Below are 70,893 nucleotides of genomic sequence, written 5' to 3'. Positions count from 1 at the left end.
TACTACAGATACAAACTATTTTACAACATTTTTACAAGCTATTGATGTGACTTTAGTAATTTTCAAATAATTATTGATAAACATAAATGTGATGTTAGTAGTGGACCCATATTAGAACTAATAAGAATTTGTCACGTCAATAGTTTGTAAAAATATTATAAAATAGTTTGTGACTGTAACATTACTCATAAAAGTATAGATGATGAGGTGTTTGTTAAGCCTTAATTAAGCTCAAAAAAAACTTTATTTTCTCATTCAAAATAATGTCATTTTGACCCCCTATTAAAGGCATGTCATATACTGTATTATTTTGACTAAATCTACCGTTTGTACCTTTTAAAGTTTAGGACAATTTTCACCTTATCTCATAAAGTTTCAAATTTTAGATCTATAAAATTATGGTGTTTTAAGTTCAGGTGGCATTTAACTTACATCTTATTATGGTGCATAGGTGGAAGGGTTTAAATCCAATACGTAAATTTTGGGATGTCATATGAATCCAAATTTTGAAACTTTAAAGAACAAAAGCAAAATTACCCTAAACTTTAAAGATGAAAATTCACTTTACTCTAATTTATTTGAATACTTAAACAAATCACATGATCATCTAGTTTTTCTAAAAATAAAATCATGACCATCTAGTTAAAGTTAAAAAATATTTGTATGAAATTTAAAATATTAGATTTGGAATCATCTATACTATATATAAGAGGGTTCCTTTCTTTTAACTGGACTTTTATGTGGTTTAAAAATGCCATCATTAATGAAAGGTAACTTCATTTAGAAATAGGGTCATAAATGTCAAATAACAAATTTCATTTTAAATTCAAAAAAAGAACTCTTAAAATTTAGGATTTTTTGTTCCTTCATGTTGAAAAATTATTAGGTCCACCAGGAAGACTACTGATGTGGTTTTCCTTAACCTTCCAACTAATAAAATGTTATTATTTATACAAATGTGACATCATCTGATAATTTTTATTTTTTATTCCTTGTGTTGATTAGGAAGCTCACACATATATTTGCATAGATGACATCATCTCATTGGTCAAGGAGGACTACATCAGCAGTCCTCCCGATGTAAATAATAATTTCTCCTTCACGTTTAAAAAAGAAATTACAGTTACTATTTATTTCTGAAGTTTATCATTTTTATTTGTTTGAAAATTTTTTTTAAAAAAATCTAAATTATAATAGATATAAATTATTAACCTTTACTAAAAAATGATCTATTTCTTAATTAAAATAATTTAACAAGAACGTTAATTTCCTTTTATCTCTTCCTAACTATGATGTCATTATTCAAGTCATCAAGCTACGTATATGAATATTTTTTTTAAAATTAATTTATTAACTAGTAATTTGCACCCTTAAAATTTGAGATAATTTTGATTTTATCCTCTAAAGTTTCAAATTTTGGATCTATATTCTTAATATTATGTATCTATTTGTTAGTCCATTGTGATGAGGTGTTTGTTAAATGCTAACTAAGCTTTAAAAAATGTAATTTTCTCATTCAAAACTACGTCATTTTGGTTTCTATTAAATACATGTCATATATTATTATGACTAAATTTATAATTTACACCCTTCAAATTTTGAGTAATTTTGATTTTACCCTATAAAATTTCAAATTTTGGATTCATAAAATTGTTGTTTGAGTCAAGTTGGCACTTATAAACACCTCACCACGATGCATGGACAAAGGGGCTTAAGTCCAAATAATATTTAATGTTAGGGGTATAGTATAAATCCATAATTTGAAACTTTAAGAAATAAAATCAAAATTATCTTAACCATTAAAAGGTGAAAATTCACTTTACTCTCATTTATTCAATTACTTAAAAAAATCACATGGTCATCTAGTTAAAGTTAAAGAATATTTGTATAAATTTTAAAATGAGAGGTGTTACATCCACAATATTTTTACAATATTTTCACAACAAATTATAGGTAGTTAGTTGTTATTAGTTCAAATTTGAACCTAACACTAACATTATTTTTTGAGAGATGCTACGTCTACAACATTTTTACAACAAATCACAGGTGGTTAGTTGTTATTGGTTCAATTTTGAAACTAACACTAAGATTACTTTTTTGCTCTAACAATAACAACCAATAACAACCTGTCACTTAGGATTTGTTGTAAAAATGTTGTAGACATATCATTTTTTTTTTTTTTTTGTGCCTACAATAACAACTAGTAACAACTTACTACTTAGAATTTGTTGTAAAAATGTTGTGAACATATTATTTTTCTTTTAAAATATTAGATTTAATTTCTTAATTAAAATAATTTGATATAAGAACATTAATTTCGGACTGATGGATAACGATTGCAAACCATAATTTGTGGAAAAAAAAATGTTTTTAAATTTTTAAATGACAGAAGGCATGCCTTATCCACAAAAATAATTAAGAGGTTGTGTAACGCACTTTGGAAGTCGTGATCTAATCAAATTATACAAATGTCAATCCCTTAAATTGCCAATTTAGTCCCCTAAACATTTCTAATTTGAATCATTAATCCTTTTTTTCTTCCTGAAAAAATTATTAATATTTAATGCTTTAAACATTATGTTTTGTGTGTTAGTTTAGTTCATGTATCTTTTTTTTTTTTTTTTGAGATGAGTCCATGTATCTTAAATAAATGCCAATTTAGTCCACTGAACAATTCTAACTTGAATCATTAATCCTTTTTCCTTTTTGAAAGAATCATTAATGCTTTAGACATTATGTTTTGTGTGATATTTTAGTTCATGTATCTTATATATAAATGCCAATTTAGCCCACTGAACATTTCTAACTTGAATCATTAATCCTTTTTTCCTTTTTCCTTTTTGAAAGAATTATTAATACTTTAGACATTATGTTTTGTGTGTTAGTTTAGTTCATGTATCTTATATATAATATAAATGCCAATTTAGTCCACTAAACATTTCTAATTCGAATCATTAATCCTTTTCTTTTCTTCTGCTAGAAAGAATTGTTAATACTTTAGACATTATGTTTTGCATGTGAGTTTAGTTCATGTACATTATCATAAGAGTTAGTTTTCTAAGTTAATTTCCTTAACATTATGTTTTGGAGTGGGAAAAAAAAAAAAAAAAAAAAACCGTAATGGATTCACCTATAAAGAATAGAATAAAATGGAATATGTTATTCTTTTTCTTAGAATGTTTAAGAGTTTATAAATCAATTAATTAATAAATATATTTATTTATTTAAAAAAACATATAATTTTATTACGAGTATTATACTTTATACTCTTCATCCCTCCCCCCCCCCCCCCCTTCAAAATATAGGATAAATTGACATTTCACCTCATTTCATTAAAGAAGGGAACAACAAGCTGTCGATAGCTCTATCCCCTTGCATCCGTACCAACGAATTGATCAAACTCAAACTTGCATCCTTAGCAATGAATTGAGCAAAGGCGAAGCAAACTTGGATAAGTTAAAAAATTCAGCAACCGTTAATATGTTTATATAAACATTAATACAAAAGAATAACATAGTATATATCTTATGCATAAAGAAAAAAATATTCAATGAAATTCTTGTCCTCTTGCATTAGAGATTTTTAAAAAATAAAAAAATTGATACTAACCTCTCTAAGGGAAATGTCAATTACTCCTCCTAATTTCACAGTTTACTCCCTTGATGTTTTGATTTATGTGTCAAATATCCTCTTATGACCATTTATGTGTCATTACAGAATTGCGTTAAAACACATAATTTTCAAATTAAATTCCCATCAGTAATAATCTCAAAACAATACTTGATAACTATACAGGTTAGAATATGATTAGAAAAATCAAGAAAAATAAAAACCATACAATTTTTTTTTTTTTTTTTGTTATTTTTCCAAACCTCAAGAAAAGTTTGGGGTAATTTACAACCCCAAATATAAACTTCTAGTGGCCCAAAATTCTAACCAAAATTTTCTTAGTTACAAAATTTCTTTAGACAGGGGTAGGTATTGGAGGGTAATGTAGTCTATCAATCCATTTCATGTCTGCATCTAGAGTCCACTTGATAGCAACTCATACATGACACAATGTAGCGATGTACCACTTTCTAATTCTTTCTTCTTCTTCCTATTCTTATCTTCTTGCTGGACTTAATTAATTACCTGAAGAAAAATCTTCTGCTGGTAGAGCACAGTATTAATTATTAGGGGCATGCTATAGCTATTGTTATAGTTGTATTATTCCTATGAAAAGTATAAGTACCTCCTAATAAGTCTTGGGCCATCCCCACACACACATATATACGTGACTCATGTGATGAGACATAGTAATTGCCGACTACCCCTGATGGCTCTAATGGTGTCCCCCCAATTTTCTTGGCAATAATATTCATTCATGTGTCTCTTGCTTTGCATTAAAACTCTCCTCACTACTATCACCATCTTCCATATTACTCTCTCTTTTCTCTTCCTAATAGCCCTTTTCCACAATCACAAAAATAATCCCATCATCTCTCTTTGCAGCCATGATGAAGAGCTCTCCCTCTTCAACCACAAGCTCCTTTTTTCTTTTCTTGAGGCTTCTGATATTGATCATCATAGTTTTCCTTCTCTTTGTGACTTTAGCCTCTGGTCTCTCCAACCCAACCATGCATGAAACCTCTTCAAGAAACTCTCACAACCATCACCACCACCATCTTTACCCTCGCATCCATTCTTGTGGCTCTCTTTCGCATGAAAGGTCACGTTCTTTATGCATTAAACTTCAAAGAAACCACCAGGATCAAACTCTCCCACCACCACCACCACCCTCAGAGCTTGATGAGATTGACCCAAGATACGGTGTGGAGAAGAGATTAGTCCCCTCTGGACCAAACCCTCTTCACAACTGAGGGCAAAACCAGCGCCTTTGACCTACCTTCTGTTTCTTTCTTCTAATTTAGCCATCTAGCTTCCTCTATATACCAGTAAATTTTCAAGGTTCAAGTCATGATAATATAGTGGTTCGAAGCCCATAATTCCTTTTTGGTTTTCACCATTTCTTTGCATCTTTTTTTGATGTGTAGCCCCTTTTCTTCTTTCACTATATATGTATACCCAAGAATCAAGGTTTCTTGGTTTCACTTTTTTTTTTTTTTTTTGGGTGGTGATGATTCACTGATTCAGTACTGTTCTATTGTAAACGATGTTGCTATTTCCATTATTGTTTTTGACTCTTTTTTGTCCTCCTGTGGAAAAAGGCAAAAACAAGCATGGAAATGGTCTACCTTTTGTCGTATTTAGTGTGACTGCAGTTTGGGAGAGGTGGGATTTCAAGAGAAACCCATGAGCTTCATTAATTTGGAGGTGTTATTAGCTAGCTGGGAGATGCCGAATTCAATGGACTCGAATCTTTTCTGAGGGTAAAATGGACTTTTTCGAAGTACCATTTTGGTCTGCTTCAAATTTATTTTATATATTCATGTATAGTTATGTGTTTAAACTTCAAATCTATGAATATGACAAGGTTGAGATTTTCCTTAATGTTTTTATCCTTTCTTGAAAGCATTGTTTCCTTTTCTTTTTTTCTTTTTTTTTTCCTTGTTTCTTTTTTCTTTCTTTCTTTCTTTCTTGGATAAAAGTTGTATAAGTCTTGCTGCTAGTTCCAAAATCCAAATCTAAATTCATTGCAACTAGTTGAATTGTATCTTATGTGTCATGTGGAGCAATTTTCCTCATGTGAATCTTGGGAGTACTTACTTCCCAATGTACATAAAAGCACTGAGTTTTGAACTGGGAAAGGCCGTGAATCTCATGGGCATATCTGATTGTCAACGACAATAGGCGTAGTGGGGCATAATGTATTGCAGAGAAAGTTGCAATTGCTTTTCTATTCTCGTGACAACTTACAAGTATAATGTAGATCATGTTCTAAACAGAAACCAGCAATATTATTGGCAAATGGCCATTGGGAGCACCAAAGAAGTCGGTGCGTTTGGAAGAAAATATATACACTTTTATGTTTATGGGGGATAATCAAGCTGTTAATTATAGAATCAAGCCAAGAGTTTCGTAACAATTATTAACAGTTTTTTTCTTATATTAAATTATGAAGTTCTTAATTAGTATTTGTTGATGCTAATTTGGTTCAAGTCATGAATCCCCTTGTAGTATCTTTGTCACTTTGTGCATGTGTGTGCACGGAAACGCATTCTAATAATGGCATCTAGAGCTCTCCTTCATATTAGTTTACTCCTCTAAACAATTAAACTATGTGCGTGTGTGCATGCACTCTAACAATGGTATCTAGAGCTCACCTCCTTATTAGCTTACTCCTCTAGATAATTAAACCATAGAAAATTAAGGAGTTCTTCAAAAAAAAAAAAAAATGGAATTATAAATTCTTGCACACTTTATATTACTGTATTGTATGTATTTTTATGGAGATATATCAAAGCACACACCAACCAAAAAAAAAAAAAGATTTTATACTTTCACTAGCCAAAATAGTATAATATTTATTACTGAACAAATAAAACAGATAGCCCTTACATATGGGACAAATTTTATTATTTAAAACATAGTTTCCTAAGATAAATATTTCAAAGAAAAAATTAAGTATTATACCTAGGGTGATGCATGACTTGATTAAGAATCAAAGACCATAATAGAAGTAGGTTCTAGTTAACTCAATTGGTAAAGTCTCTGATAGTTGTATAAGAGATTTGAGGTTCAATCTCCACTTACACCAAAAATTGATTGGTGTCTTGGTCTGATAATAAAAAGTTGAAAAAGAAAAAAGACCATAACAGAATCCCCTAAAAAAAAAAAAAGAGACCATAATAGATTATGATATAATTAAAAATAAATAATGAAATTCCTTTCCAATTCTTCAAACTTTTGATAATTGAGTTTAATTTGAAGTAGTATGTTAATATCTTTTAGGACTTTGACAATAAAGATTCACCTAAAGTGAACTATATAATAATTGTAATTTACTTACAAAAGTATTCACATTAGTCTAGACAAATTTTAATTTAAAATTGTAGTCAAAAAGCCAAAAAAAAAAAGTCCTATTAATTGCATTCAACTTTCTATTCTTTCCCTATTTCCATTTTAATATTCTTTTTATTCAATTTTTTTTTTCTCTCCAAAATAATAATTTTTTAATCAATTCTTCACTCTTGGTCAGCCCTTATTATCATTCTTCTCTGCCACCAACAAATCACAATTCACATAAACAACACAAACTCAAATAGTAAATAAAATCATTCCAAGACTTGCACACTTAACTCACCATCACAACTCACATAAACTCAAATAGAATTTAAAACCATTCAAGACTCCCACAATCAAATGAAATCACTAACTATTGCCCTATACTCCACAATTCTGGCCACCTACCACCAATTACTGCCACCCAAAATCCAAACTTAGATGACCCCCACCAACTTCATACCACTATTTTCTAAAGCCAAAATCCAAGCAAACCACATAAGGCAATATCGCTAACCTGCATAGACAAACCCAATCGTCCTAAACCTCCCTTAACCATCATGGTTACACCATTGTTATTTGTGGGGCCCTTTTTAGGACAGTTCACTGGCCCAAGCTTGATATGAATCTTGGGTCACTAAAAAGGGCATGGAATGTGTTTCAATGTTGCATGAAATGGGTTCGACTCACTGCGACCTATTTGGGTTGTTATATAAACCAATCTGTACACAAGTTAAATGAACTCTAAAAAAAGGATAGAACAATATATATATATGGGCTTAGCGTGGCAGCGAATACAAAAGATATGAACAATTAACTAGAATGAATAGTAATATATACAAAAAACTTAAGAGGCTTTATTAATTAAGTCAAGTATCAAAAATACATTTAGTCCTATATTGTAAGCATACTTCACAAAGCCTAATAAGCCTCAAAGGTCACAAACTTGGTTAATCCTTTCTAGGTTCACAAGACTTGTGAAATTTAAGTCCCGTTGATCCAAATGGCCCCTTAAGTGTTACTGAAGTACCTTTTACAATGTTTCTTTCTTGCTCAATGAACTCGACTTAAATCCTGAAAGCTCTCTTTTATATCTTTTTAGTCTCTTTGTGTGTCTAATGTCTGCCCTTGCATCTCTCCCTTGCTTCCCTTTTATACTACTCTTAAGAGGCCTTGAATTACCATTTTCTCCCTTTGTTTTCTTGGTAATGGATTTATCTCCTTTGTCTGACACATTGGTGGCCGCTCCTTTCCTCATTTTCTCTTATTTTATCTTTCTAGGAACTCATGTCTGAAAGCATCATGGTTGGCCTTCTACTTGTAGAAGCCATCTCTTTGGGATAGGTCAGATCATTCTTTGAGTTTAATGAGGTAAGATATTCTTTCAAGGCTTAAAAGGGACATTTCGAAGGTCCTAGAACCTTGTTGAACCTTGTCAGATCCTTCCTTGTTGGACCTTTTCCTAAAAATGGTATAAATTCTCCTTTGTGGTGGGTGAACTTGGAAAGCATCTGATGAAGGTCTCTTAGTTCCTTCATGCTGGTCTCTGGTCCTGAGAGTATTACTTGTCCCTTTCACCTTTCTCTGTCTCCTAGGAATTTGATCTTGATAGTCATCCAACGTTTTCTTTCCACCTTTCTTCCTTTAGGGGAGTGTGACCCACTCTCAAGCTAATCTTGGGTCATCTGTAGCCTTTTTGAGATTTTCCTATCATAGATGTTACTTTCCCAAGGACTCGTTTCTCATGGTGTGAATGACCCATTATTAGGCTAAGTTTGGGTCATCTACTCCCTTCCTTGGGCTTCCTTTCAATTTCTCATTTTTCTTTGGATTTCTTCCCCCCTTTTTCTTACTTTGCTAGGCCTTTAGGTCTATTCAAGGCCTATGACTCTTCCTCAATTCTATGGACTGGGCTTCTATTTTTCCAAGGTCCACATCCTTCTTCACCTCCATGGGTTGGGCTCTCTCATTGTACCTTTTGGACCTCAACATTAACCACGTCAAATCCAATCATCATCAACCATAGCCCATCCCTTTGAGAGGCTACATCAATACCCAATTGTTGTTACAACTTTAATCAACTACAACCAAAGACCAATGACGTGACTTGAACTAGCTATTTTATTCTAGGACAAGAGAATTTATTTATCAATAAAAAAAATTGAAACCTAAGACATAAATTAATAGTAGAAGGGTCAAATAAAATTTTTATTTAATAAATAAATAAATAGTTAAAGAACCAAAATTCATAATATAAGCCCAAATCCATTTTCCTCTTTCCCACGGTTCTGGCCCAAAATGAAAAAGAAAAAAAAAAGAGGAAAGTTCCCACCGACGGCGAGCAATAGCATAATTACCTTCCTTCCATTTCCGTGTTATTTTAAGATTTAGAAGTGACTTTAAAAAGCTATAAATTATTAATAAAATCTCTCTGTCTCTCTCTTCTAAACTGGTAAACTCTAACTAAACTAGCATTAACTTGGAAAGATCTATGACTCTGACTTCAAAATTCCACTCCTTATTTTCATAGATTACATTCATACATACATACATAGATCTGAAAATGGCGCTACAGCGTCTTTCATTCTTTGCATTCTCTCTCATTCTCATTCTCACTCTCATTTCCTCTCCTCTCGCTCTCTCCAAAACCCTCAAACGCGACGGTACGGTTTTCACTCTTAAACCAACGATTCTGTCTCCGATCCGATCCTCTCCGATCAGATCCGAATCTCAATCTTTCTCTCTCTCTCTCTGTTTTTTTGTCTGCAGTGAAAGCTTTGAACGAAATCAAGGCGTCGCTAGGGTGGAGAGTGGTGTACGCTTGGGTTGGAGACGATCCTTGTGGAGATGGAGATCTGCCGCCGTGGTCCGGCGTCACTTGCTCCACTCAAGGCGATTACAGAGTCGTCACCGAATTGTATATGATTCTTTTGTCTCTTTTGGAATTTTCACAATTTGATGAATTCTATTCAAATTTTTAGAATGTGATTGTGTTTTGAATTTTTGTGTAATTAGGAGCTTGTTTTTAAGCTAAATTGGATTCAATTTTGCAGAGAAGTTTATGCGGTTTCGATCGTTGGACCTTTCCCTACTGCTGTGACTAATCTCTTGGATCTCACTAGGCTGTAAGTTCCTTTGTGCGTGTGTGTTGAATGAAATGTGTATTTGTTTATTTGGTTTTGGAGTATTTAGATTTTAGTGTTAGTGAGCAGATTTTAATGTGAAAAACACTGATGGAAAAACAATTTTGGTTGTAGTGATTAGTGAAAGTGCTGAGTTGGATTAAGTATTGTAGTTTGAGATGAACTTATACCGTGTCGATTGCTTTTCATATGTATACTAGTCGATTTTTTTTCATATGTATGTGAGAGAGTCGCTCGAGATGGTTTGGTTATCTGTAAAGGAGTGATTAATGCACTTGTGAGGAAGATTTGATTTGATTTGATTCAAGTCAAGGAAATGGAAAGAGATAGACGAAGAAGTAAAAAAATACTAGTGTAAGTAGTTTTAACTAAGGATGTGACAAAGGATATGGTTTTGGATACGATAGAGGAATTCATGTGAATGAACTCGATTAGTCTCTGGAGGATCCATAGCTGAAAGATCATCTTCCTCTTTATTAGAAAAATATAGATGGGATTCAGATTTGTTTATCTATTTGGTTTCTTCAAGGGTTTATGATGTTTATGATTGTTCACATTACAGGGATTTTCATAATAACAAGTTGACTGGCCCAATTCCTCCTCAGATCGGACGGTTGAAGCGTCTTAAAATACTGTACAGTCCTCTACACTTTTTAAGATCGCAATTAGCATTTCTGATGTTGTTTTTGATACTTTTAACTAACACACGTATTGTATTTGTCATGTTTTTGTAATATTTCTCCTGCTTAAGTTTCCATAGTCAGAATGTGATTTTGTTGAATGTCCCTTGATAGTGGACAAATATAACAAGAGATTTTCGAGTGACTTGTGCTAGTAGCAGCTGTTAATTTTTGGACAACAGATGCCCCCCCCCTCCTCTCCTTCCATCCCAAAAAAAAGGCTTAATTATTTGTTTCAGTTAATGTTTTGATTTTTGAAAGCTTTGGTTCGTTGACCTGATCTTTTGCGTTCTATGTTGATTTTTTTTTCCTTAGTAATTTGAGGTGGAATAAACTACAAGATATCATACCTCCTGAAATTGGTGAACTGAAGAGTCTAACTCATTTGTGAGTAACTTAACTTTCATATGGCCATGAAATTAAGTTTGTGGAGTTTCTGTTAATACTTTTTTTTTTCCCTATTTAGAGTTAATATGTCATTTGTTATAACTTGCATAGATATCTGAGCTTCAATAGTTTCAAGGGTGAAATCCCTAGGGAGCTTGCGAACCTTCCAGAACTTCGGTATCTCTATCTACAAGAGAATCGTCTTATTGGGAAAATTCCTGCAGAATTGGGAACTCTTCGAAATCTTCGGCACTTGTAACAATTCACATCCTCTTCAGCATGTCTTGTTTTAGGCATTCATCTCCATTGCAGTGCTAACATGTTCATTTTATTTTGACATAGGGATGTTGGTAACAATCATTTGGTGGGTACCATAAGGGAACTCATACGCATTGAGGGATGCTTTCCAGCTCTTCGCAACCTGTAAGTTAATTCAATTGGTGAATTTAAAGACATTCTGCTTTTATTTTGCAGCTATGGGCTTCAGTGAAATGATAATTTTTAATAATTCTCTATGTGAATCTGATATGTAGTTATCTAAATAATAACTATTTAACTGGAGGAATACCAGCACAACTTGCAAATTTGACCAACTTGGAAATCTTGTAAGTATTGCTTCTCTCCCTCCCTCCCTGCGTGTGTGTGCAGTTGATAAGAACATTGCCCATCATTGTAAACCATATATTAGAATATTGTCTTAGCTATATGTATGAGGTTCTGATTGTTGATTATTTTGGTTCTCACAGTTACCTCTCCTACAATAAAATTTCTGGAGCTGTACCAACTGGACTTGCTAATATTCCTAAATTGATCTACTTGTGAGTTCTCTTTCAAAACTTTTATTGCTATATTTGATTGGTTGTCATTAAGGGGTTGACTTTCATAGAGATGGGAGTATGAAAGACCTATTGCCCTTTTTGGTAGTAAAAACACATTGGCAGCCTGGGGCCCTGGTTGCCTCTCTCTCTCTCTCTCTCTCTCTCTCTCTCTCTCTCTGTGTGGGAAATGGTTAGGTTGTTTAAGAGATTAGATTGGATTAATTAGTGTTTTTCTGACTTGATTAACTTGACCCTGGACCTATGTTTAAGGTTATATATTATTCTTATAAATGAAAAAAATAGATGAATCTTTTTATCTTTAAATTTGATTTTGCATTTGTTATTGCCGCCTTGCTGGTGATGCATCATTGTAGCCGGAATTAACCTTTTGACATAATGTTCTTATGATTTATATAAATGCTGTTTTACGTTTTGTAATATTCAGTTTGTTATTATTTTCGCTTGCTTGCTATTGGCAACCAAGGCAATGTATTATCAGACAAGAATGATAATAATTAAATTTAATGGGAATGTCTGCCACACTTCAGTCTGTTCAGAATTATCCACACTAATCTTCCTAACTTTGTGTCTTGGTTGCTGCCTTCATTAGGATATGAAACCTTCACTTCAGTACCATTACATGCATTGTTTAGACGATTCATTAATCCATTATATGTCTTTAATGCTCAATCCTTAAAGTTTGTAGAATATGACTTAAGATATTAATCTTTTGCCTTTCTAAATGTGGAAAATTGAGATGCATTTTGAAGACTTTCCATGGCTTGTTTTAGCTACACAGAACTTGCATTTCTGTACTGGCATGCATCTTTTAGTTGGCAATTAATGGAATGCATTTTCTTTCTTCATTTAAATATTTTTGGATACATGCGTTGTTGGATTATGTTTTCATTATTGATGTCTATGGACAGGAAATTGTCTTGGTATATACTCTAAAGGATTCCTTGATTCAATCTCAGGTACTTGGATCACAACCAGTTGACAGGGAGAATTGACTCTGAATTCTATAAACACCCCTTCTTGAAAGAATTGTGAGTTTTCTTTACCACTCAGATCTAGGAAAGTCGTCAATTCCTGAGCTTGAGCATTGAATTGGGTATTCTATTGTTAATTAATTGTTTTTAACAGGTATATTGAGGGTAATTCGTTCAAGCAAGGCGTAAAGCCAATAGGTGTCCACAAGGTCCTTGAGGTTTCTGACACTGAGTTCCTCGTTTAGTTAAGAAATCAACTTATTCTTTACTAGATTAGATATTGTAATTGTATATTGCCAAAGCAAAGGGTTTATGTACTCTGGGAAATAGTTAATTTTGTCCATCTCTTATTGTCATTAAGGAACTTCAGTTAAAGTTTATCGTTGATGATTACTCATTCTGCTAGAGAGTTATTTATGATGTAAGTAATTTAATTTCATAGTTGCGCTTCAATTAGGATTTGATGGTTATTTTTGAATCATTGCATGAGGATGTAGTAGTGATATACATAAGAGGATGGGAAGTTGTTTCCAAGTGCTGTAATAACAAAATCTCTTTTTTTGTTTTTTTTGTTTGTTTGTGGAGTTCGCTATGGATTCTCAACAGACTAATTAGTTTTGTTATAACTGTGATTTAAAAAATGCACAACCGACTCATGTTAGAGGTTGTTACCATGTTTAGTGATGAAACTCACCCAAAAATAAATTTGAAGAGTATTAAAATTAGGGTTAGTTACTCCTTAACTATTAGGTCAATGCAATCTCCCTCAACTATAAAAGTGAGTAATAGCCATCATAAATCTTTTTATCATTAAGCAATGTACCTCATTATTGATTGCCAAACTCCCTCCTAAACTATTGGGCTAATAATCTCACTCCTTAAATTGCCCCATGTCGTTAGTAAGATATATTAAATTCAAATGGAAAGTAATTTGTTGTAATCTCATTTTCCTTGCCATTGCTTCTTCAAAGGGTTGCTTGAACTGGCATTCTTCACAGTATTTCCTTGCCTTCTTCAGTACTCATCCGATCTCCTTAACTATATCCGTGTGGATTGAATTTCACCATATCACTGAATCCAAATGCCAACGAGATCCCAATTTAGCCTAAGAACAAAGAGTGGTTACAGATGTAGCCTCAAATACCCAGACATCATCTCACTATATCACTTAACCCAAATGCCAATGAGATCCCAATTTAGCACTAGCACAAAGAATGGTTACAGATGTAGCCTCATATACCCAGAAATCATCGCAATTTTTTTATGTGAACGTCAACAAAGAACGATTTTTTCATGTCAATCTCGCACACTTTTTTGCACCTAAAATCATGGCTATTCGTGACACAGGACTTATACTAGGAATTTCATTAGAGTACAGTACTGGTCAATCAAGGTATCCCAAAAATAATATAAAAAATAATAATAACTAATTTAAAACTATATCCGAGAACTAACTTTCCTATAAAATAAATTTCCAGCTTCGCACACAAGGCATGGCATAATTAACAATATAATATGTCATTATTTTCAAGTTCATATCTTTTTCCAGACAAACTCCACTTACAGTTGAAAAGCAAGCTCCGGAAACGTTGAAAACAATATGCCCACTTTGCTAGATTTGTATTGTTACTATAAATATAAAATCACTTTCTCTTCCCAATTTTGTTATCCAACAGAATAAAATAAAATAAAATAAAATAGTGTAGGTTAGAATATAATATTATATAAGAAGTTAGGCACACCCCAACCAAAGATGCTTTCGTAGCTCAGTTGGTTAGAGCACCCGTTTAGTAAGCGGGAGGTCTTGAGTTCGACTCTCAACGAAAGCATGTTTTCATTATTCTGACTTCTGTCCCTCTTTTGCTTTTTAAACAATTTTGAGAAGCCGAAAGTGGCAATGATTCCAATGAATAATGCTCAACCAAACCAAGCAATTAACGAATACACATCTAATTCTCAAATGTTCACTCATCTTTTGACTCAGGCACTTTGTACCTCTACAAAAGTAACCAAAAAAATAATAGTAAATAAAAGAGATTAGATTTATTGTGTAGAACACAGAATTTTCATTTTTGGGCCTGAAATCAATAAGCCTAAATACTTTTTTTTTTTTTTTAACAACCATTAAGGTTACAAGTTGTGAATAATAGGTAATAAAGTAGTATTAGTAAAGCACGAATATGAAAATCAATAACAAGTTAACAACTCCCAACTTTGAATAGATTGTGAAAAATGTTATATCTGTTGCATTTCTGTGATTTGGGCTGGTTAAAGTTGTGAGAAATATATGCAACTACCAGCAGTGCACTTGGGTTAAAGTTGGCCAATCACTCATTTTCAAGCTGCTTCTGGTCTCTATTTCTTCAGTTTACTGTTTCCACAACCAGTTGGCACAAAATGTTAATAAATTCTTTATCTTCACTCTCCACGTGTAAGCAATTCTCACATTTGTATTTTAATTTCGAAGTCCACTAGTGATGGGAGGAGACAAAAGGTTTTGTATGCCTAGCTGCTGCTGCTTCTTTTTTAAAGGTTAAAAGTAAAACTACTGAGGAGATTTGATTCTGAACATATCTCTATATTGGAAATAAAAGTACCAATCAACTTAAAGGTTATTAGCATATGCCCAACTTCCTTAAAAATATTTTTTTTTAAAGGAGCTTCCAATTCAACCCAAAAAAGAATCAGCAAAAAGGTTTAGCTATACCTTGAATTATCCAGTAATTTTAGTTTTTTTTTTTTTTTTTTTTTTTTTTTTTTTTTTTTTTTTTTTTTTTTTTTTTTTCTTTTAATTCTTTTAAAATTCACTAGAATGATGTCTATTTTTGGTGTCCTTTAATTACCAACTTGTCTTTGCAGGAGCAGGGGAACAATCTAATCTAGCTAAAGCTTTTATTTATGCATGTTGTCTCCATAACTTCAATTTTTAAAGGAAATTAAGGTTACTTTTTATCAAAGTTTTCAGATCATGAATGTCTAATATATCTGCTCATTTGGGAACTGAGGCCACGACACGTAATCAGATTTGTTTTCGCAACGATTGGACGGTCCTGATTGGTGGAGTAGATTACATGCTAGGCATATTTGTAACAACAATCATGTAAGTTTTCACATTGAAAGGGTAAAAAAAAATGAGGATAAGGGTAAAGATCATATATTTCCGGCTTTCCACATTGAAAGTTAAGCATCAAGGGAAAGAAAGAATACTTTTCTTCATTCCATTGAGATTCAAAACCAAGCGTGACAGCAAAGCATTGCCAACTTTGCTTGCCTACCCTGCACTAATGGCACAGCCTAAGACCAACCTTCACAAGCATCTCTATCTTTTAGCATGCTTCTCCTTCAAATAAACCCCAAAGCCATGGATTGCAAATCATCTCTGAAGCAGAAGTTCCAGAACAGGCTTTGTCTTAAACCATGGATTCTTTGGTCAAACAACTAAGGTAACTCTGGTTCTTAACTATGAAATACTTAACAGTTTATATAGATATAGCCGAAAGGCTTGTTGCACGTGCATGTTGTACATCGTTAAGAGTTTTGTAGTTTAATGACATTACCTAATTCTTCTAATAAGGAGAACTGAGGTTCAAATCCCCCTTCCATTTACTGTAAGGGGAAAAAAATTGCAAGTCTTGCAAGTTCAAGAGAAAGAAAAAGGAAAAAAAAAAAAATCATTGCCTTACATTTTTAAGAAATGATTCTTTGGAATTTATCACCATATAGGAAATTAAGATTATTTATAATTAATATGTTGAGCTGCTGTTAAGATTTTTAAGAACTGAATTCTAGAAGACGTATGGGATATTTTTAATCACCATATAGGCAAGTGAGATTATTTGTAATTAATATGTTGAGAAGCTTTTGAAATTTTTAAGAACTAAATTCTTGAAGATATATGAGATATTCTAAAATTCCGCTCATATGGATTTCTACTTTCTGAATTATCACAAATGTAACTCTCTCACCATCATCATCACTCATTTGGGTTTATAATAATTGTTAAAATTTATGATAGTTAAATCATTTTTCTATAAGTTTTGTCCTAATGAAAGGGAAGATTTGGACTAATGTCCTTTACTTCATGAGGCGTGGTCTTTATCTAATTATGTTACCCCTTATCCCATTATGCTATTGAATTTGGCAGCGTCTTTTTGCAGTAAGCTTATTTGCTTAAACGTAAAATAAAAGGTCACTTTAAACAAATAAACCAGCTTGTTTATCAGAAGCTAGGTTATTTGCTCAAGGTCACCTTTATCTCATTTTTAAACAAATAAGCTAGCCAAATGCACATAATTCTCATTAGTTGTGTAGGTTGAAAAGCTTCAAATGTAAATAAGTAACCACTTCTATTAGGGGGAGATTTTCTGGCATACAACGCCAAAATACAGAAGAGGCTGGCAGCATCAGGGATGCAAGAATACCACCTCAACAGACTCAGAGTTTCAAAGGTAAAATAAATAAATTATATATATATATATATATATATATATATATATGATGAAGGGTGACACATATGGATGAGGCAACAATCAGAAACCTTACTGGTGTGTTTTACAGAGAAGAAGAAATCCCAGAACTGGTTCCAGAGACAGTTCAATAGGCAAATGAGTCAGGATTATGATTCAAGCAAAATAATAGAGCATGCAACCGCAGTGGCAGCTGCTACATATGCCATCGCCACACTTGAAGAACCAGGCATCCCAGATCAGAAAAAGACAAGTGAACGCCCTGAAACCTCTTTTATCAGAAGCAAGAGCAAAAAGGAGGATACAACACGTTCAGCGCTAGAACCTGGTAGAGCATCCAAGCGATTCTCAGGTAAAGATGCAAAGCATGAGAACTGCCAGTTATCTATGAGTTCCTGATCATACTATTTCAAACGAAAGTTTATGAGATGGGTTTTATTAGGTGAAACTTCAATGAGACTTCCTGAAGGCAAAGATACCAAGGTGCCAGAAACTGCTGCAGCAACTGGAAAGACACCCCAAAAACAAAAGTCCATAGGGCCTGCGCCTTCAATGAAAAAGACTCCAACTTTTGCTGAGCACTTGAAAAAAACTGACAGTATACAACCTGAAAGTGCAGCACCAAAACCTGATCTGCCTGCCACCATTAATCTAGAAATGCCACCAACTGAAACTCAAAGGCAGAGTTCAATGAGAGCTGAAATCCCACCAACTGAATCCAAAGGCCAGAGTCCAATGAGATTTAGAGCAGAAGAAACAGAAGCAGAAGTTTGGGAGAAAGCTGAGTTGGCTAAGATCAAAGAACGGTACTTATTCACTTTGAGAGTGGTCTACTGAACTATAAAATTTAAAGCCAAAGTGAATATGAAACAAATCATCCTGAGTTATCAAGATTGTATGGTAGACATTACATCCAAGCAAAAAATAAATAAATAAAAAAACTATAAAAAATAAAATTATGTGCTGAAATTTTTGCTGCAATGCCTATGCTAGAAGCAATTAAAAATATGAACACTAACAGAAAAAATTTCAGGCACGAGAAGATGAATTCCACAATACTTTCCTGGGAGGAAAAGAAGAAAGCAAAAGCCAGACGCCAACTAGATAAGACAGAGGTTTTTCTTCATTATCTTTTCTTTAGTTAATTCAAAAAGAATAAATAGGGTCTGATAATCTCTTCTTGGATGCAGAGTGAAGTGGAACGAAGAAGACTTAAAGCTTTAGAAAAATTTGGCACTGAGATGGAACATATTAACCAGGTTTCAAGAGGAGCAAAAACGCAGGCAGAAGAAAGGCGAAAGGATGAAGAGTTAAAGGCAAAAGAAAAGGCAAACATAATTAGAACTACAGGGAAAGTTCCTAAGACATGTCTCTGCTTATGAATTTAACCAGTTTACCTGGTTTTTCAGGGACAAAGGCAGTCTTTGAAGTTCAACAAATGTAATTATTTATTTCATAATTCCTTAACTAACTCAAAGAGTAAATTGTAATACACTGGAAACTTCTTTATAAGATTTGTCATTCCATATCAAAGAGTCATTACACAGATTCTAATTTACTAATCCATGATTACAACATTATGTCATTCATGGACAGCGGAAAATCTCTAGTGATGTCGAGATTCTTGAAAATATCTTTTTTCTAACAACGACGGATTTTTTTTTTCTTATTTAGTACCAAATTCTTGCGAGGGAACTTTAAATTTCCATTGCAAACCAGCCGGAATGACATCAAGTGGCACCATGGACAGGAAACGAAGTATGGAATCTTAATTTGTTGAGTAGGGAATTTCAAGACAGCCAATTGAAGCCCTAGGACACAATTCTTGCAGAGAGTGTGAACACACCATAAGACATAGGGCACATTCTCAACGATGTTGAAAGATTCCCAGCATATTGGGCATTCCAGTCCTTCGTCTCGGCTAGCATTCGAACACACCTCATCATCTGAGCAGTCTTGAGAAGCTCGACTTGACTCTACTAAGTTTTTCCCTGACTTTTTCTTCAGTCCAATACTTGCAATGGCATCTGAGGCAAATTTCCACATCGTGACAGAAGAAAAAGGTCTGATTAGATAAGAGCATTAACTGCTAAAAATGCAGAGTTTGACATTCTCCTGTGAAAGACCCCTATGCCATGAAACTTAGCCTCAAAGATTTCTATCCAGGTTAATTATAAACAGCTCATGTTGCTCACATCAAACCTGTAAATAGTCCATATTTACAAGGTCAATAGCCCTCTATGTAATGTGATAGTAAACTGTTAGAAACTGAAGTTAGATTGAAGTAAGATTGATGAAGCAATGCAAGTGTATAGTTTCAATTTTATTACTGCTTAAGCTACTTACAGTTTAGTTACTAATATTATATTAGTGTACAGAATGGCATGTCGTTTGTACATAGAGTAGTTGATAGTTAGTTACATAGTATTGCCACTTGTCATGTTTAGATTGGCTAGATAGTTGGTTATTCTGTTATGTGGTTTCCCGCTCCTCTGTTTCTACTATATAAAGAACAGCAGTAGATATTTATCAATACACGAAATCATTTCACAATGTTCACTCTCTCTCTCTCTCTCTGTGATTCCATTTCCTCCATTGTTAAACCCTCGAGCTTGTATGTGATTTCAACATGGTATCAAAGCTGAACTAGTTCAGAGATTCATTCAAGTCTGGAATTCTCTGATTCTTCCTAGTTCTATTTCGTTTTCTTTGATTTCTTGGTGCTTCTTCAAATCAACTAGAAATTTTCTTCATTGTGTTTCTGTTGATTCTTGCACTAAGTTCATCATATTCTAGGTCTTGATTTCTTTAGGATATTGAAATCTTGATTCTTTTTCTCATAATTGGAAATTGAAAATTTTCGATCTTAGGGTTTTTCAATTCCTAATCTATAGCTTTCTATTGTGATTTCATTAAGATTGTAGATTGTATCTTGATTTGATTTGTTTTCTCATCATATCACAGCATTCATTACTTGTTCCTTGATGAATTCTCTAGAAAGTCAATTCTTGATTTTCGTTTGCTAGTTCTTGTTTGGGACTCTAAATCTTCATCATTTTCTTGATAAAATTGCACTAAGTATGACTAAGAGTTCTTCTGGTGCTACTGCCCCCGCTGTCCAACCTTGGGAAAATACTTCTAGTCCCTATTTCCTATCTAGTGGTGATAATCCTAGTGTTTCATTGGTGGCTCAACCTCTCACTAAGGAGAATTATAGCACATGGAGTAGGGCAATCCTTATTTCTTTGGATGCCATGACCAAACTAGGATTCATTGATGGTTCAATTCCTAAACCTTAATCTGTTGATCATCCCTATTACACAGCTTGGTGTAAATGTAGCAGCAAAATCTTGGCTTGGTTGCTTAATTCTGTTTCTAGAGATTTACAACCAAGTATAGTTTATTTCAAGATTGCTAGAGATGTATGGATTGACTTGCAGTATAGATATGGACAAGACAATGGACCTAGAATCTTTGAGTTGAGAAAGGAGATTAGTTCTTTGACTCAAGAAAATTTAACCATCAATGCGTATTACACCAAATTTAAGGGACTTTGGGTTGAATTTTCCAATTATAGGACATGTACCTATGGACATCAAGTAGAGGAGTGTATCATGTCTTTTCTGATGGGGTTGAATGAGACTTATGCAGCTGTCAGAGGACAAATTCTTCTTATGGATCCTGTGCCTCCCTTGAGCAAAGTATTCTCTCTTATAATTCAAGATGAGAATCAAAGGAAGGTAGGTGCTGCCAAGAAGATGCAGCTTGACATAGCAATTGCCTTAGCATCAACATTAGCAGCAAAGAATGTTAAAAAAGGTAGGTCACAATGTATTCATTGTGGTGCTATGGGTCATGTGGTTGATAAATGCTTTAAGTTGCATGGATACCCTCCTGGCTATAAGTTCAAGTTTGCTAAAGGCCAAGCTGCAGCTGCTTTACTACCATTTGCCAACAATGTGATTGCTTTTGAAGATGATGCAAGTGAAGGTGTTAGCCTTACTAAGTCAAATTATCAGGAGTTACTTGGTTTGTTGAACTCCAACTGCCATTTTGGTACTCAAGGACCTTCTGAGGGAGTTGTAGATACCCATCAAGTTGCAAATATCATCACTCAGCCTTCATTTGATCTTCAAGAGCATGAGATATCAAGTATATGGTCTGTTCCCTCTCTTTAATACTCAGTTTTTTCTTCTTCCATCAGTACTTCTCATATTCAGTCCACTGATTGGATTCTTGACAGTGGAACCATTGATCATATGATTCATTCTTTAGCATTTTTCACTTCAATTACTTCTGTAGTACAAATTTCTGTTAGACTTCCCAATGGTGACATGGCTAAAGTTACACATATTGGAATTGTGCAACTATCATCTACCTTAGTTCTTGACAGTGTGCTTTGCATACCTAGTTTTTCTTTTAATCTGATTTCCATTAGTAAACTGACTCAACATCCTTCTTGTTGTTGTATTTTTCTTTCACAATACTGTTTCATTCAGGACTTACAACTCTAGAAGATGATTGGGTTTGGTAGAAATCAAGGTGGATTATACACATTGCAAAGCAGCTTGCTAGATAGTTTGCCACCATGTGTTTCTGATGCTCTTTCCAAGCTTTCATCTTCTTTTCTAACTGTAACAGCTCTCAATTCTTATAATGTGAATTCTGTTGATACTACTTGTCTATGTCATTGTAGATTAGGCCATCCCTCTACCAAAAGACTTGACTTGTTACAATCTGTTGTACCTACTATCATTTCTTGCAATACTAAGACATTTGATTGTTCTATCTATCCACTAGCTAAGCAAAGGAGATTATCATTTCCTACTTCTGTTTCTCATTCATCTGCATGTTTTGATTTAATACATGTTGATATCTGGGGACCTTATTCCACACCATCACTAAATGGTTCTAGGTATTCTCTTACCTTGGTGGATGACTATAGTAGGTGCACTTAGGTCTTTTTGATGAAATACAAGTCAAAGGCTTTATCTTTGATTCAATCCTTTTATAATCTCATTTTTTACTCTGTTTAAACTACCTATTATGGTCATTAGATCAGACAATGGACTTGAGTTTGCTTTGAACTCCTTTTATGCTTCTAAAGGGATTATCCACCAACTGTCTTGTGTGGAAACACCTCAACAAAATTCAGTTGTTGAGAGAAAACAACTGAAGAGATTTGGAGCGGTAAAAAGGTCAAGTTTTCCCATTTAAAAGTTTTTGGTTGTGTTTCTTATGTTCATATTGATTCTAATGCTCGTAGTAAACTTGATGCAAAGTCTAAAATATGTTTTTTTTATTGGTTATGGTGATGAGAAATTTGGCCATCGGTTTTGGGATGAACAAAATCAAAAAATCATTAGAAGCAAAAATGTGATATTTAGTAAACAAGTTATGTACTAGGACAGATCAGTTGTAGTGCTAGATGTTACAGAAATAGATCAAAAGAAACCTGAGTTTGTCAACTTAGATGAATTGACTGAAAATACTATCCAGAAAGGGGATGAAACAGAAAAGGAGAATGTAAATTCACAGGTAGATCAGAGTACACCTGTAGCTGAAATCTGTAGATCTTCCAGGATCATTAAACCTCTACAGCGTTATTCACCCACTCTAAATTATCTTCTGTTGACTGATGGTGGTAAGCCAAAGTGTTATGATGAAGCCTTGAAAGATGAAAATTCAAGCAAGTGGGAGTTAGTCATGAAGGATGAGATGGATTCTTTGTTGGGAATCAAACATGGGAACTAACTGAATTGCCAAAAGGAAAGAAGGCTTTGCACAACAAGTGGGTATACAGAATAAAGAGTGAGCATGATGGTAGCAAATGCTACAATGCTTGATTAGTTTTCAAAGGGTTCCAATAGAAGAAGGACATTGACTACTCAGAAATATTTTCTCCAGTTGTGAAGATGTCAACAATTAGACTAGTATCAGGAATGGTGGCTACAGAGAATCTACATCTTAAGCAGTTAGATATGAAGATAGCATTTCTTCATGGTGACTTGAAGGAAGACATTTACATGAGTCAGCCAGAAGGCTTTATTGTTTAGGGACAAAAGAATCTGGTTTGCAAACTAAGAAAGAGCTTGTATGGCCTAAAGCAATCTCCAAGATAGTGGTACAATAAATTTGATAGTTTTATGAATAGAATTGGGTTCAAGAGATGTGAAGCTGATCACTGTTGCTATGTTAAGTTCTTTGATAATTCTTATATCATTTTGCTGTTGTATCTGGATGATATGCTTATTGCAAGGTCTAGCATTGAGGAGATTAATAATCTGAAGAGGCAATTGTCAAAACAGTTTGCAATGAAGGATTTGGGAGCTGCAAAACAAATCCTTGGTATGAGAATCATTAGTGACAAGACTAATGGTACATTGAAACTTTTGCAGGCAAAATATGTGAAGAAAATTCTCAACAGGTTTAACATGAATGAAGCTAAACTAGTGAGTACACCCTTGAGTAGTCATTTCAAATTAAGTAAAGAACAGTCACCGAAGATAAAAGAAGAAAGGGATCATATGAGCAAGGTACCCTATGCCTCAACTATTGGCAGCTTGATGTATGCTATAGTATGTACAAGGCTAGACATTGCACATGTAGTGGGAGTTATGAGTAGATACATGAGTAGGCTAGGAAAGCAGCATTGGGAGGCAATCAAGTGAATTCTGAGGTATCTGATAGGCTCTTCAGATACATGTCTTTGCTTCACAGGTGCAAGTTTGAAATTGTAGGGTTATGTAGATGCTGATTTAGCAACTGATATTTATAGTAGAAAAAGTACTACTAGGTTTGTATTTACTCTGGGTGGTACAACTATATCTTAGGCTTCAAATCTACAAAAGATTGTTGCTTTATATACTACAGAAGCTGAGTATGTTGTAGCAACTGAAGCTGGAAAGGAGATGATTTGGCTACATAGCTTCTTGGATGAATTGGGTAAGAAGCAAGAGTTTGGTATTCTACACAGTGATAGTTAAAAGTGTAATTTTTCTTGCTAAAAATTCAGCTTTTCATTCAAAGTCGAAGCATATACAGATGAGATACCACTTTATTCGATACCTTGTTGAAGATAAACTGGTAATACTTAAAAAGATTAGTGGATTTAAGAACCCGGCAGACATGTTGACTAAGGGTGTCACTACTGAGAAGCTGAAGTTGTGTGTAGTTTCAAGTGGTCTTCTAGCTTAAGGACAGGAGAATGATTTGCAATGATGAGGGATTATCTTTGGAGGATTGCGGTTAATGTTGGTGATTGAACTAGTCTCCAAGTGGGAGATTTGTTGGGTTTAATGGAGCCTAGTTGTGTTTGATCTGGATTATGACCCGATCCAAAATAATGTTGTTACAGTTTTTAATGGGAAACTTTTTTAGGCTTAGTTCATGGAGCAAAGGCTTGGGCCAATAGGCTCAAGCCGTAGCCCATTGTAAATCTTGTGCATAGGATATAAAAACTGTTGTTTTGGAGATTAGGGTTTTTTTTTTTTTTTTTTTTTAATGTAGTTTTTTAGAGAGAAAAACTGTATTGCCACATTCTGTATTTTTTCCCGAGAATAGTGAAATCCTTGCAACTGCGTGGACTTAGGCGAATTGCCGAATCACGTAAATACTATCTTGTGTGTGATTATTTCTCTTTGGCATATATTTTTTCTCTATTTTTGCATCTCACAAGTTTGGGAATTTTGTACATATTCCCATCAAAGTGTTTATATTAAAGATATGAAGATTGATCTAAGAAACAAGTGAAAAAAAGATGTTTCATTAAGTCTCTACAGATACTGCTATCGAGACTAAATGAGAAGCTCGATAGAAGCTCGGTCTATCGAGATTTCAGATTTCCAGATCTGAAATTCGGGTCAAGTTTATGTATTTGTTTAAGGTTTCTTTTCTTACAATAATAGACATATATAAGGCTTATTTTAAAAGCCGTCACACACGGATACAGAGACCTAGAGTTTATTTTTCTCTGTGAAAAGCTACTACATTTGCACGCCATTGGGTTTTGTAATCAAGTGCTTCCTGGTCTTCATTGCTAATAAAATGAAAAACTTTGCAGCCAATAACATCCATTCAAGTTGTTGGAGTTAGTCATGTACTGGGATCGATGCAAAATGGGTAGTCACAAATTGGAGATTTATGCATCAAAGAAAAAGAGGCTACTACAAGATTAAGTCCAATTGGGTATTGGAGCAAAAGTTCAATTGTAGGTTAGTATTTCAAAATAGGCCAGGGTAGTGGTAAGATTATTTATACTTGTAACCACTTGATTGTTAATTAGTGGATTCTTGGGAGTGGTAACTTTAAAATCATCCCGGTGGGGTTTTTGCCTTGCGAGAGGTTTTCCTCATTTGTCCACAAATCACCGTGTCAATTTAATTTCCGTTGCATTTAGTTTAATTGGTGATTTGTTGGTGCCTTCACGATTTGCATGCAATTTAACCTAATTAATCAACTTGGGTAATTAAATTAATTAAATGGGGTCAAGCTATCTTTGCCCAACAACAATCATGTAAGTTTTCACATTGAAAGGGGAAAAAAAATGAGGATAAGGGTAAAGATCAGCTTTCCACATTGAAAGTTAAGCATTAAGGGAAAGAAAGAATACTTTTCTTCACTCAAAAGGTCATTGAGATTCAAAACCAAGCGTGACATGCAAAGCATTCCCAACTTTGCTTGCCTACCCTGCACTAATGGCACATCCTAAGTCCAACATTCACAAGCATCTCTATCTTTTAGCAAGCTTCTCCTTCAAATAAACCCCAAAGCCATGGATTGCAAATCATCGCTGAAGCAGAAGTTCCAGAACAGGCTTTGTCTTAAACCATGGATTCTTTGGTCAAACAACTAAGGTAACTCTGGTTCTTAACTATGAAATATTTTAAGAACTAAATTCTTGAAGATATATGAGATATTCTAAAAATCCGCTCATATGGATTTCTACTTTCTGAATTATCACAAATGTAACTCTCTCACCATCATCACTCATTTATTGGGTTTATAATAAATGTTACAATTTATGATAGTTAAAATATTTTTCTATAAGTTTTGACCTAATGAAAGGGAAGATTTGGACTGATGGCCTTTACTTCATGAGGCGCTGTCTTTATCTGATTATGCTACCCCTTATCTGATTATGCTATTGAATTTGGTAGCGGTTTTTTTGCTTAGAGATAAAAAAAAAAGCTAAGTTATTTGCTTGAAGTCAGCTTTATCTCACTTTTAAACAAATAAGCTAGCCAAATGCACATAATTCTCATTAGTTGCATAGGTTGAAAAGCTTCAAATGTTAATAACTAACGACTTCTATTAGGGGGGGATATTCTGGCATACAACGCCAAAAGACAGAAGAGGCTGGCAACATCAGGGATGGAAGAATACCACCTCAACAGACTCAAAGTTTCAAAGGTAAAATAAATAAATTATATATGGCCACATAAATTACTGCCACATTTGCATTTAAAAACACCAAAACATTGTCACTTTTTGTTTCGTGGTTTATGTAAAATGTTTTAATATTCTTAGTACCATTGGGCAGTAGTTATAGGGAAAAAAAAAATCCAGCAAATAGGCCAAATCAATTAGTTTTAACCTCACCATCACACATGTTCACCAAATATTTGATTTGTCTTTAACCCCCCCCCCCCCCCCCCCAACGCCGTTTCAGTGCGTAACCACTTTATTGTGTATATATATATATATATATATATATATATTCAACTTCTCTTCAATTTGTTACTTCTCATGCCCCTTTTTCCTCTACGAAACTTCACTAGCCTGCTGCCACCGTCAACTAGCAAACCCATTGCCAGAAAAACTGACCTCTTTTGTTTTTCCTTTTCAATTATAGTGCTTGGGATTTTCTTTCTTATATTCTTCTCCTTTGGGGTGAATGTTTGTGTAATTTTGGTGGCTCGAGTAGAGAGGAGGAGAGTAGAGGGGAATTATTATCCTCCACCTTGTTTGGATGTTTTTTAATTCAAGTAAGGGGAGGTGAATAATTAGCATTTTCATAGTTTGTAATTTTGTTAATATGATAATGGTAAATTTGGTAATTCATTTAGTTAAGCATTTCTATACTCTGCTCTCCCTCCAAATCTCTCTAATTTGGGAGAATTAAAAATGAGAGGTTAGAAGAAATTAAAACCCCTCCAAATCCCTCCCTCTCCTCTCTCAAAAAACATCCAAACAAGGTAATTTAACTTACTCTTTCTCCCTCTACTCTACTCCCCTCTACTCCCCATCCGTCCAAACAAGCTATTAGTTTTGGTTAGAATCTGTATCTATCTACCCAAGCAACATTGTAACAGTGACTTGAATGGTGCCCACTACAAGTCTATGCCTATGACCCCTTAGTCCCACCGGATGCTCTTCTTCTAAATTTTTTTAAGACTCTTTATTCTATAATTTTGGATAATACTTATTTCATGAAGGTATTTGTGTGTGAGCAATTAGCAATGTGGGTTTAAAGGTTTTCTCTTAGTTCATTGTTATTGACATTTTTGTGTTTGTTCTCTATATGTTTGTTTAAATTTCCCCAATGAAGAATTTGATGTTGTCCTAAATTATCTTAAGAATTCTTATCATTTTTGTTGTTTGATTTTGGGGTACATGAGAGAGTTTGAATGTTAAAGATGATTATAATTGCTCTGTATTGATTTTGATGTTAGAAAAGTAAGTAGACATGATGGGGACTCTTATGGCAGTTATCACTATATTAGTTACATCGGTTTTGCAAATAAAGGATCTTCTTCCAATTGTTAACTTCGCGTATTTAGCAGTTTCAATTTGTCTCTTTATTCTTCACCAATTGTTTTATTTGTATCAATACTTTGTTTCATAAGTTTGTTCCACCTAAGTAAGAAGGCATGTGCTTGTCATGTGTAGTAGGATTTCGTTAAACATAACAGCAAAAATAACACTAGGGTGCAAAGTGTAATGAGTGTGATAGTTTAGGATGCAAAGTGTGCGTTCGAATAGTTTAGGGTGCAAAATGTAATCTAGTGCATAGTTTAGGGTGGTAAAATGTAATTTCCCCAAAAAATTATCACAACCTCAATGTAAATTTTGATTTGTTTTTCCCTTAGTTTTTCAAAGGGATTTCCTTCCCTTTGTAAATTTGATTTTTTTTTTCTTAGGTTTCTATTTAGGCACTGATCTGTGAGCCTTTGATTTAGAGATATATTCAAACTTTGAAAGGAAGTTTTAGATTATAATTTTTATTGGGTTCCATTAGGGTTTTCAAGTTTAAATTTGATCCAAGTTATAATCACTTAATATGTATACAAATATAATTGAATTACAATAGTCTTTGAGATTGTGTATTTGAAAAGTTTAGGGAAAACTAAAAAATAGGTATGACTTTTTTATGATTCATTTATGGTGGGTTTGTACATTGACATTAGAGTTTGGGAATTCTTAATTTGCAAATTTGAAAATTTTCATTGAGAATGAATTTGGGTCTAATTTAGAGGTGGCTTGGTGTTCTTGATCGTAAATTTTGAAATGAACTAGGTCTGATTTGATTAAAATTTATTTCATGGTGGGTTTGTGCATTGAGATTAAAATTTTTTTATTTTCTCTACAAATTTGAAATTTATCATTGAGAGAGAGTTGTGGGTTCAGTGAAGTGAATGAAGGGTTTAAGAAGAAAATGGTATTTTGATAATCTTATTTTGGGTTTTAATTTCGTCTTTGCATTAAGTATTTTCAGTTTAGTTGGATATAAAGTTTCATATTCAATTAGACTTGATAAAATAACTGATGTGAGTACTTTTATATTACATTTAAATAATAATATTAAACATTTTTAATGTGCCTTATACATATCATAATAAATTTCACACCATTTTAATTCTATTAACAGTGTTATATGAGTGATGCTACAAAAGATTCTATCAACAACTTACCAAGTGAAGAAGATGGTGATTCTGTTAAATTACAAAAAGTAGGTGATACAAGTGAGGTACAACACACAGCTAAATCTGCAACTATGAAGAACCAAAAAAACTATTCATTGACTTTTGCAGATTAACAAAAGAGGAAGAGGAAACAAAGAATCCTTTAAACTGTTAAAACTTGTGTTACAAATCATTTTTAATCTTTTTTACAATAATGTAATCACCATTAGAAGGTATTCTCTATTGAGTTGAGAATACATTGCTGACCTTACAAAATAAGTGCGAAGGAATAGTTGATGTAATGTATATAATTAAATTCTGAATGGTGTTTGCCATAAAGGCATGTACACTTTTTTTACTAATACATGTATTGCACTATTAGTGTGATGTAGATAGTTTTGATTATGGAATCTATATTGGTTCATTGTTCTGTTTGCTTGCTAAATAAAAGAAAAAGGAGAAACAAAAAATGACTCTTCTGTTGTTAGTATATTTCATTTTTAAAATTTTTAAAAAGTAAATTTAACTCAGCAAAGTTGTTAGGCAAAATAAAAGTTTGTTGCTTAAGAGTCTTTGATTTTTCAATAACTCAATTGTGAGAAGATAAAGTGTTTCTTTTAAACAGTTGGAACATATGTTTTATTGTGCAGCGACTGTGGCATTATTACTAATCCAATGGATATTACTTTCTAGAGCAGCTGAAACAGAGACTTTGACAGGTAAGATCTCTTTCTCTTTCTCTCTCTCTCCAATGTGAGTGGCCCATATTGTTGTAATGAATCTTAAAGGGATAGAAGTTTTCAGTATACATTTTTGTTTGAAAACCTTTGAGATTACAATGTATTATAAAGCCACTTAAAACACCCAATTCTTGTCAGACTATTGCCGAAGCACACAATTCTTGGTGTTTAAAAGTAAGCATAATATTTTTCCCTTTCAATTAACTTAAAAAAGTTTTTTTGCTACTCATAATTTGTTTCATACTCAGAATGATAAAATTAAGCTATTCTTCAATCGCACAAAGTTCAAACTTTTCTCAGAAACAATACTAATTTTGTTAATGAGAAAGAAAGGAAAACCAACTACAGTACATTATTTGTAAAGGAAAAACCAAACAGCCTGACAACCCAATCTGTTATGTGTTAGACACCACCTTTAAAATAAAATACCTGACTATCTTGTTCTTATTCCAGAATTTGATTGATTTCTGTACAGTGTCCATTATGAAGATCAAATGAATAGACACGTATTCTCCTTTCTACAGTATATACACAGTTTGACCAGGGTTAATAAATTAGCAAAAAGTTTTCTTCCTTTTTCAACCATACCTCACACACAAAGGTATAATGTACCTGTTTTAAAACACAGTCTCTACTAGACTATTGGTTCTCCCTATTACTATATTTAGTGGAATATAGATTTTTATTAAAAAAAAATATAAACTATTATTAGATAAAGGAACCCAATAGTAAGTTATTGAAGATCAATATTGAACACAAACTCTGACTTAAGGAGAAGCTACAACATATTTTTAGATTCCATAATGCTTAATCATGAACAAAGGCCTAAAAATTTGGGTAAACAAAACACATGTTTTATTATTGAGTATATAGAAGCTAATTGGCCTGAATTCAAGCTTGACTCACATGTTTCATCAACCTCAGTGTGTCTAATTTGATATCCCTTTTAGATTTGAATAATTTAATGTTGAAGCATTCCCACTGATTGGATTTGTCAGGACTTAGGAATCGTTATTTTAGGATGCATGTTAACTGATTTTTCTCCAAGGAAAAATTAAGTTAAAACATTGTGATATGACCTTTTTGGCTAATTAGTAAGAGGGTTATTTTTTGCATTTTAAAGTTGTAGCTTATTATGTAAAATTATGCATGACTGTCCCTTCTTAGGCTCATACCACTATATTTTCATTAAGAAAAAATGTGCATTTTAGTTTTGCATAAGGATTTTATGACATTCATTTTCTTTTCCCTTAAATTTGATAATAGTTTTCCCTTTCCATCATAGCCTTGATCTGTAGGAGAATATCTCTCTGTCCAGTTGACAATGCAAGGTTTAGAGAGTTTTCAATTGTAATATTAAATGACTCACTGGAGGAATAAATTTCATGTTTTGGAGAATAAAAACTTTCTCATTTGGATTTTCATTTAGAAGAAAACACGCATCTTTAAAGGAGGCTCAAAATTCGTGTATGTTTATAAAATAAAAGAAATTTGTTGAATACTTAAGGTACCAGATTCCCATTTTAAAACAAGTTTAATCAAATATTTAATTAGAGAGCACAAAAAAAAAATGTAAATTATGTTTGAATTGTGAATTAAATTCATAATTTTTTGATTGCATGATTTAAGAATTGTCATAGTGGCAGTTTAAGTTAAGAATTTATTTTTCATTTACTTGGAAAAATCAGGTGAATAATTCATGTTTATATTATTGTCACATTACATTTGATAGGTTTTACCTACAAGACAAGGTTTTGTTTAGGCAATAACCCAATGTTTATCTCTCTTTCTTTATAATATAATTATTGTTTTCTTATGAGTTGATTTTAATTAAGCTTTTGATTTATAATTAGTTTCTAGAAGCCTTTTCTGTTACTTCTTCTTCATCTACTGCAATTCCAAAAGGTTGTTTATTTAGTTTGAAAAAAATTGGTCTTTTTTGGTTTTTATTTGTTCTGATAAACATGGAATATTTGTGCTTATTGTTTTTAGGCACACAAAACAGTTCGTTTAGGCTATTATCAGATTATCCTCGAACTCAGACTCATGATTTGAATTTTTCACAAAGATAGTGCTCAATGATGGCATTACACATTGAAATAATATGTAGTAGATGCATCTTAATTCAATCAATATAAAGTCCTGTTTTTTCAAAACATGGAAATAATATGTAGTTACCTATCAAAAAAAAAACGTGGAAATAATATGTAGTTGATGCATCTTGATTGAATATGAGAGTAAGATATATTGTATACGTATTGTAGGATATTTCTATAAAATCTACATTTGTTCTATATTGCACTAGATTAATAAGAATTTATTGTTAGTACTGAGTGAAGATCTCATTTATTTGGTTGTTGGTGATGTTTGAGCTCAAATCCTTCTCATTCTAATGAATTATGTGTATTCCTTTGAATATTAGTGCCATAATTTTTTTTTTTTTTTTTGAAAAACAACACTGTAATTTTATTCAAACATAAACCGAATCGACTTGAATTACAGAAAAAGATGCGGAGGAACATCCTCCATCCACACCGAATACTCACTAACATGTCTTGCATGTCTAGCAATGTTATGGGTTGCACTATTCTTTTGTCTCAATACATGATTGAATTCAATATACGTAAAATCCCTAGCAAGCTCTTTTGCTTCATCAACCAAGTGTCCATATTCTGTCAAAGACAAGTTCTCACTTGCTAGAGCATCTATAGTAATCTTGGAATCTCCTTCTAGCACAATAGGGGGCAAACCAAGATCATTTGCAAAACGGAGAGCTTTAGTTGCAGCTATGATCTCCACTGCTATCACCGGAAAAGGCAGTGGGAACGTTTCAGCCATAGACACAACCACTTGCCCATTCATGTCTATGAATCCACATTCATCAACTATATCCCTAAACAGCTGCATCTGAGCATGACCCCGATTACTGCCACCATTAACCATTTGTATAACTTATTCCTTAAAATCCATAGCGAAAAGGTTCATTTATCTTAACTAAATTTCCCTCAACCATCCAAAAACATTATTTAGTCTTTTGGATACAGATTAAATTATTGTATTCGGCTTTTAACAATATCTTTCTAAAATCACCATTAATAGTGACATTCATTTTCTCATTGAATGGACCCAAAAAAAAAAAAAAAACCATTTAATTTGATAAAATAAATTTTAGCATTTCTAAGAATTTTCCCATACATTGCACTGGTTAGCGACTAGTATGTGTATATATATATGATGAAATGTGACATATAAGGATGAGGCAAAAATCAGAAACCTTACTGGTGTGTTTACAGAGAAGAAGAAATCCCAGAACTGGTTCCAGAGACTGTTCAACAGGCAAATGAGTCAAGATTACGATTCAAGCAACATAATAGAGCATGTAACCGCAGTGGCAGCTGCTACATTTGCCATCGCCACACTTGAAGAACCAGACATCCCAGATCAGAAAAAGACGAGTGAACGCCCTGAAACCTCTTTTATCAGAAGCAAGAGCAATAAGGAGGATACAACACGTTCAGCGCTAGAACCTGGTAGAGCATCCAAGCGATTCTCAGGTAAAGATGCAAAGCATGAGAATTGCCAGTTATCTATGAGTTCCTGATCATGCTATTTCAAACAAAAGTTTATGAGACGGTTTTTATTAGGTGAAACTTCAATGAGACTTCCTGAAGGCAAAGATACCAAGGTGCCAGAAACTGCTGCAGCAATTGGAAAGACACCCCAAAAACAGAAATCCATAGGGCCTGCCCCTTCAATGAAAAAGACTCCAACTTTTGCTGAGAACTTGAAAAAAACTGACAGCATACAACCTGAAACTGCAGCACCAAAACCTGATCTGCCTGCCACCATTAATCTAGAAATGCCACCAACTGAAACTCAAAGGCAGAGTTCAATGAGAGCTGAAATCCCACTAACTGAAACTCGAAGGCAGAGTTCAATGAGAGCTGAAATCCCACCAACTGACTCCAAAGGGCAGAGTCCAATGAGATTTAGAGCAGAAGAAACAGAAGCAGAAGCTTGGGAGAAAGCTGAGTTGGCTAAGATCAAAGAACGGTACTTATTCACTTTGAGAGTGGTCTACTGAACTATAAAATTTAAAGCCAAAGTGAATATGAAACAAATCATCCTGAGTTATCAAGATTGTATGGTAGACATTACACCCAAGAAAAAATAAATAAATAAATAAATAAAACTATAAAAAATAAAATTATGTGCTGAAATTTTTGCTGCAATGCCTACGTTAGAAGCAATTAAAAATATGAACACTAACAGAAAGAATTTCAGGTACGAGAAGATAAATTCCACAATACTTTCCTGGGAGGAAAAGAAGAAAGCAAAAGCCAGACGCCGACTAGATAAGACACAGGTTTTTCTTCATTATCTTTTCATTAGTTAATTAAAAATGAATAGATAGGGTCCGATAATCTCTTCTTGGATGCAGAGTGAAGTGGAACGAAGAAGAGTAAAAGCTTTAGAAAAATTTCGCATTGAGATGGAATATATTAACCAGGTTGCAGGAGCAGCAAAAGTGCAGGCAGAAGAAAGGCGAAAGGATGAAGAGTTAAAGGCAAAAGAAAAGGCAAACATAATTAGAACTACAGGGAAGGTTCCTAAGACATGTCTCTGCTTATGAATTTGACCAGTTTACCTGGTTTTTCAGGGACAAAGGCAATCTTTGAATTTCTACAAATGTAATTATTTATTTCAAAATTTCTTAACTAGCTCAAAGTGGCAATTGTAATACACTGGAAACTCCTTTATAAGATTTTTCATTCCATATCAAAGAGTCACCTGTAGGAGTTCAAGTAATATACTGCATCTATTAATTACACAGATTCTAATTTACTAATCCATGATTACAACATTATGTCATTCATGGACAACGGAAAATCTCTATTAAAACAGATTTTTTTTTTCTTATTTAGTACCAAATTCATGCAACCATGATTATTAGTCAAGCTTTTAACAAAATTAAAGGATATCTGTACAAAAGAGAGGTCATATAGAGATAGAAAATCTTATAAAAAGCCTCCCTATATAAAGCATCATATGCACTCTCCCAAAATACTTGTATGTATTTTAAAAGAATATGAAAATATGAATCCATATAAATCAATAGCTGCCCAGAGCTATCGTAGGCAATGATTAACAACTATTCCTGGCCTAGTGTATGGCAACAGAAGAACATTACTCTCATATCTGAGATGCTTCAGCACCCACACCAATAATTAATTCCATTTTCAGGACAAGATCAAAGCAAATTGAAGAAAAATGCTCACCCAAAGACTCTTGTGTAGTTTAGTTGTATACAAACAATAATAGGAGAATATCAATATGCTACACTTCAAAAGACCTTTTCCTTTTCTTTCTCTATTTTTTCAATTGTTGTTCTTGGAACAGAGTCTGATTTTAACAGAAACTTGGTCCATTAGTCTAGCAGATTAAAGATTGAAAAACAGTCATTTAAGCTTGCATTAAACCAAGACTACTCAAAGAAGTAACAAAAATTTCAGAAATCACCAGATTCACCACCAGAAGCACACTTGGGAAATATATTTTTATGCACATTCAAGTTCATAACATTTGGTTCTCCACTTCTATTGAACAGTGGTATTTAATCACTGACAACTGAAACTCAAAACTTACAAATTCAATACAAAACCATGCCTCTTAGAAGCTTTCCACAGCATCACAAAACCATAGGACAATCTGAATAGCCTCACAACATTGAACTGTCAAATTGTCAGAAAGTGGAGTAGTAGACTGACCAGTTTCAGATGCAAAGCAGTGGGGTGATTTTAGAAAAGAAAAGTTGCAAGTACAAGTTTTTCAGGGTTTACTGAGGCAAGTAACCAACCACATCTCATGTGTTTATTTCTCTTACCAGCCTCTCCAAAGTAGGGTATGCAAAATACAATACCAAGAAAGATGGGATAGCAAACACGACTGTGAGTATCAAGTAGATGGCCAAAATGACTGCACAGCCAGGTACTACAGAAAAGGCAATCAGAAGAAATATGATGACCAAAGGGAACTTGGATGTAAAGTGAATGAAAAAATCCAGAGATTTATGAAGCGAAAATTGGCGTCTCTCCACATTACTACTACCATTATCATTGCCAGACCCCAGATGTCCAGGGCAATGAGGAGGGGCCCTTCTAGGGTTACCATTGGTAGCTTGATTTCCAATAGCAGAATTGCATCTTGGAGACCATATTGATTGATTTTCCGCACTGGAAAAAGCAGACTTTGACCGATCACCATTCAAGCTCTCAACCATCCATAGAAGAAAGAAGTTCTTGCGAGGGAACTTTAAATTTCCATTGCAAACCAGCCGTAATGACATCAAGTGGCACCATGGACAGGAAACGAAGTATGGAATCTTAATTTGTTGAGTAGGGAATTTCAAGACAGCCAATTGAAGCCCTAGGACACAATTCTTGCAGAGAGTGTGACCACACCATAAGACATAGGGCACATTCTCAACGATGTTGAAAGATTCCCAGCATATTGGGCATTCCAGTCCTTCGTCTCGGCTAGCATTCGAACACACCTCATCATCTGAGCAGTCTTGAGAAGCTCGACTTGACTCTACTAAGTTTTTCCCTGATTTTTTCTTCAGTCCAATACTTGCAATGGCATTTGAGGCAAATTTCCACATCATGACGGAAAAAAAGGTCTGATTAGATAAGAGCATTAACTGCTACAATTGCAGAGTTGGACATTCTCCTGTGAAAGAACCACTATGCCATGAAACTTAGCCTCAAAGATTTCTCCTCCAGGTTAATTATAAACAGCTCATGTTGCTCACATCAAACCTGTAAACATAGTCCATATTTACAAAGTCAATATCCTTCTATGTAATGTGATAGTAAACAAAGTCTAAAACCAAGGACACATTGAGATACAAATAAAACTTTTGGTTGCAAAAAAGCGAGATAAACTATATTGTCATTTGTTCCAAAGTGAATTGAATCATAAATTACATACTCCTACAAGTGCAGGATTCAACTTATTTAAGGGGGATTTATAGCAAGTGTGGCATATAATGGGAACGACACAAGAGTCTGCCCAAAAACAGTGATGTGAATGACAAGAAAGTAGGAAAAATCCTTGACTCTAATTTTTGAAATATTCTTTTATTTCTTTTATATGCAAATTTTCACAACCCCTTTCACATGGCATATGCAAGAAAAATTAAAATGCCCCATCATAAAAACCGGATTACCCTTAATAGAATTACAACTTATTGTTCATCAAACCGCTAAACTGTTTGTCACAAGTTTACAGAAAAACAATCCTAATGCAATAACTGGCCAAAGAAACATAGACAAACATATATTTATGCATTGCACAAACCAAAATGTCGAACTATTATTTTACTCAACAAAAAAGAAGAAAAATATCAAACTACTACACATTTTGATCATTTTTTTTTCCAACCCCTGCTACACAAACAAAACAACTTATACAAAAACTCTCTTAAGGAATTACACGCCGCATAATAACACATGCCTTCAGGCTTCCACATCAATCCATATAAAAGCTTTGAATTTTTTTTTTTTTTTTTTTTTTCCCTATAAGTAAAGAATTTCTCTTTCATTATAGCACGCATTGCACACACGCGCGTGCACACATATATATTATATACACACACACACTAACATCAACTAACATGAGAAATGATGAACACAAAATTTTCTCTTTCTACTAATTGTATTGGTAATCACACAATGACGCATCCAGTAAGTGTATATAAACACAAATTTCAATCTTTAATTGGTAATTACAATTCACCTTATATATCAAATCCAAATTCTCTCTTATTTTCTTGATTTCATGATCACACTCACATACTTATAATTCAGGAATCAGAAATTAGAATCGTGAAAAAGAGAATTTTAGGATTTTAAGGGAAAGGGGGGGAAAGTGATGAAATTTTTATGGAAATTGGGAAAACAGAATCGTTTGTTTTTGTTACCTTTGTTCTCGGTTTGTGTGGGAATTTGGAGTGGGATTTGGAAAAACGAAGGATCGGCTCTTTCCATCTCTCTCGTTCTCGTTCTGGTTCTGGTGTTCTCTCTGGATTTCCAAAACCGTACCGATAAACGGTGGTGAGCGTGTGCACAATATTGCAGAAACGGTGTCGTGCCGATTTTAGTTTCTCTGCCAGTTGGGAATTCCTGTTTTTACAGAGAAATTCAAGGTTTTTAGTCAAAATGAATTGTATTAGTATTACTAATAAAATTACGGTTTTGCCAAGATACCCCCAACCAAGATTCAAAGGAGGATTTTTTTTTTTTCCCCTGTTAACGGTTACTAATTACAACAATCCTTTCAAATAGGACGGACAGGTCCACGTTTGTGGGGTCAATCCCATATTATTGGAGATATTATTAGGTTCACAAGAAGGAATACTAAGATAGTCTTTCTAACTAGTGAAGTCATGCCATTTATGTAAATGTGTGACTGAACTTCTTAATCAACACAAAGAATGTAAAAAAAAATTACCAAGTAATGTCATTAGAAGGATTTTTTTTTTTTGTTAATGGTTACTAATTACAACACTCCTTTCGCATAGGACAAACAAGTCCACGTTTGTGGAGTCTACTCCATATTAAAGGAGAAATTATTAGATTCACCAATAGGATTGCTAACATGGTCTTCTCAATCAATGAGACAATGTCATCTATGCAAATGTGTGAGTGACCATGACAACATTTTAATGGTTGGGAGGTTAGGAAAGACCACGTCAACAATCCTTTCAATAGACCTAATAATTTCTTATATTACAGCGGAATTTTGTGTGCAATTATTATAGGATAAAGTATGGTTAATATCCTTAAGGTTTTGACTACTGCTAAGCAGGTTCAAGACTTTTTTAAATTGTCTAACTTGGCCCCTAAACCTAGCTTGGTCTCTAAATTGTTATTTATTGGCCAGTTTTGAAAAGTTTTGAACTAATGGGCATTAATCCAAATCTCAAGAGTGTGAAAGTCTTTAGATATAAAAATTTGGTAAAAAATAAATAAATAAATAAATATGCTAATGTAACATATTATTAGTGGTAGATTAAATAGTGACGTCAACTGTAGTCCCAAATAAAAATGAGTAAAAACTTGTCAATTCAACTCTTGTAGAATTTTTTGCTTATGTAGCATTATTATATGAAAAAATACCAACTTAGAATGAGAATTTTTTGAGACCTTAGTAATATAGCCATATAGGTGGTCGGTGGTCCTTAGAGATTGTAAATAAGGTGGCTCATGCATTGGAGATGGTATTATGTGTAACGTTTACGTGCAATACCACAAGTGGATCACGCATTTATGGGATCCATCCACTAGCAGAGGGATGGGGTCATAGGGCCTTGACTTTTAAAAATTCCCTCACCCCCTTGTACAATACAACAATAATTAACAAAATGTGTTTTATAGAAAAACTTATGGGAGCTTTCAAATTTCTCATACTAAAATCAACATATTCAAAGATATAAATATTTCTCATAGTTGTTTTGTTGATATGATGTATTATAATTGATGCATGATAAAAGTGGCATCAATACTCCTCAAAAAAAAAAAGTGGTTTTTTTTTTTTTTTTTTTTGTGTATGTGTCGGATATATACATCATTTTTCTTATACACATAATATGGTTGTTTGGAAATACAATCTTGTTAGAAACATTGCAAAATTTATTCAGTTTTTCACATCTTACTCATAACATTTGAGATAATTCTTGATTGGGTCTATTACAATACAAAAACATATAAATGGAGTGCAAAAGCTGGTGATCAAGAATAAATATTTCAACACAACGTACCAATTAAATAATAACAAATATACCAAGTAGCACATATTAAAAATATAATAAATGCTCAATTATAAATAGTAATGTACATTTTTCAATGAAGAAAAAATACTTGTTAATAATTAATTGGTTTATATGCATAAATTCATTAGGATTATGTGTACCATTTATGGATTTATTAGTATAATTTGATTTAAAATTTAAAATATATATAATATTATTTAATAAAGAACTTAAAAAAACCTTATGTAATACCAACATTCTTTAGAAAAATTATATAAAAAAAAAATGCTCGCAAATAATTTTTCATAATATCATAAGATCTTAGATATGTGGATGGGGTCATGCAAAAAAAAAAAATATATCTAGCAACACAAATTATTATATAATTTTTTTACCACAAATTTGAGTGGTAAAGAAAAAATGTAGATCCATAACAAATTACTCATAACATATCACGTCATAATTGTAAAAAAAAAAAAAAAAAATGGTAGAATAGTCTGTTATAGTCCAAGAATTGCTCCCGAACAAATATTATTGATTCATAAATGGTCACGGACAAAGTGGGTCAGTTAGGAAACGTGTAATCCACGGGGATCAAACGAGTGAAGCTGCGAAGGAACACGCTCACCACATTCACATTGTTGAAAGGAAAAAGCTTCCCCGAGTTGCAACCTACCTTTATATCCACCAACAGAAAAGGTCAAGTCTTCATTATCTTCTTTATCTCCAAGTCCAACCACTACAGCCAAAACCTCTCCAATTCATTCACATTCTCTCAACACAAGCAATGGACTTTCTTTCAGATCTTCAAAAGAAAGCCAACAGTTCTTCTGGCACTCACCACCCTGAAAAGCATGAGCAACACCAAAACCAAAACCAGCACCAACACCAACACCACAAGCCATCAAACTCTGAGCTCATGGCCAGTGCCAAGTATTTAGCTGAGGCAGCCCAATCCACTTTTAGCCATGAAAGTGACAAGCTTGACAAGGCCAGGGTAGCTGCAGCAGCTGGTGATGTTTTGGCGGCTGCCTCTAGCTATGGAAAGTTGGAAGAAAAGAGCTTTGGCAAGTATGTGGAACAGGCTGAGACTTATCTCCACCAATATGGCCACTCCTCCTCCCAATCTCATTCCACCACCACCACAACCACTTCTAGCCACTCCTCCTCCCATTCCACCACCACACACTCAAAACCACACTCTGCTGGTGGTGGTCATGAAAGTGAAGGCCATTCTGAAAGTGGGTATGGGGATTACTTCAAGATGGCTCAAGGTTTCTTGAAGAAATAAGCATTTGAATTCCAGTTTCACCATCTGCTTATGCTTTGTAATTTCTTCAATTTGGTGTATCTTTAATTTCATAACCCCCTGTTTCTGTGTTTTGTTGTATCTTGTGTTGAATGGTCTATAATCTGTTTGTTCTGTATTTGTGCTTTCTGGGTTTAATTTAGCTTTTAGATTGTATAAAATGGCTGAAGCAGGTTTAGATCAACTCTGTCAATAAATTATTAATTAAGAATAAAATTTGTGCAAGGTACTATAAACATTGATTCCAATTTCCCAACTGCTTATGCTTTGCAATTTCTTTAATTTGGTGCATCTTTAATTTCATAACACCATTTTTTTTTTTTTGGGTCTTTTGTGTTGTTTGTTCTATAATCTGTTTGATCTGTATTTTTGCTTTGTGGTTTAATTTATCCTTTTTAGATTGTGTATAGTGGCTGAAGCAGATTTAGATCAACTCTGTCAATAAATTATTAATTAAGAATAAGATTTGTGCAATGTGCTATAGCTTATAGCCTAGGACATGTATCCAGTAATAAAATTTGTGCAATGTGAAATTTAGGGAAATTGAAAACAGAGTCTTTACCTTTGTTCTCAGTTTGTGTGGGAATTTGGTGTGGGATTTGGAATTGGAAGAAAAACGAAGGATCAGCCCTTTCCATCTCTCTTTCTCGTTCTCTGGATTTCGAACCGATAAACGGTGTACGCACAATATTGCAGAAATGGTGTAAGTTTGTCTATTGTGCGTCTTTAGTCTGTTCATCAATTTCAAACAGCATATTATTCAAACAATTCACAGTCCCTTGATCTGATCTGGTAGCATACAATGGAAAGTCTTAATTAATAAATATATTATGATTTATGCCCAATACTTGTAAAGGGGAACATAAAAAAAAAATAAAATAAAATAAAATAAGTAGTTTTGAAATCAATCAAAGAGAGAAAAACCATTTGGCAGTTTTATTACTTTATACCCCTTGTTGAAAAACGAATACCAATTGAATACCAATGGAATTTACGACTTGGGAAGTTAAAAACAGTAAGGCAAATACCAAATAAATTCAAAGAAAGCACATCCATTGAGAGTTGAGACTTTTGTGGACGTGATGGTGCGTTTGCCGCTCCTGTGTGTGTTCCATCTCAATCGTGTATGATTTCATTTTGAAAAAGTAGTCAGCTACAAAAGTCTTCCGGATTTGGGTTTAAATTGGGGAAAAGGAGTGAGTTTGGATTTTAATTACATGTGTGATTTTTTAATAAAAAATAAGTTGCCATAGGGGAAAAAATAAGTGCCATGTCAATGTTCCGTTAGACACATGAGCAAGAATTTAACGGAAGTTAATGGAAAGACCAATAACGCTCATTTTTTAAACTTCATGAACTAATAGCGCTTACTCGAAACTAAGGGACCAAAAAATAGACAAATTTCAAGGACTATCATTGTATTTTCGTCTTTTTATTTTTACAGAGAAATTCAAGGTTTAAGTAAAAAAATGACTATTTTTTTTTCTTGTAACGGTTACTAATTACAACACTCCTTTCATATAGGATGGACAGGTCCACATTTGGGTCTACCCTATATATAAGTGAGAGATATTTTGTGCAATTATTATAGGGTAAAATCAACTAATTGACTCATAAATCTAACTTGGCCCTTAAATTGTTAATTATTGGTCAATTTTGAAAAGTTTTGGACCTCAGGTGTTAACTGTATTTGACCCATTATTATTATATAAAAGAGAGAGTCTATAGACGTGAAAATTTTAATATAAAAAAAAAATGCAAATAGGCTAATGTGGTAGATTATTAGTGGTAAATTAAAAAGTGACATTAATTGTGAACCCAAATAAAAATTAGTAAAAATTTGTCAATTCAACTATTGTAGAATTTTTTGTATATGTAGCATTACTCTATAAAAGTACCAACTCAGAATGAGGATGTTTTCAGACCTTAGTATAGTAGCCTTTTAGGTGGTTCGTAAAGATTGTAAATAAGGTGATGCGTTGGAGATGGTAATATGTGTAACATTTACATGCAAAATCTCTTTTACATGGGGGTAAATCACTAGCAAAAGGAGAGGGTCGGAGGGGCTATGGGTTTAAAAAATTCCCTCGTCCCCTTGTAATTTTTATAGAAAAAATATATAAAATAAATTTACTAATTGGCATCCCAATTAATTTATTTATTTTTACTCTGCCATTGAATTAATCTTATATAAAAAGAAATTTTTACAGAACTGTTATACAAAATAATAAATCCATTCATGCATTTGTGCTAAAAGCTTTTTGCAATGACTAAAAAACATTGAGGATTGGGGAGACTTCCGTATATAAAGAATACTACAAATGTAAACCATTTTCCATAAATTAGTAAAAAATTTAAGTAGACTTGAGTTCCCAAAAAAAAAAACTCTAAATAAATCATCACAAAGGCAAACTATCATTGTCTAGCCTAGCCCAAGATTGAAAGCTAAATCGAAGAACTTAACCAATTAAACTACTAGAAATCCAAAGTTGATAATGTTTTAATTGAAGTAACCTTTGACACTGATATTTTGAATTAAGACCTCCATAATCAAATTCCTCCCATCTCATTATAAGTGTTGAATTATCAAAATAAATAAATAAAAATAAACTCAACCCAACTCTCAAGTCTTATAGACTTGTAGATTTGAAGCCAGTATCAGGTTTTTGTAACGTGAAAGGGGTAAAGTTAGGGTAATTTCAAAATTTTCTATATTAATTTTATAAATTGATACGTTTACTTTTGAACATAATATTTCTAATTTTCAAAGATATATAATATTTCTCACCGCTGTTTTGTTGATATGATGTATTATGCTTGAGGCATAATAAAAGTGGCATCCACAGAGATATAGTTTTTTTTTTTGGATATATATATATATATATATATATATGTGTGTGTGTGTGTGTGTGTGTGTGTGTGTGGCGTGCACATGCGTAAGAACTAAAAATGTAAAACCCCAAGCTGTGATGTCTGGATCTTCAAACCAAGCCCAAACAATGAATTTTTAATAGAGCAAGATTCTAAGTCAAGTACAACACAGAGATCCACCCAAGTCTAAAACTAATAGAACCTAAATGATAAATAGGAGTGAATGGACCAATAATTCAATGATAGAAAGCTTCCTTGGGCGAGTCCAAGGATAGATCTTATATTGATAAATAAGGATGATATTTCTTTGTTTTCTCACTTGTTCCTTTTTTCTTGGAAAATGTTTATCCCATTTTTCTGGGGGGGGGGGGGTGGTTTACTTCCTTATATAGCCCATTTCCTTGCATCCCAACCCTCCATCTATACGTTTCAGGGGATCCCTTAGGATACTTGTCCCATCAGGACCCCTCTGTAGGTGGTAGAGAGAGTTGTTAGCTATGAAGTTGCTGTTCAGGGGTCATTTCCTCATAATGCAGCTACTTAGGTTGGTGCAGAGTATTGAATGTGAAGGTGGGAGGTGTCTTATTCAGGAAACTTTCTCCCACCACCCTTGCAAGTCTTGTACCCTCCCATTGCTATCCCTTCCCTTATCCTTGGGCTTTTAAAGGATGCCAGTCGTCCTTTGGCTTCCTTGCACTCCTCAAGTAGGCACAGTCCTTGGAGTTTGCCAAACTTTCTTTGCTTGGATTGAGCAAATTCGTCCTCGGATTGGACTCCTCGGTCCTCCCCCCCCCCCCCCCCCTCTCCCTACAATATGCATGCATCATTTTTCTTATACACATGTTATAGCTGTTTGGAAATACAATCTTGTTACAAACATTGCAAAATTTATTGAGTTTTTCACATCTAACTCACATAACATTTGAGATTATTCTCAATTGGGTCTATTACCTATTACAATACAAAAACATATGAATGGGGTGCAAAAGCCAATGATCGAGAGTAAATATTTCAACACAACTTACCAATTAAATTATGAGCCTGAATTTGGTTAGGATGGGTTTAAAACTCATGTTTTACACCATCCAATAAGAGATTGCCATATCAATATTTTACTTAAAATTCAACACATCCTACTATACCTAATAACATCTCAATAAACTCCTAATTTGGTTGGATTTATATATGAGTATTAGAATTGATTAAGTGTTGTTGTGCTTATTCTTAAATATGTAATAAGATGATGTAACATGTTGGGATTGGAGAGGTAAAACATGGGTTTTACACCACATCCTTACAGAATTTAATCTCATTAAATAAAGGGTCTTGGTAACAAATGCACGTGTTAAAGATATAATAAATGCTCAATTATGAGTTGTAATGTATACTTTTCAATAAAGAAAAAAACACTTGTTAATAATTAATAGGTCATGTTAATGGATGCTCTTAGGAAAATTGTTAATAAACCATTTTAGGAAAGTTTTGATACCACTTTTATGGGAATTAGAAAAATCTATCAAAATATTAATTACCTTTTTTTTCATAAAAACTTTTCTAAAATGGTTGCCTAAAAAATGCCCGTAAGAATCTGTTAACTTTTCCCATAATTAATTAGTTTATATGTATAAATTCACTAGGATTACATATGCCTTTTATGGATATATGTGTATAATTTAAGATATATGTGTATAATTTAACTTTATTTTTTTAAAATAGATTATTTAATAAAGCACCTAAAAAACCTTAAACATTGCCTTTAGAGCAAAGAAAATCTACCATACACTATTGTGGGTGGCACGTACTACCTCTTGAGTGAGAAAATTATGGTAGAATTTTTATTGAAAAAGAAAAAAAAAAAAAACTATTGTCATACAAAGTTAATCTCATTCGTATAAGAATTTTGATACCTATTTGCTAAAGGCAATATCTAATTATTAAAAAATTCTAAGAATGATAACGAATATCATCATCTTCTAACAATAAGTAACTAAGTTTTGCTAAAATTTTGTCATAATATTTAAATTTTCGTAATGAATAATGTCATATGCTACAATTGAAACTTTTCATCAAATACCTTCAACCATACACAATGAAAATTTTGTCATCCATACTTTCTTCTTTATCATTCTACATGAGTCTAGGTGTAATCTTTAGTTTAATTAGTTTTTAATGAACACCAATTTTAGGCAAGAAAAGAAAAGAAAAATAACAAAAGCCATGTGTCATCGAATTTTCCATTAGATAAATTATTTTTGAAAATTTAAACCTACAAAATTAATGTTCTTTAAGTAACAAATAAAAAACGTTATATTACCATTCCAACTTTCTGAGCATTACTACCATCTAAAATTCAAAATACGTAAAGAAAATTTTGGGATGTTAAAATTTAGTGGGAGTATTTTAGACATTACACAATATAATATTTTAAAAATCATAAGCTTTCATTTGGGTTTAATTGAAAGAATAACAATATGATAATTTTTTTTTTGCCAAACTATTAAGGGGAAAATTACTTGATTTTAAAGTTTAAAGAGAAATTGTGAACTACCCAAACATAAAAAGATGAAAACTGTTTTAATCCTAAGTTTTTGTTTTTGTTTTTTTTGTTTTTGTGTGTGTGTGTGTGTGTGTGTGTGTAAAACTATGTGTTTTTACTTAAAATGGTGTATAAAAAAAAAATAAAAAAAAATTCAACCCAAGAAAACTATATGTGAAACAATAAATTTTGGTTCAACAAAAATTGATTGATAAAAAAAAAATTCTAAAAACACAAAAAATGACACAACATTTTCATAATACCTTTATAATTTTGTTATATTTTACTTTGACTCGTAAAGAAATTACACATTAGCAATTGTGAAATATTGTGTCAACAACAAGAGATATCTTAACATTTTCACAAAAAAGTGCTATGTACACAACATTTTCATTACAAATCATAAGTAGTAGGTTGATACGGGTTGTTATGGGTGGGAAAAAGTAATTTCATAGGTAAGTTTAAATTAGAATAACAATTTACTACCTAAGACTTGTTATGAAAATATTGTGAAAAATGTTGCGGATGTAGCACTTATTTTTTCATAATATTTTTTTTTTTTTTTTTTTTTTTTTTTTTTTTTTTTTTTGTGATTGGTTCCAGAATGATATTTTATTTTGACATATAAAGAATTAACACCTCAATAATTGTGAAAATATTATGACAATTTGTTGTGTTAATATTTTATTATTATTATTATATAGACAAGTTCAACGGATGATTTTACCCAAAAAAAAAAAAAAAAAAAAGGAGAAGAAAGCAAGTGTAACAGTGGAGATTGAACAACTCTTAAACCAAAACACTCTATCATTATCACCACATATAAATATTTAAAAAATGAGAAACTGAAATGAGCAAGAAAACTGGTATAAATGGTAATACGTTTTAAAAAATAATTAAAAAAAAAAAAAAAAAAAACGAAGGCCAACTCTCATGAAATGGTGAGTTTATGCTCACCAAAGGCCAAAATTACGGTTGAAATATCTTTACTCTATATCAAGTTTTGTTTTGTTTAATGGTGACTTTTTTTTCTTTTTCAAAAAGCCCACTGATTTGGCTTATAAAAGAGACAAAAACTTGACTAAACCAAACTAAAGCACTATAGATATGGTATTGATACTTGTGGGGGGAAAAAGACTAATAGGCCCGTTTGAATACCTATATTGGGCCAAGGGCCCAGTCCATGGAAAGACCCCTCATCGGCTAGGGAAAATCCTACTCGGATGGATATAGTCGAGGGTAAAAGAGGTAACAGACCATGAATGGCAAAACTCCAGACCGTTCCATGGGGCGAGAAAAGCACGAAAGTAGAGAAAAACGACAGATAGAACGAAAGCATAGAAGGGAAGGCAACCTTTATTGTATTCAGTGCCTTGTGCCTGACACAGCCATACTTCTCTGTCCTTACAACCACTTCCAATAATTGGAGGTAGGGGCGGATGGGACAAGTACCTGCCCTGGGGACCCAAGTCAGGAAGAGGAAAACGACTATAAAAGGGGAGTAAAAAGAAATAAATGGGAGGATGGATCCACAACACACCAGAAGCATAAGGAAAAGCTCCTCGGATTCGGCCGAGGACCAATTCTATCTGGTAAGCTTGGCCCATGAGGAACGCTATGATGGTCGTTGTCCATACACTAAAACCCAATTTTTTGGCCCACTCTCTACAAATTCATTGTATTGGGCTCGCTGGTCAAAGGTACCATGCATCTTGGGCTTGGCCTGAAAAACGCGGCCCTACAATTGGCGCCGTCTGTGGGGAAAGCTGGAGCGTTAGCGAATGCAACGACCAATCACGACAGGGTCAAGCTCCTGCCACCAGGGATCCATCAAAAAGACCGTTGTGGCGGTGGTACAAGCTACACGAAAGCCCCTCCCGTGTCTTCCAAAACACATCGTCGTTGTCGTCACTTAGCCTCCACTCAAGCCCATACTTCGAAGCGTTGATTACGCGGGAAGGGTCGTTAAGTGAAACGTGATCCTAGGGGCTTCAGATGTCAGACATTTGTCCCAGGCACCTGACAAGGGGCTAACTCTCGCGGGCTTAGTAGTCCAGTCCGTTGAATCCCCTATGGAGAGAGAAGTTAATAGCCTAAGCCCAAGTGCTAGGCAGAACCAAGGCCTTGTATAGTCCTCGAACTCAAGCCTGTGGGGAAACTACACTGAAAGGCTAAGTGCTAGGCAGAACCAAGGCCTTGTATAGTCCTCAGACTCAAGCCTGTGGGGAAACTACACTGAAAGGCTAAGTGCTAGACAGAACCAAGGCCTTGTATAGTCCTCGGACTCAAGCCTGTGGGGAAACTACACTGAAAGGCTAAGTGTTAGACAGAACCAAGGCCTTGCATAATCCTCAGACTCAAGCCTATGGGGAAACTAGGCACATTGAACACAAAGGCGAAGTGCTAGACAGAACTAAGGCCTTGTATAGTTCTCGGACTCAAGCCTGTGGGGAAACTACACTAAAAGGCTAAGTGCTAGATAGAACCAAGGCTTGTATAGTCCTCGAACTCAAGCCTGTGGGGAAACTACACTGAAAGGCTAAGTGCTAGATAGAACTAAGGCCTTACATAGTCCTCAGACTCAAGCCTATGGGGAAACTAGGCACATTGAACACAAAGGCGAAGTGCTAGACAGAACCAAGGCCTTATATAGTCCTCGGACTCAAGCCTGTAGGGAAACTACACTGAAAGGCTAAGTGCTAGACAGAACCAAGGCCTTGCATAGTTCTCAGACTTAAGCCTATGAGGAAACTAGGCACATTGAACACAAAGGCGAAGTGCTAGACAGAACCAAGGCCTTGTATAGTCCTCAGACTCAAGCCTGTAGGGAAACTACATTGAAAGGCTAAGTGCTAGACAGAATCAAGGCCTTGTATAGTCCTCTAACTCAAGCCTGTGGGGAAACTACACTGAAAGGCTAAGTGCTAGACAGAACCAAGGCCTTGCATAGTCCTTAGACTCGAGCCTATGGGGAAACTAGACACATTGAACACAAAGGCGAAGTGCTAGACAGAACCAAGGTCTTGCATAGTCCTCGGACTCAAGCCTGTGGGGAAACTACACTGAAAACCTAAATGCTAGACAGAACCAAGGCCTTGCATGGTCCTCAGACTCAAGCCTATGGGGAAACTAGGTACATTGAACACAAAGCCTAAGTGTTAAACAGAACCAAGGCCTTGCATAGTCCTCGGACTCAAGCCTATGGGGAAACTAGGCACATTGAAAGCAAAGCCTAAGTGCTGGACAGAACCAGGGTATTGCATGGTCCTCAGATCATATACCTAAAACAAGTTAAAGCTACGAATATCATCGAAAACTAGGGAAAGGGCCCTAATGCCCGGTGACCCCTTCGGACAGTCAATTTCAGATTGCACATCCTAAGGCGGTTACTCCGTTTGCAATACGGAGCGTGAGGCTGTTATCCCGGTTAGTCCTATATGGTTAACTTATTAAATATCGGCATTGTTGTGCTCATAGATTTCGATAAGTAACTCTACTGACGAGGTCATCGGTTCTAAATACGGTTCAAAAGAAAAACACCAGTACATCCATTCACACGATAATCATTGCAAAAGAGAAAGGATACGTAAAAGGTGATAAAATCATCTTTTATTAGATAAAGAGACGATACAATATACATAAAGGGGCTTAGTCAAGCCTGAAATCATAAGCTAACTGAAAATAAAATTATAACATAAAAAATACACGGGGACGATAGACCCTTCAATTATGCTCTAACGACGACTAGGCGAGCCTGGGTGGCGCTAGTGATGGAAGAGAGGAAGAAGCAGAGGCACCCAGGTGGCGCTAGTGATGGAAGAGAAGAAGAAGCGGAGGCACTCGAGTGGCGCCAGTGATGGAAGAGTGGAAGAAGCGGGAATGCCAAATCCCCGTACCAGCTCTGGCAGCAATCGAGCAAGAATCATATTAGCAATAATCGAGTGGGAGCGGATGGTACCGGCGATAGGAAATCTCAGTGCTGTCGCACCAAAAATCTGATGCGACATCCACCTGCTTCGGATTTTGGCTGAAGGAAAAAGAGGTTCCTTTCTTGCCCTATCGAGAAGAAGGAAGGATTTGAGCCTTGGTCTCCCTTGTCCTGACCGGGCCATTCTGAGTCTTGGAGATACCCAAGGCTTCTGAAGGGGATTTTGTTCCTTGACCCTCATCCCAACCATGATTACTTCGCTCCCAAAATCTCAGTCACTCTCGTAGTAGGGACTTTGGGAACTTTTGAGGAGATAGAAATCTGAAAATTCAAGACTCTGCAAATAAGGAGGGACTATCTCTCACTGCACGTCTTATATAGAGGACAAATCTGGAGGCAATCAATTCGCTCCGAAACTCCAGAAAGGAATTACAAATGAGATTAATCTCATTCGAATTCCAAAGTAGCCTTCAACCGTTGGATTTATGTCACCTCGTGAAAGAGCTCTAATTAAAGCGCGCCTCATGTATCGAAACGACAGAGATGTAGCTGAGATAGATTAAAAGAATATCCTATAGCCAAGAACGCGCCTCGAGCAAATGAAGAGACTCTGGCATTAATGGAAGGCAAGGCTTGGGAAACCGTGACAGGGGTTCGATGTCACCAAAACCCTCCTGTTTGTCCGAGGAGCCGAACAACAGGATTTTGAGGGGCTATTGTGGGGGGGGGGGGGAAGACTAATAGGCCCGTTTGAATACCTATACTGGGCCAGGGGCCCAGTCCATGGAAAGACCCCTCCTCGGCCAGGGAAAATCCTCCTCGGATGGATATAGCCGAGGGTAAAAAAGGTAACAGACCATGAATGGCAAAACTCCAGACCATTCCACAGGGCAGGAAAGGCACAAAAGTAGAGAAAAACGACAGATAGAATGAAAGCGTAGAAGGGAAGGCAGCCTTTATTGTATTCAGTGCCTTGTGCCTGACACAGCCATACTTCTCTGTCCTTACAACCACTTCCAATAACTGGAGGTAGGGGCAGATGGGATAAGTACCTACCCTGGGGACCCCAATCAGGAAGAGGAAAACGACTATAAAAGGGGAGTAAAGAGAAACAAATGGGAGGATGGATCCCCAACACACCGGAAGCACAAGGAAAAGCTCCTCGGATTCAGCCAAGGACTAATTCTATCTGGTAAGCTTGGCCCATGAGGAACGCCATGATGGTCGTTGTCCATACACTAAAGCCCATCTTTTTGGCCCACTCTCTACAAATTCATTGTATTGGGCTCGCTGGTCAAAGGTACCATGCATCTTGGGCTTGGCTTGAAAAATGCGGCCCTACAATACTTTTTACGTAGTTAATAGATAGAAATAGAAATAGAAATAAATACGGTGTATATAATACCATTTCCTTCTAACATTCATTAAAAAAAAAAAGTTAAAAAATTTAAATTAAAAAAAAAATGCTAGTTTTTTTCATAACATCATAAGATCTTAGATATATGGTTGGGATTACGCAGAAAGAAAAAAAAAAAAATATATATATATATATATATATATATATAAATATATAGTAATTCAAATTATTAGGTAATTTTTTTTGTCATAAATGTGACGTTAAAACAAAGTGTGAAAAGTGAAGAAAAGTACACGTGATAATTAACTATTCACAAATTAATGTCATGTTGTCTTGTCAATATTGCAAAAAAAAAGTTGTTGGTATAGTTTGTAGTCCAAGAATTGAGATCAAGTACAATATTCATTGAAGGGTCGAGATTAAAGATTATAAAAAGTAACTTTCAATTTCAACCATTAAATAAAAAAATATTAAAAAAATATAAAAAGTTAAATTTAAAAGTTAAAACTTAAAAATGTAAAAAATTTGAGAAGGAAATGGTATAATTGCATGGTGCAATTGCTTGATCTCAATCCGTAGTCCAAAACCACCCTTTTCAAAAATATCATACATTCATAAATGATCACTGACAAGTGACAACGGGGGCAGTTAGCAAACGTGTGGCCGGCGTGCATGAAACGAGTGAGTCTGTGAGGGAACACGCTAACCACGCTGATGAAGAGGAAGAGGCATCACTGAGTGGAACATCATTAGTCACAAGACTCGCAACCTCCTTTATATACACCAACAGATCGGTTCAAATCTTCATTATCTTCTTATCCAACAACTGTTTACAAAGCAAACCCTCTTCCAATTCATTCAGATTCTCTCACAAACACAATGAACTTTCTTTCAGATCTTCAGAAGAAATCCAACAGTTCTTCTGAGATTCACCTCCCTGAAGAAAAGAATGATCAAAACCAAAACCAACACCAACACCACCAACCATCAAACGCTGAGCTCATGGCCAGTGCCAAGTTGTTAGCTGAGGCAGGCCAAACAACTATTAGCCAGGGAGCTGACAAAGTTGACAAGGCCAGGGTAGCTGGAGCAGCTGGTGATCTTTTGGGAGCTGCCTCTAGCTATGGAAAGTTGGAAGAAAAGAGCTACGGCAAGTATGTGGAAAAGGCTGAGACTTATCTCGACCAATATGGCAACCCCTCCTCCCAATCCCAATCCCAATCCCAATCCCAATCCCATTCCACCACCACAGACTCAGAACCACATTCAGCTGCTGCTGGTGGTGATCATGAAAGTGAAGGCAATACTGAAAGTGGGACTGGGGACTACGTGAAGATGGCTCAAGGTTTCTTGAAGAAATGAACATTTGAATTCCAATTTCCCAACTGCTTAAGCTTTGCAGTTTCTTAATTTGGCGTATCTCTAATATTACGACACCCTTGTTTCTGAGTGTTTTTTTTTTTTTTTTTTTTTTTTCAATCTGGTGTTGTATGTTCTATAGTATGTTTGTTCTCTGTTTAGCTTTTAGATTGTAACGTGGCTGAAGCAGACTTAGATCTACTCTGTCAAGAAATTATTAATTAAGAATAAAATTTGTGCTATTTGCTATAGCTTATAGCCTATAAACCAAATATGTATCTTTACTCTCTAGCTCATTTCTCAAAATATTGCACTGTATTGGATGACCTAGCCTAGGACATGTTTCCATTAATTTTTCTCTTTTTTGGTGGGTACATATTCCTGACTACCTTTTTTTTTTTTTTTTTGGAGAAAAAGGTAAGCTCTTATAAGCTATAGCTTATAGCCTCACTTCTTTATTCGCTAACACGGGTTCTCATAACAGTAATTTACCTATCCTCAAACTACTTAATGTCCTCAAATTAGGCTCCCAACCCAATTTGTACATAGTTACATACTATTGGGCCCATCACCCTCACAATAATAATAATAATATGACATTCTTTCATGTGTTTGGTTGTTTTGAAAACAATTCACACAAAAGCTATAAAAAATTAAATATTTGTGAATTTGCTAAAATTAATCTTAACAATTTAGATTTCCTAATGACATTTATATATAAACAAATACTGTAGTATTTACTTTATGTAATTAATAAGATTACTAATAGGATAAATATTTTTAATTAGTTTGTTATATTAATTATTTTAAGTGTTATATTAATATTTAAGTATAATTTAATTTTTGATATTATTTCTCTAAGATTTATACGAGAAATCCTTCTCAAAAAAAAAAAAAAGATTTATAAGAGAAACAATTAATTTAAAATATTATATTTTTGCTCAAATTTAGTTGCTTTTAAAACTATAATAACAAAGTCGAACAAAAGAAAAAAAAAAATAATGACACATAATCAAGATGAAAAAAAAAATGATTGAAGAATATTTGCATTCTTGAGTAGGCGTGAAACAAGCCTATATATATCAATTACTATATCATGCAATTTTTAAATTTTTAAATATGATCAAATCACACTCTTATTGTCTTTTGATTTTGTCTATAAAATAAAACACTAAAGATTAATTATAAATTTTTGTTAGAACAATTATTGAAATATTGGAGAAAACTAAGAAAGTATTTACTCTCCCTTATGACTCATCTTTCTGTTAGTTCTCAACTCTCCCATGGCAATCACATATTGCAAGGCTTGTGTTGAGTTGCACATGCCTGTATGCTAGAATGCCAATTTAGTTGATATTGTTCAAGTACAGGATCTACCAATTGGATTCTTGGAAATCTTAAAAGAGCTTTTGGGTTGCAAAACATGAAAGACATGCTAGATAACGTGCAAGAAAATCAATATATTAGCGGGAGGAGGAGGAGTGGTTCAGGATGAAGATGGTAACTAGATCCTTGGCTTCTCTTGCCGTATTGGCATCACATCTAGCTATATTGCTAAATTATGGGATATGCGAGATGACCTTACACTTTGCCTTAACAGAAATTTTCTAGTTGTGATCATTGATCTAGATGCCAAAGCTGTTATTAAAGTGATATCTAATCCCAACCAACCTAATTCTATTATTTCTTCTATTGTCAATGACTGTAGGCACCTAGCTTCCAAAATCCCCCAGACTCGGTTTAATTAGTCACTACTTCAGAGAAGCGAACAGATGTGCGAATCTCCTTGCAAAAAGGGAACTCACCAATTCTTAGGCCTTATTATGTATGATAGTCCACCTATGGACTTAGAGAAATGTATTTCTTTTGAATTTTCTGGGTTGTAGCTTAACAAGCGTTGTCCTAAGATGCTTGCTTCTCTTTAATTAGCTTTTAATGTTATTTCATTTTTACCAAAAATAAATAAATAAATAAATTGTCGGTATCTTGTCTTTCTCGATTGTAATTGTGTGCTTTATTTTAATATAAATAAAATTTCCATTCCAACACTCTTGTCATCTCTTATCCTAGTAAACTGATATCATGATTGTTATTAATTTCTAGTGGTACTAAAAGCTGAGATCAAATTCAACTTGTATGAGCACAATTTGGTTCCTAAGCCCAAAAGGTAAAAGGATTTGGGCCCAAAGAGCCCAATACAATAAATTTGTAGAGAATGGGTTAAAAAACTAGGTTCTACTGAGTTAGATAACAATTATAGTGGATCTAGTATCCAGATGATAAGAAAGCAAAGATAAACTAGTTTTACCCAAAGAAAATCATCCTCGGCCCAATCCGAGGAGATTAGTTCTTGTATATATTTCTTTTGGATTTGATTACAAGTCTAGTTCTTGTTGTTCTAGTGTTTTTCTCTCAATTTCTCGATCCCTCACTATAATGGGATCATTCTCCTTTATATTGCTCCCTTTCCGTCTATCTCAGCCCTCCACATGTAAATCAAATGGCTGACTTTTGTCCTTGTCCCATCGCACCTTCCTGAAACTTTTAGTGGTAGTTGTAAGGTTGAACATCACTGTTCAGACATTACTTCCACATTAATGCGACCAGAGAGTTAGCTACGGAACATTTAATGCGGCGGTAGCAGCTTTCCCTCAGATATTTCTCACTTTCTTTATACCTTATCCCTTCCTAATGCTTATCTCTGCCAGCAAAATCGCCCAGAATGTTGTCCCTGATGTCAAGCCAACCCTTTTGACCTCTGCCCTGTTAAGCCAAGGTGAAATCTGTCCTCGAACATACTTCTTGGAACCTTAAAACCAAACCCCTTCACCCATTCACTAGCTTGCACTCCCACACTAGCGTTTACCCGTCCTCTGAGTATTGAATGTCCTCGAACAGGGCCTATGGCCCAATATACCCTTCTGGGCCTACCATCCCTACAATAACCCCTTGAAATTCTTCTTTTTTGGCTCCTCAGAAAAAAGGAGGATTTCGATATTACCATTACTATCCTCTTCTTGCCATATGTCACCTCTGTATGCGTAGATGCCTTTCCAACTGCCCAACACACGCTCCTGGCGTTTCGGCATACAGGACGTGTTTGTATTAAATTCCTGCGACTTTGTGTCCCCCACGTTCTACGACATGATAAAGATCCAATGGCTAAGGATCTCATTGGAACTTGAGCGGGAATTTTCCTGCTCTCCTTTCCCTCTAATACAAATACCATTCGAAGACCACATCACTTCACTTTTGCAATCATAAATATCAAGAGCTAGTCCAAGGAGAGTTCCTTCCTTCGCGTAAGTCATTTAAACATTCTCTTTTTCTTTCTCTTATACTTTTTTCTTTATACAGAGTCTTTCTCTCCTTGGCCCCCCTAACTTCCTTTCACCTTCCTTTCACCTTCAACTATTTTTGACAAATGGGTAGATTTGCTTACCTGGTAGACTCCCTAGAGAGTATAAAGAGCTTTAATGCTCAATATGGAATCCCACAAGGGGTTTCCATTAGGTACTGTAAACAAGGGGATTGGTACACCCAGAGGCAAGAGGGAGAAGTTGTAATCCTGATGATCGCCTTCATAGAAGGAGGGATGAGAATTCCCATGGACAGAGTCACTAGGGATTACCTGATAGCCCATAGATTAGCACCCACCCAATGTGCCCTAAATATGTTTAGGATCCTAGGTAGTGTTGATGTCCTCAACAAGAGATGGGTGTGAACCTCACCCATCACGACATTAACTGGGTTTACAACCGCCATAAACTAACAAGGCAGGGCTACTACCTAAAAACTAGGGAACCTGCAGTTAGGCTCATATCGTGCCTCCCTGAGTCTAATAAGGGCATGAATAAGGACTACTTAATTGTCTTAGGGGAGTGGCACGACGACCTTCATTATCCGACAAGAGAAGGGACACCAGGTGGGTTTTTTAGGTCTAGGTCTATTGTTATAATAATAATACCCCCTTTTCTCACCGACATCTTTCGTGCTCATTTGTTTTTTGTTTTTTGTTTTTTTTTTCTTCTTGTACTTATAATTTTAGTTCCCTCTGATTTGTTCTGCTTTTTCTTAACAATATTTTTCTTTTTCCAATGGTTTTGCAGATAAGCACGTTGCTACTCCGAACATGAACTTAGTTAACTGGCCAGATTTAAATAAAGTACTCAAGACCGAGGTCTTTATCCATAGTGACGGGCAGTTAAGGGCAACCCACATCATCCTCGACTACAACCCGATATCATCCAACTTTCAAGCACCAAAGTATGTTATCAAGGCGAGGGACCCACGTTTGCACCAAATCAACGTAGCAGTTCCTGGCTTCCTCGTCACCAGTCCTGTTCTAGAGGGTGTACTGCAGGTGGAGCTACCCTCTCGATCTGCAACCGAGGTGGAAGCAACTTCCTCCCAACTAATAATCAAAGAAGAGGAAGAAGAAGAAATAGTAGAAGTTTCATACTTCGAGGATGACTTCGAGGTCTTTAACCAGTTCGAGGCCCCAGAAGTCCTAGCCGGTGATTTCAGCCATCTCCTTTCAGTCCAAGTCAACCATAACCAGGAAGCCACTGATATTCCAAAAGCCATGGGAATACAGTGTAGGACAAGTTCAAGTCTCCGAGAGTTGTTGTAATCCCAAGCTGGTGGCAACGTGCTAGGGAAGGCAACACAAACCAAGCCTCCCACCCTTTCATCCACCCAATCTCTCCAAGCTGACCCTATCAACCATAAGAGGAAGAGGGAGTAGAAGGGCAAAAAGGTGGTGGAAGGAGTAAAATGCCATTCCTCCCAGGAGGCTGAGGCCCAAAAGGGGGCCAAACAAGCCAGAGTGATGCAAACGATGGTAGACAAGAGAAGTGATTCTCAAGTCGGACCTCCAGCCTAAACTCCTACCTTAGTACTTGATAGAGTTCCCCTGCCTGTTGATGCCTCCATCAGGGACTTCCAGCAAGGGAGGGCTGGTTACGTGGCCTATGCTGTGGAACATGCATTGCTGACGCCGTGGAACAGGCGTTGCTATTGCCTGGGGACATGGCCAATCTAAGGTAAATGAGGAAACATGAGGTATTCCTCAGCTTGAAGAGGGACTTTGCTCTGGTAAGTTCATAAATTGGCTTTCTCATATTCAAAATTATAATTTTTTTTTTTTTTTAATTATCATGCTTGTTCCCTTGAAAGGCTGTCCAAGCTGCACACAAAACCAAGGAGTTGGTGAACGGCTCCTATAGGCAAATGAAAGATGAAGAAGCTAGGCAGATTGTTGCTGTAGAGGCCTTTAAGGTGGTGGAGAAGAAGATCCAGGAGCTGAATGTCAAGCTCACCGAAGCTAACTAGGAGAAGAAGAGTGTCGAGGCTGCTCTGTAAAGGGTTGAAAGGCAGGTAGAGGCTCATTGCAAGTAACTTCGGCAGGCTGAGGATGAGCTCTATACAACTAAGGATCACATAAAGGTCCTGAAGAAAAAACTAGAGGAGGCTGAGAAGGCTAAGGACCAAGCTGAGCAAGACGAGTATGATGTGGGGGTGGCAGAGACCGAGGAGGCTCTCAAGACTGAGGTCTCAGAGGTATGTAGGAACTACTGCCTCCAAGTGTGGAACGAGGCCCTTAACCAAGCTAGGGTTGAGGCCTCTTCCTCCCTTAGGAGAGCAAAGAGTGTATACTATCCTCTTGCCATCTGCGCATCAAGCTCTTCCAGATCCAAGGTTAACACTGTCTCTGAGGAGGCAGATATTGGCAAGGATAGCCCAGCCAAGGCCCTTCTCTCCTTTGACAGTCCTTCCAAAGAGGCCGAGCAGCTTGGGGTCGCTGTAAAGGAAACAGGCACAACCAAGGGAGTGGCCCCTGATGTCACCAAGCCCCCAGTTGCTCCTGATGCTACTAAGCCTCCACTTGCCCCCAAAGACCCCCCCCTCCAAAAGAGAAAGAGGCCTCCCAAAAGATGGAGATTATCTTAGCAACTCTTCCAATGCCAGCCAAGGAAGACCTCAAGGATAAAGGCCCAGAATCCTTAGTAGCAACACTTGCCTAGTCCACCAAGGCCCCTACAAAAGACAAGCTTATAATCAAAATGAAGTAGTTTTTTTTTTTTTTTTTTTAACTATTGTTTCTATTTCCAAAATTTGTAATTAATTTTCCCTTTTGTAATCAACTTGCCTTTTTGTAAGGCTTAGCTTAATGATAATTATGGGCTTTTCTTTTACTCTTGTGATACTTACACAAATCCTAACATAGTCTCTATTTCACTTAATACTTAACCAATATGAAAACGAGACACGACTTCATTTAGTTATCTACATAAAAGATATCATGCTTATCATACCTTAAGTATAGCTAAACAAGCGGATCCTGTATATTGTTGAATTTTTCTCTAATTTCACACAACAGGGGAGCATCCGTCCATTCAGGGCTCTACCTAACCCTCCACTTACCAGTAAGTCTAAGAAACTGTAGGTGATAATTAGCTCACAAACAGATCATCGATATACTTGCGAATGCTTTAAGTGATGCTTAAGAGTGTTCTTCTGATTAAGCTACTACAATGAGAGTTTATGCTATTTAGTATGGCTGGGCTGAGTACTTATTTGCCCAATGCATGTGAGTCAAGGAACCTAAAAGGCCTGAAGTTTTGTTTAGTATTTTCATAGTCAAAGAAATGTGAACGTACCAGGATACATGGTCTAAGGAACCAGACAAAGCCACGATTTTGTTTAACACTTAAACAAATTATGAAGAGAATTAATTTACCCAAAGTATGTGGTCCAAGGAGCTAGGCATGACCAAAGTTCTTTTTAATACTCAAACAAATTATGAGAAGTATTAATTTACCCAAGGTATGTGGTCTGAGGAACCAGGCATGATCAAGATTCTATTTAATACATAAACGAACAATAAGAAGTATTAATTTACCTAAGGTATGTGGTCTAAGGAGTTAGACATGACCAAGGTTCTGTTTAATACTTAAACAAATTATGAGAAAATATCAATTTATCCAAGGTATGTGGTCTGAGGAGCCAGGCATGACCAAAATTTTGTTTAATAAAAGGTATTAATTTACCCAAGGTATGTGGTTCGAGGAGCCAGATATGACCAATGTTCTTTTTTATACTTAAACAAATAATAAGAAATATTAATTTACCCAAGGTATGTGGTCCGAGGAACCAGGCATGACCAATGTTCTATTTAATACTTAAACAAATAATAGGTGTAACGCATAATGTCATAAACAAAAATATGGCAAAAATGAATTTTATTAACAATAATACATTCGCAGGTTATTTAAATTCTAAGGGCGTGGTATAACATTTTCATCTAGATCTTCGAGGTACACATACTCCAACCACTGAGGTGATACGATATGCCCCTTCCCAGTTGGGCCCTAACTTTCCCCATGCTGGGTTCTTTGCAATACCCACAATCTTTCTTAATACTAAGTCTCCAGGCGCTAATGGCCTTAACCTCACATTTGAGTCGTACCCCTTCTTGAGCTTCTGTTAATAATATGCCAATTGAACCATGGCATTTTCTCTTTGCTCTTCAATCAAATCTAAGCTTTTCTCTAATAATCCTTCATTATTGTTTGGAGTAAAAAAGCTCATTCTCAATGTTGGAAATCCGGTCTCTAAAGGAATTACTGCCTCAGTCCCATAAGTTATTGAAAAAGGAGTTTCTCCTGTTGACCTACGAGGGGTAGTGCGATACGTCCAAAGAACATGTGACAGCTCTCCTACCCATTTACCCTTGGTATCGTCCAACCTCTTTTTGAGTCCATTCACTATGACCTTGTTGATAGCCTTGGTCTGTCCATTCCCCTGTGGATATGCCAGGGTGGAATACCTATTCTTAATGCCTAGGTCACAACAGTACCTCCTAAATGCTTTGCTATCAAACTAAAGACCATTGTCCGAGATGAGAGTATGAGGAATTCCAAACCGAGTAACAATATTTTTCCACATGAATCTCTTGGCATTCATGTCCCAGATATTTGCCAGTTGTTTAGCTTCAACCCACTTGGTGACGTAATCTGTGCCAACCAGTAGCCATCTCTTATTCCTTGCTGCCCTAGGAAAAAGTCCTACAATATCTAAGCCCCATTGAGCAAAAGGCCAAGGGCTAGAAAGAGGATTAAGGACACCCTCTGGTTGATGAATATTTGGAGAAAATCTTTAACATTGGTCACACTTCTTTATGTACTTGTGTGCTTCTTTCTACATATTTAGCCACCAATATCCCTGAGTGGGGGCTCTGTGAGACAAGGATCTGCCTCCTGTGTGGCTTCCACAAATCCTTTCATGTAACTCTTCTAGGAGTAAGTCCACTACCTTGAGGTGTATGCATAGAAAATACGACCTAGAAAAAGAGCACTTGTACAACTTTTGGTCCTCAGAAAACCAAAATCGAGGAGCCTTTTCACTTTGTTAGCCTCAGCCTTCCCCTCGGGCAAGATACCCTCCTTAAGGAATAGCACAATAGAGTCCATCCAGCTAGGTCTTACCTTAATTTGATGAATCTGGACTATCTCTCTTCTCATCTCAGTAGGTTTGCACAAGTCTTCAACAAGGATAATCTGAGGTAAGCTCTATGTCGAGGAGGTTGCGAGTGTGGCAAGAGAATTAGCATGTGTATTCCTACTCCTAGGGATTTGTAGTAAGGTGAAAGACTCGAACCCTGATTGCAAGTGCCTGACTTGATTCAAATACTCTTGCATTCTCACTGGCCTCCAACTTTCCCTTTATGTAGCCTACAACAAACCTTGAATTTGAAAATATCTTCACTATTTTTCCTCTCATTTTCTGAACCATAGTCATCCCTACTAATAAAGCCTCATACTCAGCTTCATTATTTGTGGCCTAGAAAGCCAGCCTTAAGGATTTTTCAATAATGATCTTCTCAGGAGAAATTACAACTAGCCCCACTTTAGATCGGTAGATCTTTTTTGATTTGCTGCACCATCAACGTATACCCTCCAAGATAAAGGCCTTTGCAAGGAGACCATACCAACTAATTTTCCATCCATGTTTTGCTTCTCCACTTCCTCTTCCAATGGGAATTCAGCAAACTTGGCCACCAAATTTGCGAGGACCTAGCCCTTGATAGAGGCGTGAGGCATATACTTGATATCAAAAGCCCCTAGGATTGTACCCCACTTGGTAATCCTTCCTATGTAATCAGCACTCCGAAGTAATGATTGAAGTGGAAGTTGGATTAAAACAACAACTGTGTGGGATTGGAAGTAGTGAGGGAGCTTACACGTAGCATGCACCACTACCAAAATGGCATTTTCCAGTGGTAGGTAACGAACCTCGAACTCATGTAATGACTCACTCACATAATAAATTGGCCACTGTACTCCATTATCAACTCGTATCAGTACTAAGCTTACCACATGGAAGGCTACAACAACATAAGCAAACAGGACTTCCTCTTACTCGAGCCAGGACATAATAGGTGGCCGAGAATGGTATTCCTTCAGCTGCTGAAAGGCAAGGGCACACTCCTCGGTCCATTCAAACCCCTTCCACTTATGCAACAACTAAAAGAAAGGCATACACCTGTCTACTAACCGAGAGATGAATCGATTTAGAGCAACAATCATTCTTATCAACTTCTGGACCTCTTTGAGATTCCAAAGAGGTTGCAAATCGTTAATTGCCTTAATCTGATCAGGGTTGACTTCAATTCCACGGTGAGTGACCATGTAGCCCAAAAATTTACCTGAGCCAACGCCAAAAGAACATTTGGAAGCATTGAGGCTCAGTTTGTGCCTCCTTATTATTTCAAAAATATTCCCGAGGTCTCCCACATGCTTGGACACCACCTTATTTTTCACCACCATATCATCTATAAAAACCTTAATATTTTTGCTTAGTTGTGGCTTAAACATCATATTCATCATCTTTTGATAAGTAGACCCTGCATTCTTTAATTCAAAGGGCATCACCTTATAGTGGTAATTTCCAGTAAGAGTAACAAAAGCTATCTTCTCCTAATCACCCAAAACCAATGGTCTTTGATGGTACCCTTGAAAGACATCCAAGAAGCTCATTTGAGGGTGGCCTATAATTGCATCCACTAACTGATCTATTTGAGGCATGGAAAAGGGGTCTTTTGGGTAGGCCTTGTTCAAATCTGTGAAGTCCACACATATTCGCCACGTTCCACTCTTCTTCTCCACCACCACGATATTGGCTAGCCACTCAGGGTAAAACACCTCCTTAATAGCCCCAACCTGCTTAAACTTGAGCACCTCCTCTTTAACAGCCTTAGAATGCTCTTTAGATGAGTGCCGAGATGGTTGCTTTTTGGGAATGACCGTTGGGTTGACATTCAAATGATGATAAATGAGATTTGGATCTACTCCGGGAGCTTTATAAGCACTCTATGCAAACACATTAATATTCTTCCTGAGGAACACCATCAGCTCTTCCTTCTCCTGAACAGGCAACTGAGCTCCTACCTGTAAAAACTTCTCCTTATCATCACTTATAACAACCTTTTCTAGATCCTCATAGCTTGCCATTTCTAACACCGCATCTATAGATAACATTGGAATCCTTGATTGTTATAAGCCTACCTCAACAAAGGGTAAGGACTCATCTTTAGGCTGATGCATAATTGTAGCCACCAAGCACGACCTACCCATGGACTAGCTCCCAACCAACTCCTCAATCTGGTCCCCCGACAGATATTTCACTTTCAAGTGCAGGGGGAAGAAATAGCCCTCAGGTTAAGAAGCTAGGGTCTTGCCACAATGGCGGTGTAGGGGAGTAAGCATCCATTATAATGAAGTCCACCTCCACTACTTCTGAACCTGCTTGTACTGGTAGTCTAATCTAACCCTTCGGAAAAACAAAGGTGAATCGTAACAAAGGTGAATCATAATCTGTCAAGTCCTTAGGTTTCAAGTTTAGCCCTTTATACAAATCAGGGTACATAATCTCTATACCGCTACCCTGATCCACCAACACCCTCTTCACATCATACCCCCTATCTTGAGGGTGACCACTAGGGTATTATCATGTGGTTGTATGGTTCTAAACTTCTCCTCATTCAAGAAACTCAACACTAGTCAGACCTCCATCCTAGCCCTTTTCGGCTCAAGGGTGGAGTCTTCTGCGTGTGGCCGAGCTATGGACAATACCCAGAAGGGACGAGAACCAATCCTTCCTGGAACAGCCAGAATAACATTAATTGTGCCCAAAGGGGCTCTTGAAGAAGCATTTCTTTGAGATCGCAATCCTGCCTAACCCTCTTGCCCACTAGGCTGATATAAAAATTACTTTAACTTTCCTTCTCTGACCATCTACTCCAAATGACTCCACAAAGTTTTACAATCTTTTGTGGTGTGTCCTCACTCCTGGTGGTATTGGCAATGAAGACTTTGGTTGCGCTTCATATGGTCTCCTCCGATCTTGTTTAGCCATTTAAAGTATGGCTTATTCTTGATTTTTTTAAGACTTGATGTATTGGCTCCCAAAACACCATGTTAACCACTTGAGTGGCAATAGATCCAGAGTGTCCAGCAAAGTCTCTCCGAGACCGGTTGTTATTGTATCTGTCTGACCTAAAATTCGTTCTGCCCTGAGAGACTACCTTAGGCTTCCCCTTTTCTTGCTGTTGGTCTTCCTCAACCTGCTTATACTCGCCAATATGGTCCATGAGCCAATGCACACTCCTTACAGGCTTCTTGGTCAACGACTTTCTCAAATCATGCTCGGCAGGTAAGCCAACCTTGAAAGTCCTTATAGCCACATCATCAAAGTCCCCATCTATCTCATTGAACATCTTTCAGTATCTGCCTAAGTACGTTTTTAGGGTCTCCCCTTCTCGCATGGTCATAGACAACAAGGAATCTAAGAGCCGAGGAACCCTACTACAAGTCACAAACCGAGCCCCAAATGCCCTTGTAAGCTCCTTAAAAGAGCTAACAGAACCTTCCCTCAGACCATCAAATCATCTCATTGCCACAGGCCCCAAGCTGGATGGGAACACTTTGCACATCAAGGCTTTATTCTTGGAATGAACGGCCATCCTCTAGTTGAAGTGGCTTACGTGCTCCATCGGGCCCGTTCTGCCGTTGTACATGGTGAACGTTGGCTGAGTAAATCGTTGAGGAAGTTTTCCACTTTCAATCCTACGGGTAAAAGGCGACTTGGAAATCTGATTTAGAGCTCTGCCCATAGTGTCATTGCCCAAACCTTAGTGAGGTGAACTCTCCCTTCTCTGCCTATAATGATGACCCTTATCACACGAAAAGGATTCACTAGGAGGAGTCCTGGACTTAGGCCGATAGCTATTATCACTATCATTATCAGAAGAGGGGCTAGGACCTGAAGGGGTTGCTCTACATCGCTCGCGACATAACCTCCTTTGTAAATGGTCAATCTCCAATTGCATGCTCTTAATATTCTCTTCATGAGACAGGTGACTTCCACCTCAAGACTGACTTCCTCCAGTATGCGTGGTATGCACGCTAACCTCTCGGTCCTTTCTCCGCTCGAGATTGAGAAACTAGTCTTGACATTGGGAACCAACAGACTCCCCTCGATTAGGAATTGAACCTACCATAACTGAACCTTAAACTCACTACAACACAAAAATTTCCCATAGATGGGGCCAATTGTAAGGACGCAATTCGAGTCTTAAGCCTAAGAGTCAAAAGGATCTTGAACCAAAGAGCCCAATACAATGAATTTGTAGAGAGTGGGTCAAAAAAATAGGCTCTAATGAATTGGACAACAATTATGGTGGGTCTAAAATGACACCTTAGTAGTTGTGAAAATATTGTGACGACAAGAAGATATCTTAACATTTTCACAAAAAAAATGTTATGTCCACAATATTTCATTACAAATCATGAGTAGTAGGTTGTTACGGGTTGTTATTGGTGGGGAAAAAAATGTAATTTCATAGGTAAGTTTAAGGGTCTGTTTGGGATCTGCTAATTTTACTGAAATTGAAAACTTGTTACTGAAAATACTGTAGATAAAGGTAAAAGTTAGCTAAAATAGTATAGTGAGGCCCATGAATAGTACCAAAAAGTGCAGTGGGGCCATGAATAGTAGCAAAATTAAGTTGAATAGTAAAATAAACTAGCTTTTTTAATTTGGAGCCAAACGCACACTAAATTAGAATAACAATTTGCCACTTAAGATTTGTTATGAAAATGTTGTGGATGTAGTACTTTTTTTAACAATAACTTTATTTTTATTTTTGATTGGTTCCAATATGATATTTTGTTATTTTATTTTGACATATAAAGAATTAACACCTCAATAATTGTGAAAATATTGTAGTAATTTATTGTGTTAACATTTTATTATTATTATATAAGCAAGTTCAATGGATGATATTACCACAAAAAAAGGGAGAAGAAGGCAAGTGTAACTGTGGAGATTGAACAACTCTTAAACCAAAACACTATCGCCATCACCACATATAAATATTTAAAAAAGAAAAAATTGAAATGAATAAGAAAACTGGTATAGACGGTGATACATTTAAAAAAATAATTTAAAAAAAAAAAAAAAGGCCAGCTCCCTTGTAACAGTGAGTTTATGCTCACCAGAGGCCAAAAATACTTCAGAAATGTCTTTACTCAATCTATATAAAGTTTTGTTTTGTTAAATCATGGCTTTATGCTTTTTCAAAACAAAGCATATTGATTTGAATTAGAAAAGGGACAAAAAATTAACTAAACCAAACCAAAGCTTCATAGATAGAGGCGTTGACACTTTTTATATAACTAGTCAGGGCAGCACGTGTAAGGCACGTGCTAGCCATGGGAAAAAAAGTAGTGATTAGGATCAATTTTAGATTTTATTTGTATCACAAAATAAAGATATAAATCATTTGATTTTTAAAATACATAAAGATTTACATTAATCAAAAGAGGCATTAATTTTAAGAATTTTGATAATTATGTCATAAAAAGTTAATCTCATTCGTATAAGACTGTGACAGATCCTAGTCCAATATTTTATTATTTTATTTGACCTATAACTTACACCTCAATAGTTGTGAATATATTGTAATAACAACAAAATGTCACAACATTTTTAGTTGTGCTAAATCTCGGTATAATATTTTATTTTGACCCATAAGGAATTGACATATGCGTCACAAGATTTTCATAATATCTTTATGCATACATTGTACTTAATTACAATGTAAATTTATATTGTAGACACAAAAAAATTGGCAAATTTTGTACACATTTACAAAATTTGTACAATATTTACCATTTTTTGTGCAAATGTGTATTATATTAACCACTTTTGTGTATTTACAATGTAAACTTGCATTGCAAGTACAAAGTAAACATATAAAGATCTTAAAAAAAAAAAAGTGCACCTCACTAATTGAATAAACCAAAAAAACACTATTCATGAGCCTTTGGCTCTTTTTATATAGTTAATAGATATGCTAGCTTACAAAAATATTTAAAAGGAAAAAAAAAAAAAAAAAAACACAAACCAATAACTGGAAAAAAAAAAAATTAGGCATTGTGGAAATTAATGTTAAAATATTATGGACTTAGCATTTTTTTATTTGATCTATAAGAAACTGAGACCTCAACAATTGTGAAAATATTGTGATAACAATAAGTGTTGTAACATTTTCTTAAAATATTTATTTTTAGTTGTGGTTGGTCACAGTCTCATATTTTATTATTCTATTTCGGCTTGTAAGAAATTGACACGTCAATAATTGTGAAAATATTGTGAAATTTGTTGTGTCAGTATAATAATATATATACCAGCTTACATAAATATTTAAAAGAAAAAAAAAAAACTTTAGACATTGTATCTACCATGCTGTTTGAATAAACCAAAAGCACTACACAATAAGTGTTGTAACATTTTCTCAAAACATTTATTTTTACTTGTGGTTGGTCACAGTCTCATATTTTATTATTTTATTTTGACTTGTAAGAAATTGACACGTCAATAATTGTGAAAAATATTGTGAAATTTGTTGTGTTAGTATAACAATATATATACCAGCTTACATAAATATTTAAAAGAAAAAAAAAAAAAACACAAATCGATTACTGAAGAAGAAAAAAAAAAAACTTTAGGCACTGTAGCTACCGTGCCAGTTGAATAAACCATAAGCACTGCACAATAAGTGTTGTAACATTTTCTCAAAACATTTATTTTTAGTTGTAATTAGTCACAGTCTCATATTTTATTATTTTATTTCGACTTATAAGAAATTGACACGTCAATAATTGTGAAAATATTCTAAATTTGTTATGTCAGTATAACAATATATATACTAGCTTACATAAATATTAAAAAAAAAAAGAAAAAAAAACACACACACACACACACACAAACTCAAACAGATTACTAAAAAAAAAAAAAATGTAACTACTGTAGCTATAGTGCCACTTGGCACTGTCGTTACTGTTCAAAACTTGGAAAAACAAAGGCTCACAAAACCAAAACACTGTAGCTACAATGCTTTAGCGCATTCGCGCACGTCAATAATTGTAAAAATATTATGAAATTTGTTATGTTAGTATAACAATTAAAAAAAAAAGAGTACAAACAGAAGACTGAAGAAAAAAAAAAGAGTAGCTACTGTTCAAAAAAAAAAAAAAAAAAAAAAAAAAAAAAAAAAAAAGAGACAAAGGTGCGGGATTGCGTTTCCTGCATTTTCAGTTTTTTTTTTAGCCGATTTTGTTAACTTTTCAGCGTGAATAGTACACCCGTGTACTGTTCATAGGATCCACAAACATCACTTTTCAGCAACTTTTTCATTAAAAATGGATTCCACGGTACTATTTACACATTTAAAAATTATTTTGCTACAGTGTTTTCAGTTATAGGTTTTCAGCTGTATCCAAACGGATCCAAAGTAACTCAACAAAATGGCACTGTACATGAACAGTGAAAAACACTATAGGAACAGTGCAAAAACACTATAAGGGCATTGGTGATTTTAGATATAAGATTATTAGAAACAGAAATAGATATGGAGTTTATAATAACATTTCCTTCTAACATTCTTTTAAAAAAAATTAAAAACCTGAAATAAAAAAAAAAATGCTAGCAAAACTTTTTCATAACATCATAAGATCTTAGATATGTGGTTGGATTATGCAGAAAAGAAAAAAAAAAAAAAAATCCAGTAATACAATTTATTGCACAACTTTTTTGCCAGGTGAAGAAAAAAAATAGTAAATGCTTAAGTGGTAAGTGATAGTTGATAGTCAATTACTCACAAATTGTTGTCATGTTGTCATGTCAATATTGCGAGAAAAATTTGTAGTATAGTTTGTAGTCCAAAACCACTTTGCGTTCAGGTCGTTGGTTAGCCAGACTAGAAAAAAAGAACTGAATTGAAGTCATGAAAGTTTTTTTTTTTTTTTTTAATTTTAATCTCAACCGTGTATTATTATTACTTCAGGTGTAACATCCTAGGTATTACACCTTATCTGAATCCTCAATAATATCATACATTCATAAATGATCACTGACAAAGTGGGCAGTTAGCAAACGTGTGGCCGGTGTGGATGAAACGAGTGAAGCTGTGAGGGAACACGCTAATCACGCTGATGAAAAGGAAAAGGCATTATTGAGTGGAACACCACCAAGTCACAACATCCTTTATATCTACCAACAGATCATCTTCATTATCTTCTTATCTCCAACAACTATTTACAAAGCAAACCCTCTTCCAATTCATTCAGATTCTCTCACAAACAGAATGGACTTTCTTTCAGATCTTCAGAAGAAATCCAACAGTTTTTCTGAGACTCCCCTCCCTGAAGAAAAGGATGATCAAAACCAAAACCAAAGCCAAAACCAAAACCAACACCAACACCACCAACCATCAAACTCTGAGCTCATGGCCAGTGCCAAGTTGTTAGCCGAGGCAGGCCAAACCGCTTTTAGCCAGGGAGCTGGCAAAGTTGACAAGGCCAGGGTAGCTGGAGCAGCTGGTGATCTTTTGGAAGCTGCCTCTAGCTATGGAAAGTTGGAAGAAACGAGCTATGGCAAGTATGTGGAAAAGGCTGAGACTTATCTCGACCAATATGGCAACCCCTCCTCCCAATCCCAATCCCATTCCACCACCACTGACTCAAAACCACACTCAGCTGCTGGTGGTGGTGATCATGAAAGTGAAGGCAATACTGAAAGTGGGACTGGGGACTACGTGAAGATGGCTCAAGGTTTCTTGAAGAAATGAACATTTGAATTCCAATTTCCCAACTGCTTATGCTTTGCAGTTTCTTAATTTGGTGTATCTCTAATATTATGACACCCCTGTTTCTGTGTGTGTGTGTGTTTTTCTTTTCTTTTTAGTCTTGTGTTGTATGCTCTACAGTATGTTTGTTCTCTGTTTAGCTTTTAGATTGAAAAGTAGCTGAAGCAGACTTAGATCTACTCTGTCAAGAAATTATTAACTAAGAATAAAATTTGTGCAATTTGCTATAGCTTATAGCCTATAGCTAAGAGCATTAGTGTGCAAAATTCCTTCTATTTTATAATAAAAATCTTTTTTTTTTTTTTATATTATATGATTGATTTGCAAAAATATCCGTTTCAGATTATCTATAATACACCATATTTTATTAAAATAATACTTTTTCACCTTTTTTATTATTTCCCTTACCCGGCCCCACCACTTTAGCTCTCTTATT

At 35.1% G+C, this 70,893-nt stretch overlaps 7 protein-coding genes and 1 non-coding gene across 10 annotated transcripts; 7 read left to right on the top strand and 1 right to left on the bottom strand.

Annotated features, from left to right (window-relative positions):
- The first annotated feature begins 9,288 nt into the window (after positions 1 to 9,288).
- Positions 9,289 to 13,496, top strand: LOC115978877 (probable leucine-rich repeat receptor-like protein kinase At1g35710). Its single transcript, XM_031100759.1, has 11 exons — positions 9,289 to 9,608; positions 9,715 to 9,862; positions 9,999 to 10,070; positions 10,651 to 10,722; positions 11,084 to 11,155; positions 11,267 to 11,410; positions 11,498 to 11,578; positions 11,689 to 11,760; positions 11,902 to 11,973; positions 12,951 to 13,022; positions 13,120 to 13,496. The coding sequence occupies exons 1-11, from the start codon at positions 9,509 to 9,511 to the stop codon at positions 13,208 to 13,210; spliced, it is 996 nt and encodes a 331-aa protein (XP_030956619.1). The 5' UTR covers positions 9,289 to 9,508; the 3' UTR covers positions 13,211 to 13,496.
- Positions 13,497 to 14,720: 1,224 nt separating this feature from the next.
- Positions 14,721 to 14,794, top strand: TRNAT-AGU. Its single transcript has one exon. It is a non-coding gene; the product is annotated as a tRNA-Thr (tRNA).
- A 1,357-nt stretch (positions 14,795 to 16,151) lies between these two features.
- On the top strand, positions 16,152 to 19,761 carry LOC115978873 (remorin 1.4-like). Of its 3 annotated transcripts, XR_004088888.1 has the most exons (7): positions 16,152 to 16,408; positions 17,319 to 17,413; positions 17,523 to 17,783; positions 17,874 to 18,237; positions 18,465 to 18,546; positions 18,622 to 18,871; positions 19,106 to 19,761. XR_004088888.1 is itself a non-coding variant. In XM_031100754.1 (6 exons), the coding sequence occupies exons 1-6, from the start codon at positions 16,383 to 16,385 to the stop codon at positions 18,811 to 18,813; spliced, it is 1,020 nt and encodes a 339-aa protein (XP_030956614.1). In that variant the 5' UTR covers positions 16,152 to 16,382; the 3' UTR covers positions 18,814 to 18,964. The 3 variants fall into 3 exon arrangements, 2 of the variants coding, with proteins under 2 accessions (XP_030956614.1, XP_030956615.1); XM_031100754.1 differs by lacking the exon at positions 19,106 to 19,761 and having other exon boundaries at positions 18,622 to 18,964; XM_031100755.1 differs by lacking the exon at positions 19,106 to 19,761 and having other exon boundaries at positions 16,171 to 16,408; positions 17,277 to 17,413; positions 18,622 to 18,964.
- Positions 19,762 to 26,198: 6,437 nt separating this feature from the next.
- On the top strand, positions 26,199 to 34,919 carry LOC115978872 (remorin 1.4-like). Its single transcript, XM_031100753.1, has 7 exons — positions 26,199 to 26,286; positions 26,748 to 26,842; positions 29,985 to 30,053; positions 33,368 to 33,628; positions 33,719 to 34,127; positions 34,359 to 34,440; positions 34,516 to 34,919. Exons 1-7 carry the CDS (start codon positions 26,261 to 26,263, stop codon positions 34,705 to 34,707), a joined length of 1,134 nt encoding a protein of 377 aa, XP_030956613.1. The 5' UTR covers positions 26,199 to 26,260; the 3' UTR covers positions 34,708 to 34,919.
- Positions 34,920 to 35,598: 679 nt separating this feature from the next.
- On the bottom strand, positions 35,599 to 38,356 carry LOC115978875. Its single transcript, XM_031100756.1, has 2 exons — positions 38,056 to 38,356; positions 35,599 to 36,892 (listed from the first exon to the last, which is right to left on the bottom strand). The coding sequence occupies exon 2, from the start codon at positions 36,769 to 36,771 to the stop codon at positions 35,938 to 35,940; it is 834 nt and encodes a 277-aa protein (XP_030956616.1). The 5' UTR covers positions 36,772 to 36,892; positions 38,056 to 38,356; the 3' UTR covers positions 35,599 to 35,937.
- A 2,184-nt stretch (positions 38,357 to 40,540) lies between these two features.
- LOC115981536 (nodulin-related protein 1-like) lies at positions 40,541 to 41,419 on the top strand. The gene has a single exon (XM_031103743.1). The coding sequence runs from the start codon at positions 40,673 to 40,675 to the stop codon at positions 41,174 to 41,176; it is 504 nt and encodes a 167-aa protein (XP_030959603.1). The 5' UTR covers positions 40,541 to 40,672; the 3' UTR covers positions 41,177 to 41,419.
- An 11,114-nt stretch (positions 41,420 to 52,533) lies between these two features.
- LOC115978870 (nodulin-related protein 1-like) lies at positions 52,534 to 53,440 on the top strand. Its single transcript, XM_031100751.1, has one exon. It carries the CDS (start codon positions 52,766 to 52,768, stop codon positions 53,246 to 53,248), a length of 483 nt encoding a protein of 160 aa, XP_030956611.1. The 5' UTR covers positions 52,534 to 52,765; the 3' UTR covers positions 53,249 to 53,440.
- A 16,284-nt stretch (positions 53,441 to 69,724) lies between these two features.
- LOC115978871 (nodulin-related protein 1-like) lies at positions 69,725 to 70,723 on the top strand. The gene has a single exon (XM_031100752.1). The coding sequence runs from the start codon at positions 69,957 to 69,959 to the stop codon at positions 70,437 to 70,439; it is 483 nt and encodes a 160-aa protein (XP_030956612.1). The 5' UTR covers positions 69,725 to 69,956; the 3' UTR covers positions 70,440 to 70,723.
- Positions 70,724 to 70,893: the final 170 nt, after the last annotated feature.

This window comes from Quercus lobata, chromosome 3 (genome assembly GCF_001633185.2).
Source record: "Quercus lobata isolate SW786 chromosome 3, ValleyOak3.0 Primary Assembly, whole genome shotgun sequence".
NCBI classification, from domain to species: Eukaryota; Viridiplantae; Streptophyta; class Magnoliopsida; order Fagales; family Fagaceae; genus Quercus; species Quercus lobata.
Note: the sequence above shows the minus strand (reverse complement) of the source record. Positions and strands in the feature narration are given on the sequence as shown.

Excerpts from the sequence above, each read along its gene's own strand:
- LOC115978877 (XM_031100759.1), top strand. The coding sequence starts at position 9,509 with ATGGCGCTACAGCGTCTTTCATTCTTTGCATTCTCTCTCATTCTCATT. Across the intron at positions 10,071-10,650 it reads CTCTTGGATCTCACTAGGCT|GGATTTTCATAATAACAAGT; the intron begins GTAAGTTCCTTT and ends TTCACATTACAG. Across the intron at positions 11,156-11,266 it reads CTGAAGAGTCTAACTCATTT|ATATCTGAGCTTCAATAGTT; the intron begins GTGAGTAACTTA and ends TAACTTGCATAG.
- LOC115978873 (XM_031100754.1), top strand. The coding sequence starts at position 16,383 with ATGGATTCTTTGGTCAAACAACTAAG. Across the intron at positions 18,238-18,464 it reads TTGGCTAAGATCAAAGAACG|GCACGAGAAGATGAATTCCA; the intron begins GTACTTATTCAC and ends AAAAAATTTCAG. Across the intron at positions 18,547-18,621 it reads GCCAACTAGATAAGACAGAG|AGTGAAGTGGAACGAAGAAG; the intron begins GTTTTTCTTCAT and ends TCTTGGATGCAG.
- LOC115978872 (XM_031100753.1), top strand. The coding sequence starts at position 26,261 with ATGGATTCTTTGGTCAAACAACTAAG. Across the intron at positions 30,054-33,367 it reads TGAAACAGAGACTTTGACAG|AGAAGAAGAAATCCCAGAAC; the intron begins GTAAGATCTCTT and ends GTGTGTTTACAG. Across the intron at positions 34,128-34,358 it reads TTGGCTAAGATCAAAGAACG|GTACGAGAAGATAAATTCCA; the intron begins GTACTTATTCAC and ends AAAGAATTTCAG.
- LOC115978875 (XM_031100756.1), bottom strand. The coding sequence starts at position 36,771 with ATGCTCTTATCTAATCAGACCTTTTTTTCCGTCATGATGTGGAAATTT.
- LOC115981536 (XM_031103743.1), top strand. The coding sequence starts at position 40,673 with ATGGACTTTCTTTCAGATCTTCAAAAGAAAGCCAACAGTTCTTCTGGC.
- LOC115978870 (XM_031100751.1), top strand. The coding sequence starts at position 52,766 with ATGAACTTTCTTTCAGATCTTCAGAAGAAATCCAACAGTTCTTCTGAG.
- LOC115978871 (XM_031100752.1), top strand. The coding sequence starts at position 69,957 with ATGGACTTTCTTTCAGATCTTCAGAAGAAATCCAACAGTTTTTCTGAG.